At 54.5% G+C, this 70,099-nt stretch overlaps 1 protein-coding gene across 1 annotated transcript; it reads left to right on the plus strand.

The window, feature by feature from the left end:
* The first annotated feature begins 3,953 nt into the window (after positions 1 to 3,953).
* On the plus strand, positions 3,954 to 43,282 carry EPHA8 (EPH receptor A8). Its single transcript, XM_064363740.1, has 17 exons — positions 3,954 to 4,189; positions 9,684 to 9,748; positions 16,458 to 17,121; positions 25,557 to 25,712; positions 27,927 to 28,262; positions 32,565 to 32,689; positions 32,763 to 32,925; positions 34,714 to 34,807; positions 35,583 to 35,650; positions 36,789 to 36,953; positions 37,097 to 37,282; positions 37,573 to 37,634; positions 38,254 to 38,463; positions 40,271 to 40,420; positions 40,513 to 40,703; positions 40,964 to 41,137; positions 41,297 to 43,282. The coding sequence occupies exons 1-17, from the start codon at positions 4,096 to 4,098 to the stop codon at positions 41,409 to 41,411; spliced, it is 3,018 nt and encodes a 1,005-aa protein (XP_064219810.1). The 5' UTR covers positions 3,954 to 4,095; the 3' UTR covers positions 41,412 to 43,282.
* Positions 43,283 to 70,099: the final 26,817 nt, after the last annotated feature.

A 70,099-nucleotide genomic window follows, 5' to 3' on the forward strand; every position in this document is an offset into this window, starting at 1 on the left:
AGTCTCCAGAAGTAGGATTACAGGCACCTGCCACCATGACCAGCATTTTCTTTTTTTTTTTTTTAGTAGAAATGGAGTTTCACCATATTGGCCAGGCTGATCTTGAAGTCCTGACCTCACCTGATCCACCCGCTTCGGCCTCCCAAAGTGCTGGGATTATAGGCGTGAACCACTGCACCCGACTGCTAAACACATTTTAAATGACATGTGTGGCACACACCGCTGTCCTTCTGTCTGACGGGGTAGTCTTAGACACTTCTGCTCTGACTCTAGAGGCAAAGTACAAAGTTTAAACCCATTGCCATGGTCTGCGTGAAACTCCCACACAACGTAAGCTACTTCCTCACTTGTTTCTGGCTGGGAACACTGCAAGGGCAAGGGCAGATCTTATTAGCAGGAAACCCTAGCAGCAACCTGGTGAATTGCCAGCGCCAAGCTCCACTCCCCTTGCAACTCTGGAAAACAGCTGGAAGACTTGCTCTTCTACCCAGGCTGGAGTGCAGTGGCTTGATCTCGGCTGACGGCAACCTCTGCCTCCGGGTTCAAGCGATTCTCCTGCCTCAGCCTCCTGAGTAGCTGGGACTACAGGTGTGCACCACCACGCTCAGCTAATTTTTGTATTTTTAATAGAGATAGGGTGACAGGAGTAAGATGTACAGGTGGAAAAACGGAGGCCCTAAGTGGGAAGGCAACACAGGTCTCGTGTTAGGAATCCGGGCTCTTCCAAGATCTCCAGTGACTCCACCTTCCAGCCAGGAGAGAGGGAGAGATTTAGATGCAAATGTCCAGAATGCCCTGTCTCCTTTGAGATTCCTCACAGAGTGAACCAAGCCTGCTCTGGGATGTAGGGTGGGGTTTTTGAGACAGCTTGGGGTGGGCAACAAGAGGTCCAGGTCAGGGGCAGGGTGGCTCAAGGACGAGTGAAGATTTAACCACTCACCACTGCCCCCATCCGGACCCTCACACCCCTACACATCCGTCTTCTGCCAGAACATCTTGTCCACCTGGGCCTACAATGGCTCCCAGCCTAGTTGGTCCGCAGAGCACAGAGCCGCTGGGCTTCAGTCCCCTCCTCCAGCACGTAACTGTGCCTTCCAACCCCTCCTCTAGCGTGTAACCCTGCCTTCCAATCTTAGATCTCTTTATAGGTTTCTAAGCACGTTTGCATCTGTGAACTCACGCTTCACAGCAACCCTGCGAGTTGTTGGCCTTAACCTCATTTTACAACTGGAGAAACTGAGGCTCAGGTGAAATGGGGAGAGATACTTCAAGTTGTCCCTTCGAAACCCAGCAGCAAAGGGGAGGGCTGGGAGGGAGAGAGCCCGGGGAGAGGGCACTCCTGGGCTGGGGCATCCTGCGAGTTTTTCAGTGGGCAGGGAGACAGCTGAAGCATGCTGCTCTTGGCACTCCACGGAACATTGGCGAAATGAATTCCGTATTTTGCTTAAGAGCTTTGGAATGTAGAGCAGACTCCTGACTCAGAACCATCCTTCATGCCCACCTAGTCCTTCAAGGATTCCCCAGGTCCAGAAGACTTGGCTTTCTTCAGCTTCCTCAACTACAAAACGGGCAAACCCCAGATTTGGTTGCCTTCACGCACACCTGGGGATGCAGAAATCCAAACCCCGGCAAAGCCTCTCTCCACCAACAAATCTTTCTGCACCTGGGACGGGTAGGGGATGCCCAGGAGTGCTTGCCGACTGTGTTCTGCATACTGTCTGAGTTTCCTTTTTCTTTTTCTTTTCTTTTCTTTTTTGAGATATGGCCTTGCTCCTGTTTCCCAGGCAGGAATACGAAGACACAATCACAGCTCACTTTAGCCTCAGCCTCCCAAGCAATCCTCCTGCTTCAGCCTCCTGAGTAGCTGGGGCCACAGGTGTGCACCACCACACCCAGCTAATTTTTTAAAATTTTTTGTTGAGGTGAGGTCTTGCCATGTTGCTCAGGTTGGTCTCAAACTCATAGGCTCAAGTGATCCTCCCGCCTCTGCCTCCCAAAGTGCTGGGATTACAGGTGTGAGCCACTGTGCCTCACCTTGCCTGCATTTTTCTGCCCCTCCTCTGTCCGCTTCTCTGACACCCCAGGAGTTAGTTCCCAGCCATGGATCTTTCCATCTGATGAGCCTTGAAGCACAGCCTGGAGGCGTGTGGGCTATGGCCACTCCACCCACAGTTTTGCCCACACCATGGTGTTATTAAAATGTTTACATTAGTTAGCTGCCAACATTAAAAATCAAGAGATGTCACATAAAAGTTCCAGATAGACAACTTTTTCTTGAAAATGCAGAAAACTGGGCACACGTCTCCACTGGCAATGTTGGCTGGATCTGGGTACACTCTCCTAGTAGGCTCCGTGAGGGTGCCTGCCTATCTCATGTAGGAATTTGAGTTTGCCACTCTGGGTCTAGTCCATTCGGCTCTGTCCTCTTACAGCATCTCTGAACAATTTCTAGCTAGCATCTGCTTGGATGCCTCTGGTAACAGGAGGCTCACTACATTGGTGAGGCAGGTGGCTGAGCTTCGAAGAAGGGGCTCCTATGGAACTGCCTTCCCCCTTTCTGTAAGAAAAAATGACACAGAGGAAAGAAATAGGCGTTGGAGCTAAGCAGCTCTGGATCTGAGTACCTCTCTAGCATTTAACCAGCTGTGTGATCCAAGGCAAACAATGGCCTTTCTGAGCTTCTGTTTCCTGAGGTGTGCCAGCCCAGCAGGGCTGTGTGAGGCTTACTAGAGCGAGTTTATAAAGCCCCTAGAGCGTCAGGGCACATGGTCCCCAAATGGCCTTTCTCATCCTATGGAACTTCCAGCCATGGTTCCAGTTCCCCCCGGTGACCACGGGAGCTGGGAGCGGAGGAAGAGGGGACTGGACAATGATCTGTGCCAGATGGCAGCAGGAAGCGGTCAGGGACTTGCCCCCAGCGGGCACCTCCCACCCCACCCCGAGGAAGCTGCAGGTCTCTTACTTGCATCCCGGACTGCTTGGCCCACCAGGTGTGTGAGGGACGGAGGGTGGCAGAGCAGGCCCGAGGGTGGAGCCCTACATCCCTGTCCTCCCCTCACAGCCTGAGGCCATCCCAGGATGAGCCCCATAGTCCTGGGGGATGGAACTGGAGGCAGAGAAGGTCGGGGGAGGGAAAAGCAGGGAATAACAGTCCCCCTCACTGGAGAACAGCTGCCACCGGCCACCTGGCTCTATGCCCGGCCGTCTCCCAGGAGTTCCACCTGGGCCCTTTCACTTCTTACAGCCGCCCTAGGATATCCATACTGGTATCCCTGCTTTACAGACAAGGAAATGTAGACTCAGAGAGGTTAAGAAACTTGCCTAAGGCCACACAGCAGGACAGTTGTCTTCCTGGTTCCTGAGCCTGCACTCCTGACCACTGCAATCTAAGGCCTCCCTAAACGCCTGCCGTGGTCCCTAAACGCCTGCCGTGGTCCCTAAACGCCGGGTCACTGGAGTGGGGAAAGGGAGAAAGTTTTGGTTTTGGGTTTTTTTTGGTTTTTCACCTAAAAATGCCTCTGAGTTTGCCGCTGAGCCGGTCTCCCAGCCTGTGCCCATGAACTCGTGTGTGTATATCCGAAGGTGTCACCACGTGAGGCACTCGGTGTCCGGGGTCATGCGTGCATGAGCGAGCGTGCGGTGGATGTGCAGCCCGCGCGCGTGTCCACAGGGGGAATCCCCGGGTGGGTCTGGTCCCGGGGTGGCCGGGACGTCCCGATGGTGGTTCCGTGCGCGGGGGCCTTGGGTCCACGTGCGCCTTGCGGGGCGCGCCCCCGAAGGTGCCCGCCGGGGGAGTGTGGGCGTGCGCAAGTGCGGCGGCCGTGGCCGCGGGCCGGGTGGCCGCGGTGCGGGCTCCGTGTCCCCTACCCCCCCGCCTCGCTGCTGATTGGCTCGGCGCCGTGACTGGCCGGCCCCCGCCCGGGGCGGCGGCGGCGGCGGGCGCGGGTGCCCGCGTGTGCGCTGGCAGCCGCGTGTGCGCCGGGGTGTGCGCCCGGCCGGGTGTGCGGAGAGCGAGGGGGCGCGCTCCCTCCCGACGCGCGGGCCGCCGCGGCCGAGCCAGAGGGTGCGCGGCGTCCCCGCCCGCCCGGCCCGGCCATGGCCCCCGCCCGGGGCCGCCTGCCCCCCGCGCTCTGGGTCGTCACGGCCGCGGCGGCGGCGGCCACCTGCGTGTCCGCGGCGCGCGGCGAAGGTGAGCGGCGGCGGCGGCGAGGCGGGGGCGGCCGAGGGGCGCGGGGTGCGGCGCTCGCTGCCTGCGGCTCAACTTCCTTTGCCTTGACCCTGAGCTCCGAGGCGGCCGGGATCCCTCGGCCTGGGGGGCAGGGGTGGCACCCCGGAAGAGACCCGGGATGAAGGAACGGAGCGGTGGCGATAGGAACCCGCGAGCCTGAGGAAGAGGGACAGGTAGCGGGGCTGGGGGACAGTGGGAAAGGGCAGGAGACAAGACTGAGGTATGTGCAGCTGGGGACAGAAAACTGAGGGTCGAACGCCGGGGACAAGGGGACAGATCGGACAGAAGAGAAGAGGTAAGGAGGCGAGGGGACAGCGAGATAGGGCAAGGAACAGGGTTGGGGACAGAGGACAGAGGGGCAGGCACTGGGGATGGAGGGGCAGGAGAATGGGGGAGGAGGTTCAGATGGTGTAAGGAAAAGGGGGTGGGGATGGCATGGAGAGGTGGGAGCTAGGCGCTGAGAAACCGGACCCGGAGAGCAGGACCAGCTTTGAGGGGAGGCGGGAAGGAGGGGCAAGGAATGAGAGTCTGGGAGAGGGGTCAGGGCCTGAGGGCCACAAGTTGGCGAAGTGGCGGGGGAGAAGAATCGAGGGCAGGGGAGTTCCAGATGGAGGCGAGGCAGCTTCGAGGGCAGCAGGAGCGGGCTTGGGGAGGAGAGGGCTGGAGGATGGGGAGCCCACAGAGAGACTGAGGCAGGCAGGTCCAGGAGAGCAAAGTCTTGTCAGGGAAGGCTGGGAGGGCAGGGTCACTCGGGGGCCCAGTGTGGGAGGAAGGATCGGGGTGGGGAGGTGCACTAAGTCACTGAGACCAAAAACGCCTGGGAAATGACTTCTAGTTGTGGGGGGAAAGAAGAGCTGAGAGGGAGCACCCAAGCCTCCCACCCACACACCCCTTAGCCCCCTGGGGACCCCAGCTCCATCCAGCTCAGGAGGCTTCCCTGGTCCCACTCCTCACACCCCAACCCCGGCCCTGGCCCTCCTCTGTTCCCACAGCTCTGCCCTAAGGAAGCCAGAGCGTCTCCCTTGCAGGCTCCCGGGGCTGATGTCCAGGGGCCAGAGCTGGATTCTCACCTGCCAGGATGAACCTCCAGGTGTGAGCGAACTCCGGAGCCCGTGCTGCTCTCCCACGCCAGACAGACCAGATCTGCCCTTCACATACAGCTCACCAAGGTCCCACCCTACACACAGGCACACACACAGGCTACTTGGGATTCACACTTGTGGCCCCAGGCCTGCAGAGACTCACATGTGTGGTCAGTTTGCCCACCCCATATAACATCCACAGCCACATACACAGAAATGCAGGCACATACACATGTACATGCACGTACAGACGCACACACATGAAAATATGCAATTCTGTGTCTACACGTATACATCACACCACATATATAAGGAGTGTCTCACTTGCATTTATGCCCACGGAAATGCATGAGCACCAACAAACACACACAGACACAGACAAAATCAGTCTCCCATGAGCCCAGGGTGCAGCCTGGAGCGGGGCCAGGCAGGGTGGCCGAGAGATGAGGTGGCCGGCAGAGCAGGACCGGGTGGGTGTAACAAGGCGCAGGTTCCCGGGGCACCAGGAGAGGCCTGGGGTTGGGGATGCTGGGGAGCAGGAAAGGGGGCAGTATGGGAATCTGAGAGGCCTTGGACCCTGGGGGCTGTGCCTGAGAAGATGGCTTTCTGAGGGTGGGCGGAGGGAAGGGGACAGTTTGTTTGCCCAGCAGGCTCTGGGAGCCCCTCTTTGAGGTACTGGGAGTTGGGTGGTGCACCCCCAACCCTCTGCCTCAACTCTCTTCTCTGGGGAGGAGGCAGCACCCTCTGGAATCACAGGCTGGCGGCCCCTGAGCCCCTCGAAGAGGGGGCTTGGATCAGGCTCATGTGCTGAGGACGAACCATGGGTCTGGGGAAGGGATCTGTGTAGCGTTTGGGGGCCAGCAGCTGAGGAAGAGGCAGGTCTGGAGAGAGAGGTAGGTGCATGGGGGGAAGTCTGTGTCCAGGGCGAAGGGAGGCAGGGTCCACGGGCCAGAGTCCACGCCCTTTCTGGTCAATGCAGCAGGATACCCACAGCCAGGGATGGGTTCCCCACTCGAGTCAGACAGCCATGGGGTGGAGACCTGGGGCCTGAGTTCCATGTGGAGCATCCGGGAGTCCTCTCCAGCACTGGCCCTGGGCTGGCTTAGAACAACCAGAGCCAGCTGAGGGAACTGCTGGAACTCAGGGAGGGGGCTCTGCTCCCAGCTGGGTCTAGCAGAGGTGACAGGGCCTTAGCCTGGCCCAACACCCCTGCACCAGGTCACTCTCAGGGCCCTTGCTGGGGCACCCATTGGCCCAGGAAGGGCCCTGCACCCACAGAGACGCCCCCCTCCCTGCCAGGCCCAAGGCCGCTTGTCACTCTCTGGTGTGGCTTATCCTCCACTTTGAGGTGATCTCCAAGGCATTCAGAATCCTGGCTGACGTCCCCTGGCCACCCCGAATTCTCCAGCCTCACCATCGTGCGCTGCGTCCTCAGGGAATGTAAATCAATTTAAGTATTAGTCTCAGCGAAATGGAATGGGGGAAGGCGACGGTGCTGGAGAAAAAAAGAAATCGCATAATGCCTTCCACAGTCCAACAGGAGCGGCTTAGGAGTTATCTGTGCTTCCCAGAGCAGGAGAGGGACCCATTTCATCCCCCCAGAACAGCAGGAGCAGAGAGGCCTAGGAGGGATCCCATGGACATCTTTCAGATAAGGAAACTGAGGCAGAGGGGTTAAGTGCCTTGCTTCACCGAAGGTCCCTGAGGGGCCATGCAGTCCTATCCTCCTGTTTTGTAAGCAGGGAGACAGGCCCAGCGGGGAGAATTGGCTTCACTGTCCCGCAGTGCAAGAGGCCGGAGAGAGGCCAGCTGTGGGGACCAGAGGGTCTGAATTTCCAAGGGGACCCAGCCCCAGGCTGGGTGGGCCGAATGCTGGCGTTCTCTTCGACCCTGATCAAACCTCCTATGGACTTGGGGCTCCCCTCGAGGGACACTCTGCATTCTCACCCATTCAAGGGGACATGGCTGGGGAAGGTGGAGATGGAGACAGAGGAAGAGGAGGGAGGGGAGGGACAGGGAAGGGTCTGGAAGGAATTGGAACAAACAGCCCTGGAATCCTATAGCCCTTCCTGAGTCCGATATAATCGACTTTTGACTTATCTTTGGATTATCTGAGCCCCCTTGCTGGTTGATCAAGAATCAGCTGCAGATGAGGTGGGGCTTCTCCGAGGAGGGCAGGGCCTGGAGAGCGGTGTCTGCAAGCCCTGAAGCTCGCACACTCCAGGGGGAGAATCCTGAGCAGTGGACATCACTCGGGTGACTCCGGGGTAGGGGCTGGTCTGGGCTGCATCCAGGCCGGGTCAGAGAAGGGGTCCAGCCACTCCGAGACCTGCGTCTGGGATATGGGGTGGGGTGGAAGGTGAGGGGTCCTTCTCTCACCCTCTCTCCAAACTCGGCTTTGCTGGTCTGGGGGAAACTGCAGTGCGGCCCCCTCCCCCTCCCACCAGCCAGCAGGAGGAGAGATTGCCTGACCCAGTTTTCTCTACATTGCCTGAGAGGGAGGGAGGGAGGGAGGCGAGAAGCCTCCTTCTCTCTGCCTCTGCCCCTGGTGTGGGGCCGTCTCGGGGAGGGGGAGGTCCCTCTGTGGACATTCACTCTGTCCCCTGATCCCAGGTGGCCCCTGGGGGACCCAGGAAGGAATGCAGAGAGGAGCACAGAGACCCCCTCTCTAGTTCTGCCAGCTCCTTTCAGCCAGCCTCCTCCAGGGTCCCTAACGGTGGGGCGGGGAGGGTGAGAGGCAGGAGAAAATCAGCAAATAAGAGCATCCTCACTCCAGCGTTTCCTGAGGACACTTGTCTTGTCTTTGAGGGGCAGGCTTAGAGCTGTACAAATCTCAGGCAGAAGGACACCCAGCCTCCCCGCTGAAAAGTTCCAGGAGGGCCCCAGCTTTAACCCCCTGTCACCTGCACCAGCCCACTGACTGGGGTGGTTAAAAGCGCCTGGCTGTTGGCTGGGAGAGGAGGTTCACGGAAGGCAGAGCGAAAAGGAAAGCTGTGGGACTCTGGAGCCAAAAGCCCTCTCATACAACAATCACCAGCTAGATCAAAAGCGAGCAGAGAGGCGAAGGGATTTAAACAAGGACACACAGCAGTTAGAGCCTGCTGAGCCCTGATTTCTAAACAGCGTAATGCACCTGCATCTCCATAAGCAAGGGCGTGGCCACAAGTGGAGAGAGGCAGGAGGGCGGGACTTAGAGAAGGGAAACTAGTGTTGGTAAGGACCAGCACTGGCTCCAGGCTCTACAGGGTTTCCTGACCCTCATCCCACCCTTAGGTACTATGAACCCATTTTACAGATGAGAAAATTGAGGGTCAAAAAAGTGAGGGTCACCTGCTAATAAGTAGCTGCCTGGAAACATGGGCCCAGGAATGTCTGACTCCCAAGATGGGCTCTTTTTCCTACCATGTTGAGCTGCAGGGTCCCCTCTGCAGAGGGCCTGACTTAGAGTGACTTGCCCTTTGGACCAGCGCTCCTTCCCCGCTGTGGGGACTGCTCAGAGATTCAGCTTCTCGGCCTGAGCATCCAGGGATGGTGGATGGCCCACAGTTGCTACAGCAGGTGCCCAGAATGCCAGCCCTGCCAACTACACCTGTGGGGCCATTGGCACATTCCCGGACCTCCCTGAGGTGCGGCTCTTTCATCTGTAAAATGAAGATAATAATAGCCACCTCTCTGGTTGTTGTGTGGGGTGCAGATGAGGCATCTCAAGCTCCCCTTGCAGATACCAGCACATAGTACGTGCTCACTAAGAGGCGGCTCTTACCCCTGAAGCCCCTCCACACCAGATGTGCACAGAGGAGGTGCTAGATGCCGGGCACCATGCAGGGAACACGGTAATTACGAAGCTGGGGCCGGTTCTCAGATGGGAGGTATGACTTTGCAGCATGGACACTTGAATGCCACCATGGCTCTTACATGAGACAAGGGCCAGGTCATTGTCACAAAAGCCCTGTGGGACCAGAATCATTATCACCCCATTTTACAGAGGAGGAAACTGAGCTCAGGGAGGTGAAGGAATTGCCCAGGATACACAGCTCCTAAGTGGCAGAACTGGGATTCTGAGGCCTGCCAGCCTCAAGCCCACCTATCTCACTGTGCCACCAACCAGGGACGCCTGGCACCTGGAACCGCTTGTATTCTGGGAGTTCAGAATATTACTTTTTGGCCAAAGGGGTGGAGGAAGTCTTCAAGAACAGAGAGAACTTAAACTGAGCCTTCAAAGAGAGGGGAGGAAAGAAAGGGCATTCAGGGAGAGGGACCCGTGTGTGCCGTGCTGGGGGCTGAGTATGGGCCTGTGTAGCTGGGTCAGGCTGCTCTTGAGAGGTGGAGAGAGGTCACAGGGGCCTGATGCCCTATTGTCTCCTGTTTTGCAGTGAATTTGCTGGACACGTCGACCATCCACGGGGACTGGGGCTGGCTCACGTATCCGGCTCACGGGGTGAGTGATGGGCGGTGGGGACAACGTCATTCCTCTGTGAGCAGAGAGAGGCTACCACTCAAGAGTCGGCATTAGATAGATCAAAAGGAAGCAGAGGCCCAGAGAGGTCAAGGGACTTACCCAAGGGCACACAGCAGTTAGTGCTGCTGATCTCCTAACTGTTTAGCGCATACAGACCTTTGAGATTACAGAAACAACTTGGGCATCAAAGCCCTGACTCTTTAAATCTGAGGCCCTAGGTCTGGGCGTCCCCATGGCTGTATCCTACAGATTCATGAGGTGCAGGCCAGGACAGAGGAGGCTAGCCAGGCCTTCCTGCCCTCTGGGTCGGTCCCTCCCTCCCAGCTGCCCTGGCCTCACCAGGAGCCACTCCGAGCCCTGGAGTCTCTGCTTGTCTCTCTCCCCACTGTGGCCAAGCCCCCAGGCCTCCATGGTGACTCTGGGCTCAGCCTTCAGGTCCCTGTGGGTAATGTGCTCACAGACTGTGCCCCCATCCTCCCGGAAGGGGCTGCAGTGACAAGGCCTCACTGCCCTATCCCCCTGCTTCTCTTCTCTCAATCCTGCGGGGGCAAGGCAGTGGAGTAGGAGTGAGCTCACGAGCCTGGTGGAATCCCGGCTCTGCCGTTGACAAGCAGGTGGCCCTCATCCCACCCTTAGGTACTATGGTGGGTCACATCTGGGTCACTGCTTCACTCTCTGAGTCTGTTTCCCTATCTGTAGAAAGGGACAAGCCTGTGATGACCTCCCAGGTCTGCGCCAGGGTGAGGGCGGATGACACAGTCTTGGCACCGAGTCTGGCACAGGGCGAGCCCTCATGAATGTAGGCTTTTATAGTGACCATTAGCATTGTTACTAGCGTGTTATCTCCCACAGTTACTGTCTCACGCGAACTTTCTCTCGCCAGCGTGCTCAGAAACACACACACACCTGCACACATCCCTGCCAGACACGAGCACATCAGGCAGACCTGACTTCTTTCATGTCCACGTTCAGCTCCTATGGCTCTGGAGACAGGGATAATAATATTAATAAGGATGATGATACTGACACCAACAGTTCACATTTATGAAGGGCCTTTCTTGACTTTGGGTAGAGTTTTCGTCTGGGCCTTTTATGGCCTGTGGTGGAAGTCTGGACACCACCCCGCTCCTCTCTCTCTGGGGGTCTTGTCACTCAGCAGTAGTGAGCTAAGCCTGTCATCAGTCCTCATGCACTGGGCTCCCGGGAGCTGGGGGCAGGCCACATGGCTCTGGTTCTCCAGTCCCCAAGCCTGGAGGGAGCCCTCATCACCTGACTCAGCACCACTGCCTGAGGACAGAGGCCAGGTTCTTGGGACGTCCCTTTACTTCCTGGCGCATCGGTCTCCCCCTCTGTAAAACACTCCTTGGTATGACCATTCTTCCCAGTATGAGCATGCTATGCAAGGGCTTTGGTGCAGTGAGCTGGGGCCCACCCATGAGGAGGTGGGTCCTGGTCCCATCCTCACTGCACTGCTGTTGGCTGAGATGGCATTCCCCTGAGTCCCAGCAGCTAGGAGGGCACGCCTGGGCCCTGGCTGGCTCCGGGGTGTCTTTATCCTGCTCAGAGCATCGGACTTGATGTTTAGGGTAACGAGGAATTGTCCGAGTTTTCAGCAGGTGGGGAGCACGGCTGGCCTCATGCTTTGGATGCTGGCGCTGCCAGTCTCAAGTGGGTTTCGTGTAGGACGCTATAAAGCATAGCTCAGCGTCCTGGCATTGCATTCTGGAGTTAGAACAAATAGGCAACTTCAATTCACTCACTTCTGAGCAGGTCACAGGCATCAGCTCATTACTCCCCAATCCTGTGAGGTGGGCGTGGCCACCGCACTTCCCAGATGAGGAAGCTGAGGCTCAGAGCAGTGAGAAGTAACTTGTCCATCATCAGACAGGTGCCAGCTGATGGCAAGCTGGGCTCAGACTTGAGTGTCTCTGAGCCTAGAGCCTGTGGTGAGTCCCTTATGCCACCTTTGAACTGAGGCAGTGAGGCCCGCTCTGCGACCCTTGCATGAGGCAGAAAGGGACATCTTCACTCTCCACTGAGCCAGGGACTACCTGCCGTCTTCAGGGGGCCTGCAGACAGGGGTTTCTCAGGGAGGAAGGAAGGCTGGAATCAGATCTGATTCCCAAACTCTAGACCTTGAACCTGTGCCAGGCTCAGGCTAGCAGGCGAAGCATGCAGAGTCCCCCATCCAGGAGGTCTGAGGAGGGGCCTGGGAATCTTCTGTTTAATCAGCTTTCCAGGGAGCCAGGCGTGGTGGCTCATACCTGTAATATTACAGGCGTGGTGGCTCATACCTGTAATAGTAGCATTTTAGGAGGCTGAAGTGGGAGGCTTGCTTGCGACTAGGAGTTTGAGACCAGCCTGGGCAACATATAGTGAGACCCTTTCTCTACAAAAAATTTTAAAATTAGCTGGGCATGGTGGTGCATTCTTGTGGTCCCAGCTACTCAGGAGGCTGAGGTGGGAGGATTGCTTGAGCCTGGGAGGTTGAGGCTGCATTGAGTCACTGTACTCCAGCCTGGGTGAGAGAGAGAGAGATCTTGTCTCAAAAATAAATAAAATAAAATAAAATAAAATAAGCTTTCCAGGTGATTCTCCTGCCCAGCTCGGGGAGGGACCTCTGGAGATGGTCCTTCAGGTTCTATCCACCTCTCTGATTCTGGAGTCCACTCAATAACTTGAGGACAAGAGTCACCCAGGGTGGTCTCCAGGCTCAGAAATATTACCCAATTGTCAGGCAGCGGGCAGAGCCTGAAAGGCCAGGGCACCGGGTCCTGATGAACAGCGGCTCTGCCTCCGGTAGTCAGTGTGATTCAAGCAGATCACTCACTTTGCCTCCACCTCCTCATTTATAACACGGGGACAATATTAGAACTGTTCCGTGCAGTGCCATCAATGGGATGATACATGAAAAGGCCATTTTACCAACAAGAAACTGAAAGCTCTCAGAGGCGAAGCAATTCTATGAAGACTGGGGGAGGTCTGGCTCAGACCCCCTGCTCTTCATCAGGCTGCGTCCTTCCCTCTGCTCCCGGGAACTCCTGCACTCAACGCCGGGATGTGCTCCGCCTGCTCTGGCGAATTAACATCGACTCACAAACGCTGCTTTAGGTAAGCAGTCAGGTTCATTTCCATTGTTTCACGTAATTCTCACCACCCCTGCAGCAGATGGAAGGAGCAGGTATTTGCTACCCCATTTTACAGAAGAGAAGCCGAAGCCTCAGAAAGAGGATATGCCTCAACAAACACTGCACAGCTGGCTCACTGCATTCTGGTCTGGGAGGGGGTCAGAGTTGGGGGAGCAGCGTACCAGAGCCGGTGTCTGGGCTTGAGAAGCAGCGGAGATGGGAGTGGCATCCAGCATGCTATGCAAGGGCTTTGGTGCAGGGTGCACCCTCACTGCACGGCTGTTGGCTGAGATGGCATTCCCCTGAGTCCCAGCAGCTAGGAGGGCACGCCTGGGCCCTGGCTGGCTCCGGGGTGTCTTTATCCCGCTCAGAGCATCGGACTTGATGTTTAGGGTAACGAGGAATTGTCCGAGTTTTCAGCAGGTGGGGAGCATGGCTGGCCTCGTGCTTTGGATGCTCACACTGGCAGTCTCAGGTGGGGTGGGGGCACCCCAGGTAGGGAACAGGGCTGATTCTGCCCTTGCACTAGACCTCCGGGAGTCCATGCCACTCTGGGCATCTAAGGCAGCTCCTGGGACTGGCAGGGCTAGGCCAGGCCCTTGGCCCCAGTGGGGCAGCTGGAGTAGACTCAGATTGAGCTGATTAATTTATCCGGGTCCCTGGCAGGAGATACACATGGAGCAGCTGGCTGGTCTTTGGTGCTTCATTAATTGTGACAATGACTTTAACCCCAGATGTGATGCCACACTGCCTGGAGCCTCTGGCAGCAGAGCGGGGTGGGGAGCAGGGGTCCTTTTTGGGTCGGGGGGACTTGGAAGCATAAACTCTTTCAGGTGAGGCTGGCACTCCCTGGGGCCCCTTTGGAAGCTGGGTATCTTCCCACATGGTCCCTGGAGGCAGGCAGGTGGGCTGTGAAGATGCCGCCAGTTCAGTATTATATTAGGCCCCTTCGTCAAGCGCCTTCCTGTGCCAGGCCTGAGCTAAGCACTTCGCAGGAATTTTCCCACTGCATCCTCTCAAGCCTCACTGAAGTGGGGCCTATTTGAGTCCCATTTTACAGATATGGGCACTGAGGATCATGACGAGATTAGACTGAGGGGCTTGGGCTGGGCAGGAAAAGACTTGAGACATCCATGGCCTTCTCTCTAGCACTTGTGGAGCCCACAGGTTCTCAGAGCATCTGGTCATGAAGCCCCCCTTCCCCTTTAAGCAACAGGATCTCTAGTTCAAGGACAATTGAAGAAAGTCAAGGTGTTGCATGTATGGAGGAACCAGGACAGGGGCCCAGAAACCAACCCCTCCCTCTGCCCTCCTCCTCCAGCTCCTCCTCGGAGCCCTCATGAGTCCTTGAAGTCAGCTCAGCAAGGACTGCTCCTGGCCAGCTGGTGCTCAGCAGCGGTGGAAGCTCGGGCTCTCCCCTCCCATCTTCTGCAGACCTCCACCCTTGCAAGAGGGCCCTGCTTCATTGCAGTGCCAGGTTGACTGTAAATTACAGATGCCCACACGTAGGAGCGCTGGGGAGGGGCCTGGGAGTCTTGCCCACCTGGATCCCCTCAGCTCATCAGCCTGCACTGCTGAATCTGGTGGACTGGGGCACTGGAGCACAGGGAGTGTTTCTGACATATTTCTTTCTTTTTTTATTCTGGTAAAATACACATCACGTAAAGTTTACTGTCTTAACCCTTTTTAAGAGCACAGCTTGGTGACATGCGGTGCATTCACATTGCTGTGTGGCCGTCACCACTGCCACTTCCAAGATTCCTTTCATCCTGTGAAATGGAAACCCTACACCCTTAAACAGAACTGCCCCCTCCCCGTCCCTGCCACCCTGGTAGCCCCCATTCTACTTTCTGTCTCTCTGAATCTGACTAGGAACTGCGTATAAGTGGAATCCTAACGCTATTTGTTCTTTCGTTTCTAGCTGATTTCGTTTGGCTTGTCTTTAAGGTGTATCTGTGTTGTAGCATGTATCAGAATTTCCTTCCTTTTTAAGGCTGACTAATACTCCATCGTGGGTATATACCACATCTTGCTTATTGGTTCGTTCATTGATGTACACTTGGGTTCCTTCTACACTCTGGCTATTGTGAATAATGCTGTTATGAATAGGGCTGTACAAATATCTTTTTGAGACCCTCCTTTCAATTCTTTTGGATCTATACCCAGAAATGGGATTGCTGGATCATACGGTAATTCTATTTTAAACATTTTGAGAAGCCACCATACTGTTTTCCACAGCAGCTGCACCATTTCACAGTCCCACCTGCAATGCACAGGGTTCTAATTTTGCCACATCCTTGCCAACATATTATTATTATTATTATTATTATTTGAGAGGGAGTCTCACTCTGTTTCCCCGCCTGGAGTGCAGTAGCCTGACCTTGGCTAACTGCAAACTCCGATTTCCATGTTCAAGTGATTCTCCTGCCTCAGCCTCCCGAGTTGCTGGGATTACAGGTGTACACCACCACACCAGACTAATTTTTGTGTTTTTAAGAGATGAGGTTTCACCATGTTGGCCAGGCTGGTCTCGAACTCCTGATCTCAGGTGATTCACCCACCTCGGCCTCCCAAAGTGCTGGGATTACAGGCGTGAGCCACTGCACAAGGACTCGTTATTATTATTATTTTTTATAACAGCCATCCTAATGGGTATGAAGTGGTATCTCGTTGCGGTTTTGATTTGTGTCTCTCTAATGATTAGTGACACTGAGCATCTTTTCATGTGCTAGTTGGCTATCTGAATTTTTTTTTAGAGAATGTCTGCCCAAGTCCTTTGCCCATTTTCTAATTGGACTGTTTGTTTCCTGCTGTTGTTGAGTTGTGGGAATTCTTTATGTATTCTGGATATTAATCCCTTATCAGCTATGTGATTTGCACATATTTCCCCCCATTTCATGGGTTACCTTTTCGCTCTGTTGAGAGTGTCTGGTTTGTTTCTGAATCACTGATGCCCAGCCAGCAGGCGGCACAGAAGCAATTCCACTCAACTTCCTCACATCCTGGGATTCCCTTGAGTGGGACCCAGGCCAGCTCAGGGGAACAGCAAGAACAGTGGGGAGAGAGTCTGTGGATCAGGCAGTCACTCAACAAGCAGCAGTGCAGCACAGGCTGCTGAAGGATCTGAGGTGAGGTTCGTATATTAGAAAGATCCCTCTGGCAGCTGATATGGAAACTGGACTGGCTGACTTCCCCAGGCAAATCCTGCCACTCTAGGAAAGATATAAGGAGCCACAGAGAAATGAGGGCAGGGCTTTGGCATCAGGCAGGCCTGATTCCCATACAGCCATTACTTGATAACTGCATGACCTCAGAGGAGTGGCTCACAGGTCAGAGCCTCTATTTCCTCATCCCTGGAGTTAGTAAATGACACTTTTCCAGAAGATGGTGGACCTCTGCGAGATCACGTGTGCAGGGGCACCTGGTAGCGATGACAGCCCACCAGGAGGACAGCTCCTTTGTTTATTTTCCCAGCACCCCAGCACAATACACAGGGTCATTGGCAAAGGTGGGGTGAGGTGCTGGCTCTTCATTAGTGGCTGTGTTCTCTCTGCCCACAGTGGGACTCCATCAACGAGGTGGACGAGTCCTTCCAGCCCATCCACACCTACCAGGTGTGCAACGTCATGAGCCCCAACCAGAACAACTGGCTGCGCACGAGCTGGGTGCCCCGCGACGGCGCCCGCCGCGTCTATGCCGAGATCAAGTTTACCCTGCGTGACTGCAACAGCATGCCCGGTGTGCTGGGCACCTGCAAGGAGACCTTCAACCTCTACTACCTGGAGTCGGACCGCGACCTGGGAGCCAGCACGCAAGAAAGCCAGTTCCTCAAGATCGACACCATTGCGGCCGATGAGAGCTTCACAGGTGCCGACCTTGGTGTGCGGCGCCTCAAGCTCAACACGGAGGTGCGCGGCGTGGGTCCCCTCAGCAAGCGCGGCTTCTACCTGGCCTTCCAGGACATCGGTGCCTGCCTGGCCATCCTCTCTCTCCGCATCTACTATAAGAAGTGCCCCGCCATGGTGCGTAATCTGGCTGCCTTCTCGGAGGCGGTGACGGGGGCCGACTCGTCCTCACTGGTGGAGGTGCGGGGCCAGTGCGTGCGGCACTCCGAGGAGCGGGACACGCCCAAGATGTACTGCAGCGCGGAGGGCGAGTGGCTGGTGCCCATCGGCAAGTGCGTGTGCAGCGCAGGCTACGAGGAGCGGCGGGATGCCTGTGTGGGTGAGTGTACCATGGCCTGGGCAAGGGTCAGCCGGCAGCGGCGCTTGGTCTGGGCAGGGCTGCCAGGGTGGGCGGGGGCGGGGACATCAGAGCCCACAGGCACCTGGGTGGCCCCCGCAGCCCCTGGGAAGATGGATAAACCTCCAGTGTGCCTGCGTCAGCAAATACGCCGGGCCACCTGTGTCCCTATGTTGGGGAAGGATGTGGGAGCAAGAAGTTGGAGTGAGGCAGGGGGGAACAGACTCTGGCCAGGTGGTGTCTTCTGTGGCGGGTACAGCTAAAGGCACCTGTGCAATTGGGTATGCTATGGGTTCCTACCTGGTTTAGGGAATGATCCCACGGGCTAACTCAGGTCAGACATTGTTCTAAGCACTTTCTAAGTATTAACTCATTGAATCCTCACCACTACCTATGACCTAGGAACTACTGTTATCCTAGTTTTATAGATGAGGAGACAGACACAGCAAGGCAAAGCGTCTTGCCCAAGGTCACGCAGCTAGGAATGGCAGAGCTGTGATTTGAACTCAGAGTCTGGCTTCAGAATTGGTGCTCAAAACCACTGAACTTCTAACCTGTAGGGTGGAGGGAAGTGGGGCCGGGGCCCTGAATGAGCACAGTGAGGGGTATGAAGTCAGGAGCACCCAGGGAGTACAGTCTGTGTTGGGCCCATCCTTGAGGCCCTGCCCAAGGCCAGGCTGCCTCTGTTCAGGGAGAACTTATCAGCAGAGACCTGTGGGAGAAGACAGGCAAGGTTGTGGAGGAGGACAGTGAGCAGAGAGCCCTTGGGTCATGACTTAGGGCGGCACCTGTACCCATAGGTGCACTGTTGGGTTCCTGTGTCAGAGCAGGAGCAGGTCATGCAGACGGGGGAGCCTAGGCCCAGGTGGCACTCATGGCTGTATGCATGCATGGTTTGTGCACGTGTGCATGCGTGTATGTGTGTATGCATGGTGTGTGTGTGTACATGCATGGTGTGTGCGTGTGTACATGCATGTGTGTATGCATGGTGTGTGTGTATGCATGGTGTGTGCGTGTGTGCATGCATGTGTGTATGCATGGTGTGTGTGTGCATGTGTGCATGCATGGTGTGTGTGTGTGTATGCATGGTATGTGTCTGCATGGTGTGTATGTGTATGCATGCATGCTGTGTGTATGCATGGTGTGTGCATGTGTGCGTGCATGTTGGGGGAGGTCTGTGCAGCCAGGCACCCCAAGAGCAGGGAACACTAAGTGAGCTTGTGTGGACAAATATCAGGTGCCCAGCTGTTCCTGGTCTCTCGGTTTCTCTCTGTCCTTCTTTGGTCTTCCTAGTGGCTGGGCATATGGTGGCTTAGTCCCCGGGGCACAGTGAAGCCTGGCTGTTGAGCTCATTGGATCCCCTGGACTGAGAGGTGGAAGGGAGGGGGATGTTCCCATGCAAGGATCAGAGAGTCGAGAGCCTGTCCCCAGACACTCTTAGTGAAAACTGGAACAGGGCCCTTGTCAGCCACTGGGAATAGGCTCCTAGCCTTTTGCTGCTACATCACAGGCCCCAGGGCCACCGTGAGAGGGACCTTTAGTCTTCATCACCCATCCCTCTGCCCCTGGCAGGCAGGCAGGAAAGTCCTCTGAGTGCTAACAGGACTGGGCATGACATAGGCTGACAGCCTCAGGTGATAACAGGTGGGTATGCAGTCCAGCTGGCCCTACCTAGGAGCTGTCTTGCCCAGAGATCTCTGGGGCCAGGATCTCCCCTGCAGCCACCAGGCCCTTTCCAGCCCTTCCCAGAGACTCTCTGGTTTTCTTTTTCTTTTTTTTTTTTTTTTTTTTGAGACAGAGTTTTCGCTCTTGTTGCCCAGGCTGGAGTGCAATGGTGTGATCTCAGCTCAGCTCACTGTAACCTCCTCCTCCCGGGTTCAAGTGATTCTCCTGCCTCAGCCTCCCAAGTAGCTGAGATTACAGGTGCCCACCACCACGCCCAGCTAATTTTTGTATTTTTAGTAGAGACAAGATTTCACCATGTTGGCCAGGCCGGCCTCGAACTCCTGACCTCAAGTGATTCGCCTGCCTTGGCCTCCCAAAATGCTGGGATTATAGGCATGAGCTACCACGTCTGGCCCGATCTCTGGTTTTCTTAAGAAATCTTGTTTCACATCCCCAATTTCTATGAGTCTTCTCCTGTCCTGAGCTCTAAACCCCAAAGCACCTTCTGTGGCATTTGCCCATTTCTGGGTCTGTTCTGCCCCCTGCAGTCAGGTTTGCCAGGCTCCCAGGCCACCGGCCTTTCATGGTTCCTGTCACAGACAACCCTGTATGTCTCAGCTTTGCACTGGGGAAGAAAAACCACCCACACCAGTACTGCCTGCACAGCTTACAGCGGGCACATCCCATCCCAGCTCATTTGCTCATTACAGCAAAGCAGGTCTCACAATCCCATTTTACAGATGGGGAAGCTGAGGTGTAAGAGGTAGTATTACCTGCTTAGGCCTCACAGCTGGTCAGAGTTGCACCTGGAGCCTGAAGGCAGATCTGTGTTGCTTTGAGCCAGGTATAGGCTTTTCGCCTCTCCCTGGCCTGCCCCAGGCTGCTTGCCCTGCCAGATCTGCTCCAAACATCCCTTCATTCTAATGGGGATAATGAAGGACCTTAGTGATGATTTTTCATCTTCGCTGTTATATCAGTTGTCCATTCTGCTGAGCGTCTACTGTGTCCTGGCACTGGGGATACAGGTACAGGGAGTCTCTGCCTCTGGGGACTTTGCAGTTTCTTATCCTTACAACAGTCCTCTAAGCTAAGTGTTATAGTCCCATTTTACAGGTAAGAAAAACTGAGGCCCCTCAACTTAAGTAGCAAGGTAGTGATCTGATCCCAGGTTGCCTGACTCCGGCACCTTCAGTTGCTTCCTCTGTGCACAAAGCCCTCTGCGAAGCCCCGCTTCCCTCCTCCCTGGGGTAGCATTTAGATGGATGGTTAGTAACTGGTGCAGCTTAAGTCCTAAGAGTCTGGCTGGTTGTCCGGTGCATATGCACTCAGGGTCCGCCACCGTCCCCAACTCTGGATTTAGCCAGTGGGTACCAGCAGGCCAATCATTTGTCCCGGGTGCACTGAGCCACATCTGTCTGTAGGAAGGAGACCCGCCCTCCTGTCTTTCGGGTCAAGACCTCGCTTGGAGGTCTCAAGTAACACTGCAGTCTCCTTGTGTGGCAGAAGAGGGAAAGGGAGCCCAGAGGGATGTGTCTTGCCCAGCTTCCACAGCACATCAGGGGCAGGGCTCTGAGTGGAAACCCCAGGCCCTGAGTGGCAGGACCTTACGGGGCTGGGAGAGGCCAAGGACACACCCATTTCCTGGCACTGCTGCCACATTAATAACAAATACAAAGAAATGCCAAAGCAGGGTTAGGGAATTGCAGCATATTTTGAATTTTACATTTAAATCGTAATACAACATAATTATGCCAGTTGCAAGATAATTACAGGTTTTATAAAAAATATTAATTCATAGTGCACTGCAGGCAGTGAGATTTGGGAACGGAAAGCCCTTTTTAAGTTGCACAAGGAAAGACGTTTCTCAGCCCTGTTGGTGGCTTCTGTGGCTGTGTAACCTCATTTGAGAAGGGCAGCACGGGTCCCAAACTAAGGCCCTTCACAAATGGGATCCAGCCCCAAAAGCCCCGCCTGGCCCTCTTCCCACCCCTGGAGAAGCCCTTGACCTCTTTGGAGCTGTCCAGCCCCTTGGTGGATGGCCTAGGGCAAAGGAGGGGCTGGGAGCAGAGTGGGGTGCCTTTCCTGCTCTGTCTCTCAGATGTTTTATGCAAGTTGGACTGCCCCTGCCCAGCCTGAGGGGGTCTTGAGGAGACCTGCTGAGGTCCAGGGGCCCCTGCCTGGTTTGAGGACATCCTGATTCCTTTTGGGCTATTCTTTCAGCAAACAGTTAAAGAGAGGAAGGGCACAGAGTTGGGGGGGAGGGGCGGTCCCAGCTCACCCAGCCCTGAGCTCTTGTCCTTCTAGTGACAGGAGCAGGGGTCAGGAGCCTGAGACCCACAGCAGGGGTCAGACCCCCTTCGACAGCTGCCCTCCCTGCCTTGGGTTTTGCTCTCAGAAGGTGGCCGGGCAGCATCTGATTTTGCAGAAGACAGCATGGTCCGGGAAAAGGGACCCACCAGGTCACATGGCTCTTTAGAGGCCTTGCTTAGATTGCACTCAGGCCTCAGAGACCCGTGGAAAAATGTCAGAGCCGTGTGGGGCTTGTCCAGTTTACCATTGGGGAACTGGAGGCCCCGAGAAGTGAAGCGACTAGCCCCAGGGCACACAGCGAGGGGTGGTTGATAGAATCACATCTCCCGACTCCCTGCCTGGAGAAAGCTCCTCACACTCCACAGCTCCTGACCCAGTGACCTCCCTATACCAGGCTGCACTTCCCAGCATACCCCACACACCCCGGTTCACCCCAGAAAGGGGAAGGGCCCCTCAGTGCATCACCCAACGGAGCAGCAGCCCAGAGCCTGAAGTCCTAGTTGCTGTCCTTCCTGTCACCTGGACGCAGCATATAAATCACCCTTTGAGGCCCTAATCATCTTTCTATAAATATCAGAGTCTCATTTCAGAGGGGAGCAGGAACGAGAGCTCTTCTGCCTTCCCGACTGTGTTTAAAATCTGATTTAGAATTAATTTCCTTTGGTTGTCCACGGTGGACACCTTATTTGTCAAATCTCCAGCTCCTTTCGGGGGAGAGCAGAGAGGTGGCTGGGGCCGCAGGAAGCTGCTGGCCTGACAGGCAGCCTGGGCAAGGTGCCCTCGGCAGGGGCAGGAGCCCCTCCTGGCTTGGGGCCCGATACCCAGGCAGGCGCAGGCTCCGGAAGCATCCTGGGTCGACAGGCAGGGCCGGGCCCCAGCCCAGAGCTGCTCCATCTGTCTCAGCCATTAATTCCCGGCCCAGCCTCCAGGTCCCGGGGCTCCCTGAGGCCTGGTGATTAGTATTCTTATTAAAGATTATTTTATTTTCATTGCGTGGATTAATCTGGCCTTGACACGTTATAGCCATATGGGTATTAGCTGAGCGTGTGAGAACTGCCGACGGGTAAGCCACAGCGGTGCCACCATCTCTCAGCTCTGGGACAGTGCTGGGAGGATGGGGACGGGGAAGGCCACAGCTCGGAGGGCTCCCCAGCCCGGCTGCACGTCCCAGCTCCACTGGGAACCTGGGGCAAGGCATTCAGCCTCCCTGAGCCTCTGTTTCCTCTTCTGTCGAACAATTATAAGAGTTCCAACTACATCAAATTGTTATGACAACAAGTGCAGGGCACTGCTCTGGCCTGAATTTACACGTCTTCGCTCATGTCATCCTCGCCGTCTCCCTCTAAGGCAGGTAGAATTACGATCTCCACCTTACAGACGAGGAAACAGACTTCCAGCAACTTGCCTGATGTCACCGAGCTCAGACAAAGGGGATTAGGCGAGGACAGGAACCCAGGCACCGCAGCCGAGCCGCTGCTCGGGCCTGATGAGGACCAGGTGAGCCCTGGCTGGAGTGGGTCAGAGACTTGAAGGGCAGGCCGCCGTACGGGCTTCCCTCAGGCCCCGCGTCACACCGTGAGACCTTGCCTGTCTGTCTCCCAACGCCCTGGAAGCTCCCTGAGAGCAGGCCCAGCTCTTACTTCTCTCGGGTCCATAGTAGAAGCTCAATACATGTTGGGGAAAATAATAAATGAGGGAGGGAAGAAGCACAGGGTCTCCGAGATGCTAATCGCTGTGGATCGGATCATTACAGTGAAGATTACTGTCATTCGGTTTAACAACAGGTTCAACAAATATCTGCTGACAAAATGCAAAGCCCTCTTCTGATGATGCCACCTGCAGCGGCCCCCAGGACTCAGAAGGAGCCTGAGTCCCAGGCTGTGTCCCAGGACTGAGCCTCCTGGGAGGCTTCTGGGAAGAGGAGGCAATATCACGACGTGTCAATCAAGACTCCCCAGGACTCCGGGCTCCCAGCCCTGAGCTCAGCCCCCAGGCGGGCCTGAGCCCTCTTGGGGTCCTCTGGAGGGGAAGGAAAGATGTCGCAAGACTGGGGTGTGTTTCCCCCAACCCTGCAACTTACAAGGCCTTTCTGGCTCTGCAGCCTTCTAGAATATGAAGCAACTTCAGGGTGTTACCATGTCTCCTGACTCCAGGTTTTCTCTCAAGTTTGTAGAATTTTATAAATTAACCCGATTTTAGCTTTTATAATAGAGATATGATCAACATCCAGAGAAGAAACGCTCTGCAGTGGCGTGATGTCTTTGTAAATGAAGCTTCTCTCAGGCACCGAGTTTTTCAGAACAGGATTTAGTGGCGAGAGAACTGCAGTGAGCTTCCCGGTGGCCCCTGTTGCAAAGGACTTCAGTTCCACGGACGGAGCCGGGAGCTGCCTGGCAGGGTGGCATTTGGTCCACCCGAACCTCTGGGGTCTCTGCCCAGAGCAGATAATGGTGGGATCCACTCAATTGGAAAACTTCTGCCTGGGATTTAACAGCATCTGCCGGGGCCGGCACTGGACAGGTTCTGGGATGTTGAGATGAGGAAGGCAGCCCTACTCTGTTCACAGGATCTGCCTACAAGGGCCTGCCAGTCTGGAGGGAGAGTCAGACTCAGATAAGTCAGTACAGCTATAGTGTTGCAGGTGGTAAGGCCAAGCAGGGGCTGCAGAAGCCTGGCGGGGAATGGTCGTTTCTGTGTGGTGTGTGTGTGTGTGTGTGTGTGTGTGTGTGTGTGTGTGTGTGTCTAGAGGTCCAGAAGGGACAGTCAAAATGAACCTTAAAAAAGGAGTTCCGTAGGTAGACAAAGGAGAAAAGGCATCCCAGGAAGAGGGCGCAGCACGTGCAAAGGCCCCGAAGCAGGAATCAGCCTGCTGGGCGTGGGCATCGGGCAGTGCTTTACTTTGGCCTAAGGATGGGGGTGAGGGGCAGCACTAAAGGAGGCTGCCAGTGGGTTTTGGTTGGGCAGGGAGGGATCTGAATGCCAGGTTGCATTGTCTAAGCCCTGGGGAGCCTGTAAGGCGTGAAACAGGCAGCGACTGAGTGAGATGTGCATTTGAGAGATTCCCTTAACCCAGAATATTCCCCTCCCTGCACAGTTGACCCGTTCTTCTTTTTTTTCCTTTTGAAACAGAGTCTTGCTCTGTCGCCAGGCACCAGGCTGGAGTGCAGTGGTGCGATCTTGGCTCACTGCAACTTCTGCCTCCCGGGTTCAAGCAATTCTCCTGCCTCAGCCTCCCGAGTAGCTGGAACTACAGGCGTGCAGCACCACGCTCAGCTAATTTTTGTATTTTTTAGTAGAGACAGGGTTTCACCATGTTGGCCAGGATGGTCTCGATCTCTTGATCTTGGCCTCCCAAAGTGCTGGGATTACAGGTATGAGCCACCATGCCCGGCCAATCCATTCTTATTCTTTAGGCCACAACTCAAATATCTCCTCCTCCGGGAAGTAGCTCCTCCCACCATTTACCCTTCCTCCACCTTAGCCCCCTTATTCTCTCCCTCCCTCCTAGAGGTGATCACAGCTGAGAGCCAGAGGCTCTGGTTCACAGCCCTCCGAGGCCCAAACAGGCCTGGTCTGGAGTCCCACTCATGAGCAGTGGTTGACTGAAGGCACGATCACCTAGGCAGCTGGGGTGGGGAGGCAGAGCCGAAGGCTGAGTCTGAAGGCTGATGTGGGTGACAGGCGAGATAGGATGTGGCAGCGGCTGGAGAGGGGCAGTCCCAGCCACAGTGACAGTGACAGCGTGGGCCCAGGAGGGGAGGAGCCTGCACTTCTTGGATAGTCAGCCTCCCTCAGGGAGCTTATAAAACAGATCCCAAGGTACTGGCCCTGGCTCTTCTAACCCAGCTGTCTGAGGTGGGGCCAGGAATCTGTGCTTTTATGGAGGTGGCTCCGTGTCTGCCCATATTTGGGAAGCCAGGGTCTTACCACCTGTGCCCCCTTTCCAGTTGCCTTCCTAGCATCCCCATCCCTGGCCTGCTTCCTAATCCCACCCAAGTCACTCCTGGGCATTTGATCCTCAGCCCCAGGGCCCTGTCCCCTAGGCTGGTGTCCTGCCTAAGGACCAGTGTCCCATGAAGGGCAGAAGGACAGCATCTCCACCCCTAAAGCTGGAGACAGGGCCTGGGTGGAGGGATGAGTTGGAGGAGGGCAGGGAATTTGGAGAAGCTCAGGGGTGGGGCTGACTTTGAGACTGGGACTCCCACATCAGGGTCTTAACTTCAGCTCAGCCCTGACCTGCTATGCAACCCTGTGAGACGCAGTCCCCCTGTACACTTCAGTTCTGCCACCTGCAAATGAGGGCGGCACTGGACGGTGCTAAAGATATACACCTCTGTCCCTCCAGGGGACCTCCCAGGAAGCTGAGGGCCACAGTTCGAGCTGTCCCCAAGGCCTGCCAGGGTGCTCCCGCTGGCTCACGTGCAGCCGCTTCTCCTCCACAGCCTGCGAGCTGGGCTTCTACAAGTCAGCCCCTGGGGACCAGCTGTGCGCCCGCTGCCCTCCCCACAGCCACTCCGCAGCCCCAGCCGCCCAAGCCTGCCGCTGTGACCTCAGCTACTACCGAGCAGCCCTGGACCCGCCGTCCTCAGCCTGCACCCGTGAGTACCACTCCCAGATGGCAGCACCCTTGAGCCCAAGACTGGGCCAGGCCCCTGTGCTTTGTCTTGCAGGACTCAGAGAGCCAGTTTTCTGCTGGTGGGGCAGGGGTAGGTGGACCAGCAGAGCCACCTGAGCTCAGTCTTGGGTCGGGGTCCGAGGGTGACTCTAAACTCCTCCATGGTGAGATCTAGACCTCTCTGGTCTTGCAGTCTCTGTCATGTGTCATCTGCCCTGGAGGGCAGAATGGAGCTGGCCTCACATCCCTCCCCACACTGGGCAGTTTTCGTCAACATCTGATCTAGCGGTGATGCCGATGTCTTCACCAGGTGGGCAGGCTAGGGTGCTCGCCTGTGCAGAGAGGGTGGGGGTTAGAGCAGCAACCCCTCCATCACCATCATCTTTGATGAACTTGCTGGAACTGCTGAATACTGGGAACTGCCTTCAGTGTGTATGGTGTGTGTGCATGCACATGGAGTTGGCATGTCTGATTCTGTGTGTGCCACGGGACCCCTGCAGTGAGTGTGTGGCTTCGTGTGTCTGTATGGGCAGCTGCTCTTACAGGCGATGGCTGTGTCGTGTTTGGATGCCTGCGTGTAAATGTGTGATGTGTACTTGAGCTCACATGTATAAAGGATTCGTCACATATATTAAGGATTCTTAGGAGAAGGGGTGTGTGTGTGTGGGGTGTGTGTACATCTGGGTACCTGAAGGGGACTCAGAAGTCCTTGTAAAGCTTGAACGAGGGTGTCTTGTGAGCTTAGCACGTGTGTGTGCCCATGTGCACACCTGGCCCTGCAGGGATGCGTGTGCCTGGAGAGGGTGCGGCAGTGCGTGCACGTGCCCTACGTACCTGAAGGTAGGGGAGGGAGTCTGCGCTCGTGCCTGCAGGGCTGCGTGACTGTCCTACCTCTGCTGATGCAGCGCCTGAGTTCCCTCCTCTTATCTGTCCTGATAGGCCACTCACACTCCCATCCCAGGCCTGGGGAGAGGCCACAGCCCGCTCAGCCCAGCCAGTTACCAACCCTGGGCTCTTGTGGTGGGGCAAGAGGCACTTCAGAGTGTTCTGGTTTTGCTCTGAATCTGCCCAAGCCTCGCCCCTGCCTCCCACTCCCATGCATCCATCACCACCCAGCCCCAGCCTCGCTGCACATGGCAGGTGAGGGCCCAGATACACCCATGCCTACACGCACGTGCCCACCCTCCTCCACTGCCCCACCCAGATCTGAGCATGTTCCCCATGTGGGACCTGTTGGGGCAGAAAAGGTGGCCGGATGTGATGTGGTGCCAGCGTGGGCTCCTCAGGCAAGGCGAGTCCGGCTCCAGGTCATGGACACTCGGCGTGAAGCTAGCTGGACCCTAGTTTCTTTCCAATCCCACAGCTCAGTTTAGGTTCTGGAAAGCTTAAGATCATAAAGACTAAGCTTTTAGTATTCTGTACCCTTCAGATGTTGAAGCTCTCTTCTCTTCAGACCGTACGATTCTGTTCCAAGACCTTACAATTCTATTTTCTGAAGATCTAAGATTCTCTGCCTAGGATTCCGAGAGCTGGAATTTTGAGGCCAGGAGTCCCCACAGACCCCCATGCCCTCCTGGCTCAAATCCCCATCCCAGCCCCCTGGCCCCCAGCCCCACATCCTGGTCCGCTCAACCAAGGGGTCACCCCTCTCTCTCCAAAGGCTGTGTTGCCCGGACAGAGGCTCCCATGCCCCGGGTGGGGGAGGGGTTGCTTGGCGCACACAGCCATGGGGATACATGGTGGCCTTCTGGAGGCCTCCACTTAGTTCCACCATGTGTGCTTGGTGGCGTTTTACATCAGATCCGGCACAGAGGGGTCAAGGAATGGATGTGGCTGCAAATACCTGGGTTGCTTACACATGGGGTGGCTGTGGTGGGTGCCCCTGGGACTGTGCAGTCACTCTCTGGCTCCGGGTGAGCACTGGGACACCCAGACCCTGGGATTACAGTGGTCCTGATGGGCTGGGGGGACAGGGTCCCAGGGTTCTGTGCCCAGACCCTGACACTGTGGCCCAGTCTGATGGCAGAGGCATAACCTCTGCCCTCGAGGAGGCTCCAGAAGATGGAATAGATATGACCTTATCCTTAAGGAGCCCTAAATATGATGGGGAGACCTTCCCTTCCCCAGGTCTGACGATAGGAAGATGGGACAACCCAAATAGACAGCCTCTGCCCCATCTGTCACCCTCTGCCCTCAGGGCCACCCTCGGCACCCGTGAACCTCATCTCCAGTGTGAATGGGACATCGGTGACTCTGGAGTGGGCCCCTCCCCTGGACCCAGGTGGCCGCAGTGACATCACCTACAATGCCGTGTGCCGCCGCTGCCCCTGGGCACTCAGCCGCTGCGAGGCGTGCGGGAGCGGCACTCGCTTTGTGCCCCAGCAGACAAGCCTGGTGCAGGCCAGCCTGCTGGTGGCCAACCTGCTGGCCCACATGAACTACTCCTTCTGGATTGAGGCCGTCAATGGCGTGTCCGACCTGAGCCCCGAGCCCCGCCGGGCCGCCGTGGTCAACATCACCACGAACCAGGCAGGTAGGCGGAGAAGCTCCGTCCCGCAGCTTCCTGGTCCCCCAGCTTTCCCTGCCCCAGACCCGTTCAGGGATCAGAGCTCTGCCAGGGATGTGCTGTGGAACTTTAGACAAGTGCCTGCCTCTCTGGCCCTGCCCTCCTCCTCACCAGGACCCAGAGCTGGAGGCTCTTCAGGCCCTTAGAAAAGTGGAACACGTTCTATAAGTAAGAGAAATCCCAAAAGCTCAGAGGTAGGCTGGTGTGGTGGTCATAAGCCTGGGTTCCAGAACTTTCCCTCTCTGCGCCTCTGTTTCCTCCCTGGTGCAATGGGAATAATAGTACCTGCCTGAGGTCCTCTCAGGAGGCTTAAATGAGAGGAATGAAATTGCTTAGCCCAGCACCTGGCCCGTGGTAAATGCTCAATAAATGTCATTAAAAAATAAAATCACTCTGATGATCATTTTCCAGAACAGCTGCTACAGCTGCCCCTGGGATAGACTTGGCTGCACTGGCTTGGACCACAGTCATTTCTCTCTCCGTTTCTGGCCAGTTGGTGGGCTGAATTCACCCCCGGAACCTCTTTCTTCCCAAACTCTGGAAGATCCTGCCTGTCAAGTAAAAGCCTGACCCAAGAGCCCATCCTGGCAGCTTCCTGTTAGCAGCCACCCTCACCTGTGCCCAGGACCCTCAGCCCCCACCCACCATCTCCTCCCCAAACCACGCAGCCCTGGTCCCGCAGACACTACCCCTACCACGTTACAGAGGAAGAAACTGAGGTCTGAGGCCAGGCACGGTGGCTCACGCCTGCAATCCCAGCACTTTGGGAGGCTGAGACTGGCAGATCACGAGGTCAAGAGATTGAGACCATCCTGGCCAACATGGTGAAACCCCATCTCTACTAAAAATATAAAAATTAGCTCGGTCTGGTGGCAGGCACCTGTAGTCCCAGCTACTCAGGAGGCTGAAGTAGGAGAATCGCTTGAACCCAAGAGGTGGAGGTTGCAGTGAACCAAGATTGCACCACTGCACTCCAGCCTGGTGATAAAGAGAGATTCCGTCTCAAAAAAGAAAAAAAAGAAACTGAGGTCTGGAGAGCCACCCAGGGCCATCTGACATAGGAAGTGGCAGAGGCAGGGCTCAAACCCAGGTCTGTGTCACTCCCAAGAGAAGCAAGTTGCCCCAACTCTGAATGCCGCTCCCTGCTGCCGGCGCTTCACCCCTTCAGAAGATTCCCTCATCCCACAGCCCTCATGGAGCACTCACTAAATGCCAAGCAAGGCACCAGGTGCTGGCAACACAGAGTGACCTACGTGCCCCGTGGTAGAGCCCAGCCCTGGCCCACCTGTCTCTAGCCACCTGAGGGCCCTGGCAGGATGAAAGAGCAAACTAAACCCCTCCCTGGAACTTCCCTTCCGGCCACCAGACCATTACTCTTCCTATGAGAACCTCTCTGCCCGAGCCTGGCAGATCTACTTTCTCTCCCCTGCGGGCCTTCTCTGAGTCTTTCCTCGCCTCTCCCCAGAAATCAGCACCCTCATGTGGCCACATCCATGAGCGCCTCTCGCCCTTTCATTTCCTCCTCCTGGGAACACTTTTCTCTTGCTTCTGTGTCCCAGCCCACCCCACTTCCCAGGGACCTGTGCAGCCTGTCCTTCTCCATCTTTGTAGCCTCACCTCCTCTAAATGGCCTCTAAAGGTCATGGGTCCCTGGGAATGTCCTGTGTACCCAGGTCCATCTTTTCTGGGGGATGGTATCAGGGCTCACAACTTTGAATTCCACCTTAGTGCTGACAACCCCCAACTCACGTCACCAGCGCAGACCTCTCCCCTGGGACCCAGCTGCCCACTCCCGTCTCCATGCGGACGTGCGAAAAACAACTCCACCACACCTGCCCCCGCCCCACCCTAGGACATGGTGCTCCCAAACCCAAGCTGTCATTCTTGATGCTCATGCATGCCACATCCATGCTCCTGGAAGCCCCAGGGGCCTCCCTTCAAAATGACCAACTGACTCCCAGCCCGCACGAGTCCATGCCTGGACCACCACGGGAGCCCCTGTTGCCTAACCCCCATGAGACAGTCTCCAAGCACTCCTGAGTGAGCTTTACAGATAGAAGTGAGGGCCTGGTGCGGTAGCTCATGCCTGTAATCCCAGCATTTTGGGAGGCCAAGGCAGGAGGATCGCTTGAGACCAGGAGTTTGAGACCAGCCTGGGCAACATGGCGAGACCCATCTCTACAAAAAAAACCTTTTTTTTTTTTGAGTCAACGTTTCACTCTGTCACCCATGCTGGAGTGCAGTGGCACAATCACGGCTTGCTGCAGTCTTGACCTCCAGAGTCCAAGTGATCCTCCCACCTCAGCCCCCCAAGTAGCTGACCTAAGGCACACACCCCCATGCCCAGCTGATTTTTTCATTTTTGTAGAGATGGGGTCTCCCTATATTGCCCGGGCTGATCTGAAACTCCTGGGCTCAAGTGAACCTCCTGCCTCAGCCCCCCAAAGTGCTGGGACTACAGGCATGAGCCACTGTGCTCAGCCCCCAAAAATTTTTTTAATGAAAATATGTGAGATCAAGATATCCTCAAAGCTCAGACTGAGTGCACATGCAGTTCAGACACTCTCAGGCCCGGTGTGGACCCACATGGCTTCGCCCCTGCCCAGCTCTCTAGAGCACCTCTCTCCCTGGCTCACTCTCTTCCGGCCACGCTGGCCTCTGGTGCTCCTCCTCGATCACGCTAGGTCCTTCCCTGCTGCTAGACGGTGGCCTGGCTTCTCCTTCGGAATGACTTGCTCTTCCCCTGACATTCCCATGCCTGGCTCCTGTGCCCTGGAAGCTCCCCCGACCACCCCTGCTGAAAAGGCCCAGTGCCTTCCGGGCCCTGAGGGGCCTTCTCCATCACAGCACCCTCTTCCTGCCTTTCCCAGCATCAAAAAAGCCCCATTCTCCTGTTTATTGGACTCCTTGTCTCCTTTCCTGGGACAGAAGCTCCTTGAGGGCTGCCTTGGGCACCGCAGTGATCCTGGCTCCTAGTCCGGTGCCCAGCATATGATAGGCCCTCAGGAGCCTAGAGGATCAAGCGACAGCTCTGAGAAAACGGGGACTGTGCTCAAAGACCACCTGCTCCTGCCTGCGCCTCGGCCCTTCTCCCTCACCATCGCCTCTCCTCTATAACCGACTCCTCCCTGGAGCCCTCCTGGACGCAAAGCCCATTCCCCTCCCGCTCTGAGCCCTGGTCTCACTCTGTCCGCCCCCATCCCACAGCACATCCTGCCTTGGTTTTTAAGAGACACACCTTGTGTGTCTCTTGCAAACAGTGGCCTCATCGCATCTTTCCCTCCCCCTGGCAGGTAGTGCTCACTAGCTTCACTTAATAAAAGGGGACCTGGTGTCCACAGACAGCAAGTGACTTACCCAGGGTCCCAGCTAGCAAAGGAGGGGGCCGAGTCCCGAACCCACGCTTGGCTCCCAGACTGACGGGCTTTCTCTGGACCACACCCTTCCAGTGCAACTCTGGAGCTGCTGCTTAATTTATCATGCCAGACTCAGCAGCATTTATTGGGCACCTAGTGTGTGCAGTCCCTGCCCTCAGGGAGATCCAGTTGTGCTGGGGATGCCCAGACATGAGGGGAGACTTGGTCACGTGGGGCAGAGAGTCAGAACTCAGGGTGAGCAGAGGGGAGGAGGAGGCCTGAGGGCTGGAGGGGCAGGGGGGACAGGGCAGTTCCGTCCGTTTGGCATTGGCTGTGTCTGACGCCTCCCAGCACACTCCCCTCCAGGCTGAGGGCACCTGAGCCAGGAGGGAGGGGTGCATGAAGAAAGGTGTGGGTGACTCCGTCAAAGAGGGTGGGGTGGGTGGGCGACCAAGTGTGACTGGGAGAATACTTGGGGCTCAGCTCATCCCCTTCCCTCAGCATCCAGAGCCATCCCAGCTACGCCCCCCAAACCCAGGCAGTGAGGGGCCAGTTTCTCCATTCTTCCCACACTTATTTCTCCTGAATTTCCGCCTTCCTCAAGTTCTCCCAGGCAGCTGGTCCACACTGGGTCCTGGGTTGGGGCAGGAGGCTCAGACCTCTTCTTGGCCAAGCCATCCCCAGCATCCCAGACCAAGCCAGGCCACGCCGACCCCAGGGGACTGACCCCAAGTGGCCACCAGTGATTTGTTGGGGAGAACTGGAGGATGCTGGCTGTCCTGGGACTGGGGCAGGACCGTCAGGAAGCTGAGCAGGGCTGGAACCAGAATTCCCGGGTGGAGCCTGGGAAGGAGTGGGAGAGAGGCCACCCCTTGTCTCCCGTTGGCCCTTCTGACGGGTTCGGCTGCCCCAGCCCCGTCCCAGGTGGTGGTGATCCGGCAGGAGCGGGCGGGGCAGACCAGTGTCTCACTGCTGTGGCAGGAGCCCGAGCAGCCCAACGGCATCATCCTGGAGTATGAGATCAAGTACTACGAGAAGGTACCGAGGGCAGGATGCGGCGGGAGGGGCTGGGCCAGCGGGGCAGGGCCCACTGACCAGCGTCCCGTGGCAGGACAAGGAGATGCAGAGCTACTCCACCCTCAAGGCCGTCACCACCAGAGCCACCGTCTCCGGCCTGAAGCCGGGCACGCGCTACGTGTTCCAGGTCCGAGCTCGCACCTCGGCGGGCTGCGGCCGCTTCAGCCAGGCCATGGAGGTGGAGACCGGGAAACCCCGTGAGTGCAGGGAGGGGGTGGATGTGGGTGCAGAGCAGCCCAGGCACCAGGACCCCAGGTTGGAGGGGGAGGTGGCCGAGGAGAATGCTAGTGCAGGCCGAGCTGGTGCCAATGCAGGATTTCTGTTTTCTTGCCCTGCCAAGTGGTGCTGTTGGAGTTTTTTCTTTTTCTTTCTTTTTTTTTTTTTTAGAGACGGAGTTTACTCTGCCACTCTGACTGGAGTGCAGTGGTGTGATCTTGGCTCACTGCAGCCTCTGCCTCCTGGGTTCAAGGGATTCCTCCTGCCTCAGCCTCCAGAGTAGCTGGGATTACAGGTTCAAAACACCACACCTAACTAATTTTTTTTTTTTAGATAGAGTCTTGCTCCATTGCCCAGGCTGGAGTGTAGTGGCACGATCTCTGCTCACTGCAACCTCTGCCTCCTGGGTTCAAGCGATTCTCCTGACTCAGCCTCCTGAGTAGCTGGGATTACAGGCACCTGCCACTGTGGCTGGCTAATTTTCGTATTTTTAGTAGAGATGGGGTTTGACTATCTTGGCCAGGCTGGTCTCAAACTCCTGACCTGGTGATCCACTCTCCTGACCTTGTAATCCACTTGCCTCAGCCTCCCAAAGTGCTGGGATTACAGGCATGAGCCACTGCGCCCAGCCTAATTTTTGCATATCTAATAGAAATGGGGTTTCACCGTGTTGACCAGGCTGGTCTTGAACTCCTGACCTCAGGTGATCTGCCTGCCTTGGCCTCCCAACGTGCTGGGATTATAGGCATGAACCACCACACCTGGCCTCTGTTGGCATTTTCACAGGTGAAAAACAGGCTCAGAGAAGGGTGGTTGCCTGCCTAAGGTGGCAGAGCTGGTGACAGCCCCCCTCCTCACACACGCGCACACACACACACACACACACACACACACACACACACACACGGGCTGGTACTGAGATCAGGGTCTGGGACAAGCAGCATCAGCCTCACCCGGGCACTTAACAAAAATTCGAATTCCCAATCCTTACCCCAGCCCTTCAGAAACCCTGTGGGTGGGGCCCAGCCATTTGGGTTTTCACAAGCCCTCGGTGATCCCCAGGCACTGCCACATTTGGGACCCTCTGATTTTGAGGCTGTCCCTTTCACTCTCCTCCTGCCCCAATCTCCAGCCTGAGTCAGGTCTCCCATCTGAGCAACTGCCGCATGGGGGAGCTAGGGCAGAGCTTGTGACCGCCTACCTGGCCCTCCCTGGGCGTCTGACTCCCTGGCGTCTGAGTGCCTCTGGTGCTCATAGGCCTGGCACCCCCTCGAGACCACCCAGATGGGAATCCTGAGCCCTCCATCCTATTTACTGTGTGGCCTCAAGTCAATTCCTCAAGTTCTCTGAGCCTCAGCTTTCCATCTGAAAACTGAAGACAGTGCTGGAGTCTCCCTGGAAGGGACGAGGGCAGGGTTTACTGAGGCTGGAAGGTACAGCTCTCAGCACACTCCATGTCACCACTGTCAGGTAGCAAGAAGGACAGGGGTTTATCGGCTCAGAGGACATGTGATTCTCCCCCTGTCCCACAGTCCCAGGAAGCAGCAGCACCAGCATTAGGAAGCTGGCAGCCAGGTCTCAAGGGCTTGAAGAGGAAGCTTAGTAGAGGGTGGGGTGGGAGCAGAGGAGGAGCTGGCCTACACCCTGACTCTGGGCTGGCTCCCCACTGGCCCCAGGGTCCCAGCCAGGCAGGCTTCTCAGGCTGCCAGAGCCCTGGGCCCAAGGTCAGGGCTAAGAGTCTGGTCTCCTGACCCTGGCTTTCCCTGCAGGGCCCCGCTATGACACCAGGACCATCGTCTGGATCTGCCTGACGCTCATCACAGGCCTGGTGGTGCTTCTGCTCCTGCTCATCTGCAAGAAGAGGTGGGTGGTCTGGCCCAGCCTCCTCCAGCCCCTCCTTTCAAGTACCGTGCTTCCCACCTGCTCCCGGCCCCACCGAGCCGGTGGTCCCCATGTGCCTGGGGCTGGCTCACTTACAAACACATCACCTCATTTAACCCAATGACATGCCAGTAATGTAGAGATTCTGACCTCACTTTGCAGGTGAGTAAATTGGGGATCAGAGAGGTTAGGCTTCTTGCCAAAATCACACAGCTGATAGTCGCCAGAGCTGGGACGTGAGCCTCAGTCTGTCAAACTAAAGCTCATACTCTCAGTTACCTCCTTTCCACTCCGTTCCGGAGGGAGGTGGAGGCAGGATAGTCTGTGAGCTTGGGATCCCAGACACAGAATTGTAAGGATCATTAATTGATGGAGAGATACTGGCCCAGGAAAGGGAGGGGCTTGCCAAGGCCACCCAGCCGAGTTGGCCGCAGAAGCCCCATCTCCCAATGCCCCCACCCAGGGTGCTTTCACATAACACGGGGCTAGCAGCATCGTAGACTTTGCCAAGAGGGTCAGGTGGACTTGAGAACATTTTGAGGATCCCACCGTGCTTGTGACCATCATAGCTGTCACAGTTTAGCTGGGTGGAGAGCCTGAGCTCAGGGACTCTCCCCTGCAGACTTTGTAAGGAGCAGGAACTGACCTGTCAGAAGAAGGGGCATGAAAAGAGACGCCATGATTTGTCCCCTGGTTGGGGTCAGGTCCTGGGCTAGGGATGGCCTGGCCTCAGGCAGGGCGGTGCCCTCCTCCACAGGCACTGTGGCTACAGCAAGGCCTTTCAGGACTCGGATGAGGAGAAGATGCACTACCAGAATGGACAGGGTGAGTGCAGGGCCCAGAGGCCTAGGGCAGAGGGAGGGTCACAGGGGGACCCAGTGTGAGACTGGGGTGGTGCAGGTGGGAAGAAGGAAGGTGCCCAGTGAAGAGACCAGAGCCCCAGAGACAGACTCCAGGATGTCACAGAGACCTGGTGCCCCAGAGAGCAGTGCCGCTCACCCCTCTGGGGCTCTCAGACTCCATTCAGGATGCTAGAGACCCTCTCTCCAAGGAAGGGCACACATCTGTATGTGATTTTGGCAGGGAGGTTCACATACTCTCGGACAAGAACCCTTACTATGGAGGGAGTTTCAGGATCCTGTAGAGATCCCAGGAAACAAGGCATATCTGGGACCACCTCCCTCCATGCCCCACCCCGTGCACATGGCAGACGGTAGCTTCAAGCATGTCGCTGATTCACACCAGGCCCGGGCGCGGCCTCGGATTCCTCTGAACTATTTTTTTAATTAATTAATTAATTAATTTATTTATTTATCTATCTATCCTGAGATGGAGTCTCACTCTGTCACCCAGGCTGGAGTGCAGTGGCTCAGTCTCAGCTCACTGCAACCTCTGCCTCCGGAGTTCAAGAGATTCTCCTGCCTCAGCCTCCCCAGTAGCTGGGACTACAGGCATACGCCACCATGCCCAGCTGATTATTGTATTTTCAGTACAGATGGGGTTTCACCATGTTGGCCAGGCTGGTCTCCAACTCCTGACCTCAAGTGATCTGCCCACCTCGGCCTCCTAAAGTGCTGGGATTCTAGGCGTGAGCCACTGTGCCGGCCAGAAACTATTTTCAATGAATCAAAGTTGACCCTTGTGGCAAAAACTTATTTTTGCTACATCCCTACCCCAGAACAATTTAGAAAGATCTCAAGGACTGTAAAAGTGACCCCAGAAAATGACAGACATGCCCAGAACTCACTGGAGACTCCATAGCCCCATAGAAACTCCAGAGCGACTCCATAGAGACCCCACTTCCACTTGGGAAGTACTTAAGGGGCGCGTGCTGTTTGCTACCACATCTAGAGATTGCCAGAGACATCCCTCACCCCACCCCAGACCCATCCCAGGCCCAGGGAATGCCGGCAGAGAGAAATCCCTCCTGGACCCCACTGAAGGCTCTTCTCCCGCCCCTCAGCACCCCCACCTGTCTTCCTGCCCCTGCACCACCCCCCGGGAAAGCTCCCAGAGCCCCAGTGCTATGCGGAACCCCACACCTATGAGGAGCCAGGCCGGGCGGGCCGCAGTTTCACCCGGGAAATCGAGGCCTCCAGGATCCACATCGAGAAAATCATCGGCTCTGGTAAGTCTCAGGGGTTGTGAGGGCAGAGACAGCATGGGACAAGGTGGTGGTGGGGTTACCCAGGGGGTACAAGGGCCTGGGAGGTTGGGGGAGTCTGAGGGTCCCACTGCCCTCCCCCACCTGCCCCTCTCGGGGGTCTGCAGGAGAGTCGGGGGAAGTCTGCTACGGGAGGCTGCGGGTGCCAGGGCAGCGGGATGTGCCCGTGGCAATTAAGGCCCTCAAAGCCGGCTACACGGAGAGACAGCGGCGGGACTTCCTGAGCGAGGCATCCATCATGGGGCAATTCGACCACCCCAACATCATCCGCCTCGAGGGTGTCGTCACCCGAGGTAGGTGCCAGGCAGGGACAGCCTCACCCTGCAGTGCCCCTCCTGCCTGGACAGGCCTCTGCGTCTGTCCCCTCATCCATCCTGCTCTGCCCCGCCTGACCCTGTCCTGTTGGCTCAGGTCCCCAGATGACTAGGGGTGCCCAGAGCCTGAGACCCCAGTGGAAACCCAAGGCACCCTGGGGCTTCAAGTGCTGGCACAGGCCCTGGGATGGCGGTATGCTCCTGGGGTCTCTGATCAACAGCCCTGAGCCCCAAACCAAGAGCCACCCTCTCCCCACCGCCCGCCCCAGGCCGCCTGGCGATGATCGTGACGGAGTACATGGAGAACGGTTCTCTGGATGCCTTCCTGAGGGTGTGTCCCGCCCCTGCCTTTTGCATGGCTTGGGGAGAGGGTCCAGTTTGGGTGTTGGGAGATAGTGCGAAGCCCTCTAGCCCCCCTCCCTGGCTTGGACATCACGGCAGGCCTGGGGGACCGGAGGCAGGTATAAGGAGGATGTCTTTGAGATCAGCCAGTCAATCGAACTGCCTTTTCGCCCCCATCGCATGAAAGTCCCTTTGTTCCACGGGGTCCCGCCGCCCTGCACACAAGCTGAGGGGGTGCTCCTGTGGGAATCCAGGCCCCACCCAGTTGGGAGGCATCCTGGCTGTGGGGGAGATGGCTGGATTCCCAGCTCCTACCCTGCTTTTTTTGCTGGGTGCCCTTAGTCACAGAGCTTAACCTCTCTGGGCCTCCATCTCTCTTTCCACAAAATGGTTAAGCAGTCGTTGCAGCCCCATCTACCTGGCAGGGTCGCTGTGAGGGTAAATGAGACCGTGAGACTTACCCTTAACTGCAAGGTGCTTCAGAAGCAGTGAAGCTCTTGGTAAATTGCGACTCAACTCGAGAGCATCATGCAGATGGGAGGGGTTCCTGTTCACAGCCCAGGCGCCTCGCTGGGCCTTCCTGAAGCCCAAGCCATGTCCCCCTGCAGACCCATGATGGGCAGTTCAGCATCATGCAGCTGCTGGGCATGCTCAGAGGCGTGGGTGCCGGCATGCGCTACCTCTCAGACCTGGGCTACATCCACCGAGACCTGGCCGCCCGCAACGTCCTGGTGGACAGCAACCTGGTCTGCAAGGTGTCAGACTTTGGGCTCTCACGGGTGCTGGAGGATGACCCCGATGCTGCCTATACCACCACGGTGCGTAGCCCACACTCCTTCCTGCTAGATGGAGGGGCGGGGAGGGATGCCGGGGGCACCCAGGACCCGACAGCTCTTCTGCACGAACTTGAATGAAGTTGGCAGTTTCCGGGTGGCCCCCAAACCTGGGGCACACCCTGTTTCTCCTCTTCATGCCAGTGCCTTTCCCTGGGAAATGGGAACAGCCTTGCCTGCCTTTCCTCTGTCACTGAGAGGACCGGGGAGACCCCAGGGCTGGTCCCCATGGCCACTCACTCACCAGGAGACTGGGAATCTACCTGAATCGTAGCCAGACTCCACATCTGTCTCTAGAGTTTGCCTAAACACCAGCTGTTTTCAAATGTGTTCTGTGGAGATTTGGGCTTCTCTAGAGGTGCCTTAGGGGCAGCCTTAAAGGCAGGAGCTGAGTGTGCAGGGGGACAGTTTCCACCCCAGCTCCAACAGGACCCCTCCCTTAGCCTCTGTCCCACAGCCTCTGAGTAAGGTTTTGAATGGAGGAAGGATCCTGTGGCAATGAAAGAAGGAAGGAAGGGAGTGAGGGATTGAGTGCAGAGAGGGAGGGAGGAAAGAAGGCAGGGGGAAGGAAGGCAGGAAGGAAGGAAGGGAAGGAGGGAAGGAGGGAAGGAAGGAGGGAGAGAGGAAAGAAGGAAGGGAAGGAGGGAAGGAGGAAGGCAGGAGAGAGGGTGGGAAGAAGGAAGGAAGGAAGTAGATAGGAGGGAAGGAAGGATGGAGATAGGGAAGGATGGAAGGAGGGAGGGAAGGGAGAGAGGAAGGGAAAGAAGAAAGGAGGGAATGAAGGAAGGAGAAAAGAGGGAAGGGGAGGGGAGGAGAGAGAAGAGGAAGGGAGGGAAGGGAGGAAGGGAAGGAAGGACAGAGAGAAAAAGGGAGGGAGGGAAGGAGGGAAAAGGAAGGAAGGAGGGAGAGAGAGGAAAGAAGGAAGGGAAGGAGGGAAGAAGGAAGGGAGGAGAGAGGGAGGGAAGAAGGAAGGAAGGAAGTAGATAGGAGGGAAGGAAGGAAGGATGGAGATAGGGAAGGATGGAAGGAGGGAGGGAAGGGAGACAGGAAGGGAAAGAAGGAAGGAGGGAATGAAGGAAGGAGGAAAGAAGAGGGAAGGGGAGGGGAGGAGAGAGAAGAGGAAGGGAGGGAAGGGAGGAAGGGAAGGAAGGACAGAGAGAAAAAGGGAGGGAGGGAAGGAGGGAAAAAGGAAGGAAGGAGGAAGAAAGGGAGAGAGAGAAAGGAGGAAGGGAAGGAGGAAGGAAGGAAAAGGGAAGGAAGGAGAGGAGGAAAGGAAGGACATAGGGAAAGAAGGAGGGAAGAGAGAGGAGGAAGGGAGTGGGGGAGGAAGGGAGAGAGAGAGGGAAGGAAGAAGGAAGAAAGGAGAGAAGGAGGGAGGAAGGAAGGAGGGAAGAAAGGGAGGAAGAAGGGAAGAGAGGAAAGAAGGATGGAAGGAAGGAAGGAGGGAAAGAAGGGAGGAAGAAAAGGGCAGGGAGGAGAAAGGAAGAAGGGAGCGGGGGAAGAGAAGGAAGAGGAAGAGTTAGAAAGTGACGAGGCCGCGTCCCTGTGGCTCCTCGGCTTGTGACTGGTGCTGGCAGAGCACCTGCTGTGTCCGACGCCCTCACTCCTTCCTCCCTCTTCACAGCGGCTCTCAAGGGGCCTCCCTCAGGACAGGCGCTCTGGGAAGGTAGGGGCTGTGTTGCCCCTCTGGACTGGGAAACGGGACCCCAGTCTTCTGATCTCTGACTTGGAGGGCTCGGGGGACTCCCTGCCAGGCCAGGGCAGCCCCTGGACCCTTGTGTGTCCATCGCAGGGTGGGAAGATCCCCATCCGCTGGACGGCCCCAGAGGCCATTGCCTTCCGCACCTTCTCCTCGGCCAGCGACGTGTGGAGCTTCGGCGTGGTCATGTGGGAAGTGCTGGCCTACGGGGAGCGGCCCTACTGGAACATGACCAACCGGGACGTGAGTGCGGGGCCCTGGTGGGACCGGCCTCAGACAGTGGGGTCTCAGGGTCGGGGGAGGAACAGCTGAGCCCAGCGCCACATCCCCTGCAGGTCATCAGCTCTGTAGAGGAGGGGTACCGCCTGCCTGCGCCCATGGGCTGCCCCCGTGCCCTGCACCAGCTCATGCTTGACTGCTGGCACAAGGACCGGGCACAGCGGCCTCGCTTCTCCCAGATCGTCAGTGTCCTCGACGCGCTGATCCGCAGCCCCGAGAGCCTCAGGGCCACCGCCACTGTCAGCAGGTGCCTGGCACCCACCCAGCTCCGTTGAGGCCTGGCTGCCTCCCAGCATCGCCCCAGGCCTGTCCTGGGGACAGTTCGTCCCTGACCCCTGGAGCAGACCCAGCCTGGGCCCCCAACCCCTGCCCTGCCTGGCCCCTTCCTCAGCCTGCTTCTTCCAGGGGTCCAGCCTCCCGAACCCTCTGCCTACTGCTGAGCCAATATGGAGGCTGAGGGTGACCACAGACCCAGCAGGCCACTTACCACAGGCCCCTGTGCCTCAGGTGCCCACCCCCTGCCTTCGCCCGGAGCTGCTTTGACCTCCGAGGTGGCAGTGGTGGTGGCGGAGGCCTCACTGTGGGGGACTGGCTGGACTCCATCCGCATGGGCCGGTACCGAGACCACTTTGCTGCAGGCGGCTACTCCTCTCTGGGCATGGTGCTACGCATGAACGCCCAGTGAGTGACGGCTGGGGGCCCATGCAGGTGGGTGGGTGCAGGGGCAGGGAACCAGAGGCAGGGCTGCCAGGGAGGCTGCAGGGCCAGTCATGGCCCTGGCTGTGTGAGCAGCTCCTGGCCTCCCAGGCCCAGCTGGCCAGCAGCACCCTTCCTTCACAGGGACGTGCGCGCCCTGGGCATCACCCTCATGGGCCACCAGAAGAAGATCCTGGGCAGCATTCAGACCATGAGGGCCCAGCTGACCAGCACCCAGGGGCCCCGCCGGCACCTCTGACATGCAGCCAGCAGGGCCCAGGTGGCCATCAAGCCCGCCCCAGGTCATGCCAGCGGCAGAGGATGTGCGGGCTGGCAGCAGGCAGGGTGGCCCCAGGCCTCTACCCTCCTCTCGGGTGCTAGCGGGGCTGAAGGCTCTGCTGCAGGACCTGGAGTTATCAGGGGTCAGGTGCCTGGGAAGGGGTCTTTGGTGGCCAGCCTGGCCAGAACACCTGTCCCCCAGGGCAGGTGCCTTCTCTTTTCCAGAGCCTGGGGCCCCCATGCCACAGAGACCAACAGGGACATAACTGACCTGCGCATCTGTGCGTGCGTGTGTGTGTGTGTGTGTGTGTGTGTATGTGGTGGGGGGTGTTCTCACAAGGTCATGGGGGCCCATGTGAACATGTGTGACCGTGTGTGTCTGCCTCGAGTCTCCACATGGACATGTGCATGTTAGGAGCGTGTGCTTCTCTGTGAAGGCTGCAGGCACATGTGGGTGATGGTGGACGATGTGTCATGATTAAGGAGGTGTGTCACAAGTGTGTGAGCAGGGAACTCAGTGTGACACCGCCAGGTCCAGCACCCACGGGAACGGGGGAGAGGCTCATCCCTACATCCCCTCATGCCTGGAGGCTGGAGCCAGGGGCCACTTCTGAACCGCACCAGCACCAGGCCCACCCTTGTCTCCGCCCGGGTGAGCCCACCCTGGCTGTATCTCAGGTCTGGGTCCTCCCTCTAGCCGAGGAGGCCACCTGCAGCCTCCACCCGGCTCCCACCACTGCTTCAACAGGAAAACAGGGTTCCCAGCCAGTCCCACTGGCTGCCTTCATGGAGGCATCACGGCAGAACACACAAGAGGTCCGCAGCTGGGCTTGGCTGCCTGGTCAGGGAAAGGGACTCAGCAGCCCCCTCTAGCCTCCGATGCCTTCCCTCCATGGCCCAGGTTTCCTCCCTCGAAGTCCTTTTGTGAACCTTTCACTTCCCAGCCCTGACACCTGCCCCTTGTACCCAGGCCTAGGATCAGGGACCAGAGGATCGTAGCTTCTCAGCCCCCAGTCCACCCCTTCCTGTAGCATGTGGGGAGACCGAGGCCTGGAGAGAGGGGGGATGCCCTGTCCCAGGTCACACAGCAGCCAAGTGTCAGAGTTGGGGCTCCCCCTCCCACCAAGGCTCTTGTCCCCATGCACCATCCCACATGGGTGTTGGGGGTGGAGGTGCCCTGGAAGCCCCTCCCCTCACACTGACCTCCCCTTACGGCCCACCAGGGTATGTAAATATCTCTTTTCTACCATGTCAGAATATTTTTTCCTCACTCCTGACAATGCAAAAATGGTCTTCAAAGCACATAAAATCACCCAGGGTGAGAAAGCCCCATCCCAGGGGCCTTTGGCAGGCAGGGTAGCAGGAACCCCACTGTGTGCCCCCTGCCAGCCCCAGAGGGAGGGGCTAGCCCAGCTCCCAGCCCTGCCCCCCCCCATAGCCAGCACAGCTATCCCACGGGGACACCAGCACTGAGCCCCCCCTCCCTCCTGCAATAATTCAGGGAGTCTCAGCCCCGTCCAGGTGCCGTGGCCAGCTCGCTACACCTCTATATATTATATTACTATATAGCCGAGCTGTTCTTCCTTCCTATGGAAGTCGGAAACATGGTCAGAACACGATCTGGGGGGGGATCCTGTCTTCCTCCCCACCCCCACCCCACCCCACTCTTACCCGGTTTCTGGGCTCTGGATCCTCACAGTCATGGGGGCACTGTGGGCCTGGCACTTACAAAAGTGTGGCCCCTGCCTCCAGCGTGGGGTCCCTCTCAGGGTCCCAGGGATCTGCCTCTCTGTGGTCTCCATCCTGACTCTTGACCTTACCCACAATGAGAATAAATTCTGCCTCATCTTTGCCTGTGTCCCCCAGTTTTTCTCCCTCTCTACAACCTTGACATCTCCTACTGGGGAAGGACCAACCTCATACTGAGCACCTACTGATTGCATCCCATTCATGTTTCTCCCCTCCGGTTTTCTCATCTGTCTGGGGAGGCAGGATTAGTGCATGCATCGTACATATGGGGAAAGATGAGTCCTGGTTCAGCCAACCTGCCTGAAGCCAAGGACAGGCAGGGGGATGAATCAGAACCTAGATTTTTTGCCCCCAAAGCCCAGACTCAGCTAGGGAACATCCTAGAGGCTCCAAATTCTCTCCTCCAAGAGGCGCACATGGCACTTAACCCTAGAGTCCAGTCCCTTCCAGCTAGCATTACCCTCGAGTTCTCTTGGGGGAGAAAGATCCCCAACCCCAGGAAGAGGAGTACACAGGGAAGGGACATTCCTGGGAACAACTTCCTCAGGACCAAGGGGGTCCACGGAGAGCTGGGTGAGGGGAGGCAGAACAGGGAAAACGGTACAAGCTTCTTCCATAGTTGGGGCAGGGAGCTGAGGACTCTGTGCTCATGGGGAGGGGGAACAGCGGCCGGGGTTCTGGGCAGGAGACAAACAGAGGCAGAGCAGATGCCGACAGCATCCCTTTGCACCAATGGCTCAGACATTTGGGGAAGCTGCCCCAGGGTCTTAGCGATGAGGGGTAGATGATCTCCAGCTGAGAGAAGGGCTTCACTCCTAAACTGTCCTCAAACCGGGAAGTGGGAACAGGCAGAAAACACCTACCCTGCATTTCCTAAATTGTCTCACTCAAAATCACAACAGCCCTGTGAGACTGAGAGTATCACCTGCCACTTGAGCAAAAGCTCGCTTGGAGCGGCCAATGTCCCACATGGCAGAGCCACCACCTAGAGCTAAATTTGTCTGATTTCAAGCCAACTATGTTTCCCCTGAGACTCCAAACTAAGCTCCAGGCTCTCTCCCCACAAAAACAGTTGTTTCCTATGAGGCAGAATCTGCTACTACAGACTTCTCTTCCCTTAAGGGAAAAAGACCCTAACATACTATTGGATGATAGGATCCAATCATCCTATCCTAATCAACACGTGCTCTATGCTGGGTGCCACTGGGGGTGCAAAGACAATGAGATGCAGCCCTTGTCCTCAGAAGCTCAGAAACGAGGTGGAGCTACAGACTGCACAAAAGAGGCTCCCTCAGTTAGATCCGACGTGCTTAGTGTCCAAAAAATGAAGCACGCCGAAGGGTTCCGGAGGGTCAGAGAGAGCCTCGACAGGCAGGTCTGTCATGGAGGACTTACTGGAGGAGGAAGCATTTCAGTTGAGAACTGAAGAATGAGAAGGGTTTGGAGGTTGATTTCTGAGGCAGCCGTTTGTGCAAGGCATGGAATGCAGAGGAGAGAAAGAATACAGCCAGAGCAGAAACAAACCGTGTTCATGGATGGGAAGCCTCACCTCCACAACCCTGGCTGTGCCCTTCCAATTTAACCTATACATTTTATTTCCAATAAAAATTGCAATGAGGTTCTCCCAGCAACTTGACAGAGTCATCCGCAAATGAACATGGAATAATAAAGAACCCGGAATAGCCAAGACAGTTTTGAAAAAGAAAGAGGAAGAGAAAGGGAACCTCACCCTAGCTGATGTCAATAGGTACTATGAAGCTCTAATAATTAAAATAGTGTGATTTGATCCCAGGAATAGATCAACACATAATAGAGCAGAGAATAATGCCTAGGGACAGACCCAAATACATAGGAGAGTGTGAAACACGACAGGGTAAAACGGTCTAGTTAACAAATGACGTTGGACAAGTGTGCCCCTATTGGAAAATATAACATTAGATCCCTGCTCACACCACTCACAAAATAAGTTCCAGGTTGGTTAAAGTCCTAAATGTCAAAAGCACCCTATAAAACATTTCAAAAGAAAACAGAGGAAAATAACTTTATGATCTTAGAGTAGAAACTAAACAAAACACAAAAAGCATAAATGATTTTTTTAATGATAAATCGTATTACAATCAAGAACTTCTGTGTGACAAATGAGGAATAGATTTGTTAAAGCCACTGGCTTGGAGAAGGCAACCCATATAACCAAAGGACAACTCGTTTCCAAAAGAATTGTTAAAAAAAACTCCAGGCCAGGCATGGTGGCTCATGCCTGTAACCCCAGCACTTTGGGAGGCCGAGGCAGGTGGATCACGAGGTCAGGAGTTTGAGACCAGCCTGGCCAAAATGGCAAAACCCTGTCTCTACTAAAAATATAAAAATTAGCTGGGCGTGGTGATGGATGCCTGTAATCCCAGCAACTTGGGAGGCTGAGTCAGGAGAATCACTTGAACCTGGGAGGCGGAGGTTGCAGTGAGCCGAGATTGTGCCATTGCACTCCAGCCTGGGCAACAAGAGCAAGACTCCATCTCAAAATAAATAAATAAATAAAATTAAATTAAAAAAATTAAAAATTCCAGAGAGTCAATCTACCAAAACATTCCAGAGTGATAGGAAAATGGACAAAAGATGTGAACAAATACCAGAGGAAGAAATCTGAAAGGCCAAACAAGGTATAAAAGAGTCTCAACATCACTAACAAACGTGGAAATGCAAATTGAAACAATAATGAGATGGCTCATTACACCAATCTGATTGGCAAAATGAGTGTGTCACGTGAGTATCGATGACGATATGGGGGAAATACCAATGTTTATAAACTGCTGGTGGGAATTTAAATTTGCACAGCTACTTTGGAGAGCAATTTGAAAATGCTTGATAAACTTTAAGATGAGCAAATCTGTGATCCAGCCAACTCCGCCACTAATGTGTGCCTCTTAAGTTTCCTAATTGGGGCCTGAGTCAGGGATTCTTGTGCAGTGATTTATTGAGGCAGAGCTCTTAGGTGAAAGGGAGATGGGATGGCAGGTAGGGTGGAAGCCCTAGGCAGTGATATGTTCTCAGTTGGAGATTAGCTTCAATCTGATCTCATGGGAGCTCTGGGGCATGAATGACAGCACCGAGTTGGTCTACCTCAAGGCAAGGGAGCCAATATATATATATGTATATATAAATATACATATATTTTTCTTTTTTTTGAGAAGGACTTTTGCTCTTGTTGCCCAAGCTGGAGTGCAGTGGCATGATCCTGGCTCACTGCAACCTCTACCTCCCAGGTTCAAGCAGTTCTCCTGCTTCAGCCTCCTAAGTAGCTGGGATTACAGGCACTACAGGAGCACACCACCATGCCCAGATAATTTTTTGTATTTTTAGTAGAAACAGGGTTTCACCATGTTAGCCAGGTTGGTCTTGAACTCCTGACCTCAGGTGATCCACCTGCTTCGGCCTCCCAAAGTGCTGGGATTACAGGCGTGAGCCATCGTGCCCTGCTGGGAGCCATTATTTTTTACCCCCATGTCACTCAGTCACCAACAATGACCACCCCATGGAGAGGATGGGGAAGGGGTGCAAGTGTGGGTAAGGAAGTTCCTAAGAAGGGAGCAGCTGTGAGCCCTTAGCATCAATACTCGCAGCTGGGGGGTGGGAACACCTACAGGCAAAAGGCATCCGAGTGGGACACCAGCAGTGCCTCCTACCATATCCCGGAGAAGCACACTCATATGCAGAAGCATGCATGTCCATGGATATTTATTGCACCTTAGTATGTAATAGAAAGGCAAAGAGGAGGCTAACTGCCTTTCAGCAGGAAGACAGAAAAATAAACTACTTTATAAGTACAATAAAATAATTGACCACAGTTCAAATGAACAAACTGGATCAGCATCCATCAATAGGGATGTCTCCAAACATAGCATGGAGTGAAAAAATAAATGGCAAAGGAATCTCCACAGGTTTACACCATTCATGTAAACTTTAAAAACTATGTGTAAGAATTGAATACACATGTTTTGAATGCGTAGCTGGGTAATGACAGCACAAAAATATGCACGAAGTGGGTAAACATCAGGCCAGCACAACTGTATCTGTCTCATTGGTAGTTCTTTTGTAAAAATAGAGGACGGACTCTGAAGCAAATATGGCAAAATGTTAATATCCATTTAATCTTGATATGTGTCTGTTACTTTATTTCCCAATTTTCTCATAGGTTGAAATGGCCTATAATTTTATTTTTATTTTATTTTTATTTTTGAGACAGAGTCTCTCACTGTCACCCAGGTTGGAGTGCAGTGGTGTGATCTCAGCTCACTGCAACCTACGCCTCCTGGGTTCAAGCAATTACCCTGCCTCATCCTCCCGAGTGACTGGGATTACAGGTGCCCACCACCACACCCAGCTAATTTTTTGTTTTGTTTTGTTGTTTTGTTTTGTTAGTAGAGATGGGGTTTCACTATGTTGGCCAGGCTGGTCTCAAATTCCTGACCTCGTGATCCGCCCACCTTGGCCTCCCAAAGTGCTGGGATTACAGGTATAAGCCAATGTGCCCAGTCAAAATGGCCTATAGTTTTAAATAAGAGTGTTTAAAAGGCACAAAGCGGGCAGGGGTATATGAAAAGCCTCTGTACTTCCTGGTCAATTTTGCAGTGAACCTAAAACTTCTCTAAAAAATAAATGATTTTTAAACACCCACAAGGGAGGGAGGAGTTCTGCAGACTGCCCTCAGGAAACTTGGGGTCTCAGAAATGGGGGTGGAGAAGTGGGGAGATGGTGGGATGGGGAGGTTCGAAGAACTGGCCCTTTTGGGCTGTGGGGAAGGACTGACGCTGTCCAGGGTCCTGGATCCCGGTGGCAGGGGCTTGTTGTGCTGCAACAGACCAGAAGATCTGGTCAGCTCTCTCCCCCAAAAGTACACCAAGCCTAACCATCTCCACCTGCCCCTGGTCCTGCTGCCACCTCCTCTTCCTTTAGCGACCGCATAGGCCTCATCAATATCCTCCCCACTTCCTCTCTGGCCCCCATAATCCATTCTCCACAAGCAGCCAAAGGGATCTTATAAAAACATAAACCAGATCATGCTACATTCTGGATTACAATCCTGCAAAAGCTTCCTATAAAGTGTATAATAACATTGAAAATCCTCCTCCAGCCTCCAATCCCCCTGTCATCTGCTACTGCCGGCCTCTCTAATCTCCCTCCAACCATCCTCCCCCTCACTAGCATCCTTCTTTTCTTTATTTAGAGACAAGGTCTCTGTCACCCAGCGTGGCATGATCTCAACTCCCTGCAGTCTGAACGGACCTCCCAAGCTCAATCAATCTTTCCTTCTCAGCCTCTCAAGTAGCTGGGACCACAGGCACATGCCACCACACCCAGCTAATTTTGTATTTTTTTGCAGAGATGGGGTTTCGCTATGTTGCCCAGGCTGTCCTTAAACTCCTGAGCTCAAGCGATCCATCCACCTCAGCCTCCCAAAGTTTTGGGATTACAGGTATGAGCCAGAGTGCCTGTCCCCAGCATACCTTTATTGTTTTTTATCTGGCCCCACCCATATCTCTGGCTTTGCCTCCTGTCCTTACTCTCCAGCAAGCCCACAGAAAACCTCCAGCCGGGAGGAAACACCTGCAGGCCCAGCAATACTCTCATTCCTCTCCCATGGCTGTGTCGTGTCTGTTTTCTACCACAGGAATGTTCTTCTTCTCTCTTCTGCCCCTGGCCAATTTCAACTCACACTGATGATCTCGCCCTCTGGCTCCCTTCTCCTAAATCAAGGTTAGACACTTCCCTTCTCTGAGATCCCACAAATTCTGGGGCTGCACCCACTGAAGCATTTACGTTCCACTGCGATCAATCTCTCACTTTCATTGTGAACGGATTAAGGCCAGAACTGTCTCCACTTAGTTAGAGAACCCCAGTGCCTAGCCCAGGGGGAGGGGCATATGGTAAGAATTCAGTGAATGATACATGCACAGGCAAATTGCCCTTTCTGGGGCCCCAAGGATCTGCCCTAAAGCAGGGCCAGTTTCCTCATCCTTCCCTTTTGTGTGACCTTGAGGAAGTCACTTCTCTTAGAGCCCCATTTCATCCTCTGTAACATGGGACCGCCACTTCCATCAACACCACAGCCTCACCATGAGGATTAAAGGATAATGTGAGGACAGCACGCAGGGGACAGGGCCTGGTGTTTGTCACTATTTCTGGAGGGGGGTGATTGGCTGTCTCTATGAAGGGGCTGAGAGTAAAGCTGCTGGCAAGCATGGAGGAGTCTTTGTGAATAGGAGGGGGGCAGCCCAAGTAGTCAAGTTCTAGCCCCACCGTGGCTCCTCTGTCACTCACTCCACCTGGGGGTGGTGGCCTGGACCCAGGGCTGGTCACCTCTCTCACTCCATCCCCAAGGCCCAAGCACCTCCGTAGGACCCTCCACCTCCCCGATGCTGGGTGGCTGGGGAAGGGTCAGCTGCTGGCATGGAATTTGCAGTCCTCAGAGGTTTGCATTTCCATGTCTCCGGTGTTGGGGATGGTGGAAGGTGATGAATAAAAGATGGGGACGGGGGGAGCTCCTGTGGCTTTAAGAGAAATGTGATGAGCATTCAGAGTGGAGAGATTAGTGCGAAACTTCTCTCTGAATACCAAGAATGCGGGTTTTAGCATCCGGTGCAAAATCAACCAAAATCAACCAGAAAGCCACCTTTCTGCTTTGAGGTGGCAGAACCCAAGGAAGGACAAGGCACCCCGGGGCCTTCGGTGGGGAATGGGAGGGGCTGGGGGGACACAGACTCAGGTGAAGGAAGTCGAAAGTGTCAGGAGAGAAGTTCGTAGACACACGGCCAAGGTGACCCATGGGTGGGACCAGGGTGGAGATCAGAGGGGCGCTCAAATGAATCCCCTTCCCTCCCAGGCAGACACCTCCTTCAGATGCTAAAAGTAATAATCCCCCCCACACACTCACATGACAGGGGCTTTGGAGGGAAGGCTGTGTTCGTGGCCTCCAACAGGAGCCTCTGTGGGCGGCTGATTGCCCTGATTGTCATTAATGATGGGGAGTCGCTATTCACCGAGCTTTTAACCTGTGCCAGACACAGTGCCAAGGGCTTTCTGTGCACTGTGCTTTTCAGTCCTCACAGCAACTTTAGGAGGGTGTTGCTATTACCATCCCTTTCTCACCAGGAAGGAAACTGAGGCACAGAGAGGTTATGTAACTTGCTCCATGTCGCACAGCAGGTGAGTGAGAATCAGGATCCAAACCCAGGTCAGCCTGACTCCCTCAGGGAGGGGCAGTGCTGGTGTGTACTGGGGCTGGGAGGAGGCTTGAGGATGTGAGCCCTGTCCTAAGTTCAGGAGTCACCCAGTCAGCCAGCAGGTCACACTTGAATCTGTTTTCCAGTTTCTCCTGGGGGAGGGCATCCCAGGCCAGCTTTTCTTTCTTTCTTTCTTTCTTTCTTTCTTTCTTTGTTTCTTTCTTTTGTTCTTTGTTTCTTTCTTTCTTTCTTTCTTTCCTTTCTTTCTTTTTTTTTCTTTCTTTCTTTCTCTTTCCTTCCTTCCTTCTTCTTTTCTCTCTCTCTCGTTTCTTTCTCTCTTTTCCTTCCTTTCTTCTTTCTTTTTCTTTTTTCAGACAGTGTTTTGCTCTATCACTCAGGCTGAAGTGCAATGGTGCCATCACAGCTCACTGCAGCCTCAAACTCCTGGGCTCAAGCCATCCTCTTGCCTCAGCTTCCTAAGTAGTCAGGACTACAGGCACACACTACCATGCCTGGCTAATTTTTTTAAATTATTTTTTTGTAGAGACTGGGTCTCACCACATTGTCCAGGCTGGTCTCAAACTCCTGGCTTCAAGTGATCCTCCTGCCTCAGCCTCCCAAAGTGCTGGAATTACAGGTGTGAGTCACCAAACCCCACCTCACTGTTATGAATTTGTGCTTAGATGTGAGTAGATGACTAGGAGGGGTTGTGACATTTTTGTGCATGTCATGGTGTGTGACTGTGCAAAGGGTACATGTGGGATTATCTCCACGTGTGTATAAGACTGTGGGTGTACCACCACGTGTGCATGTGTCCATGTGAGTATGGTTGTGATGGTTAAGTGTATGCTGTGAGCATCAGAGTGGCTGATCATGGGTGTGTGTGTGTGCAAAATCCAGTGACTAAAGTATGTAAAATATACAAATGGGCTGGGTGTGGTGGCATATGCTTGCAATCCCAGCCACTCAGGAGGCTCAGGCAGGAAGGCCACTTGAGCCCAGGAGTTCAAAGCCAGCCTGGGCAACATAGTGAGACCCAGTCTCTACAAAAAAAAATAATTTTAAAAATGGCCAACCTGGACGAGACCCTGCCTCAAAAAAAAAAAAAAAAAAAAAAAGATGAAAAAAAAAGAAACCACACAAGTGTGTGTGTGTGTATGTGTGTGTGTGTGATTGGTATAGGTATAGTATTATATACATGATTGTGTGTGTACATGCTTGGTGCACATGTGTTTCTGTGACTGACATGGGCCAGGGTGTGAATGGGTGTGTGAGTGGTGTGCCTGTATGTACAGGGATCTGTGTGTGTGTGTACATGCCAAGCCAACATGGTCACCTCTGATTCCTCTCTCCCCACACCCGTCTTACCCCCAGGAGAATTTTATGTCTGTTGAGATGCTCAGAATAGGAATCATTTTCCTCTATGCAAGAATCTTCGCCGGGAAAGACTGGACATGGGGTGTCCAGTTGCAGACACTCAGCAGAGCCCGAGTCCTGCTTAACAGGTTTCCCTCAGGAGCTTCCCAGTGTCCCTCCCAGCCAGGCAGACACTCCTGGCTGTATCCTCAGGAAAGGCCAAATCTCAGAAGCATTATACACCAGGCACATTAGATATACCATATATACTGTATATCTTTCTCCCCATTTCACAGCTGGGGAAACTTAGGCTCAGACAAGTTAAGAATTTGCCATCAACTTCAAGTCCAAATTGCTTTCTCTGAAGATTCCCTAATTTTCTGAGTTTTTGTGCCATAATTTTTCCTTACTTTTGTCCCAGCTGAAACTATCAGTCACTCATTTAGCAGTTAGTCAGCACTCCCATTCTGTAACCACAAAACCTGGGCTGCCAGCTCATCATCAACTCTCTGAGGATGCGGCCACCATCTTCCTTGACCTCCCTCAGCCTCCAACCCTGCAGAACACATGCAGACGCAGAGCATGGCTGAGCTGTCCTTGGTGCTGAAGCTGCATCCGCTGGCTCTTGCCTCTGGGTCCTGGTCTGGGACCGGCTACTTCTTGACTTGGAGAGGCTGCAAACATTGTTCCCAAGAAGTACGCAGGGCCTGGGGCTGGATTATTTGGAGCAGAGAGTCATAATTTTCCCACCGTGTTCTATGCTGGCCCAGCACATCTATAGAGCCTTGCCTCTCTTGTGGCCTGAACACCTCTTAAACAGCTTTTCAGTAGCCGGGTGAGGCTGATGTAACTCAGGAATTGGCTGTGATATTTGCTGGCCTGAGCTGAAGGGAAAGAACAGGGCCTTGGGTGTGTCCAGGGGAGGAAACCATGGTGGAGGAGGGTCTGGACTCCATGGCATGGGGAGATGGTGGCAAGACCCTGGTAAGGATGCAGGAGCATCAGTAAACACTGTCTGTCCTCAGGTCCCTTGGAACCTCTCCTGAGAAGGGAACCCAGGCTAGGTCTTTGCGGAACCAGATGATGGATGCTTCAGGAAGACAGATTTCAGCTCCATGTAAGAAAACCTTTCTTCCCATTATAGTTCTTCAACAAGGAATCATTTTTGCCTCTGAAAGAAGTGAGCTTCCCAACAGTGAGAAAGACAAAACATTATTTTTCTAGGGTTCTCATGGCAGCAGACCAGCTCTTAGGCACAATGGCCGCCTTTTAATAAACACGTATTAAGCCAGCCATAACCCACAGTCATATGTATTATTAGCCCTATGATACAAATGAGGAAACTGAGGCTCGGAGAAGAAAGGAAACTTGTTCAAGGTCACAAAGCTAGGAGGTAATTGGGCCTGGATCACATTCAGGTGTGTCTGACTCCACGCCTGTGCTGTTAACCTCTGTGCTACAAAGACTCCCTGAGCCAATCTGGAAGGGAGAGCATTTCTACGCCTCCCCCACAGCCTTCTCTTGGCTCCCTCCTCTCCTTCTCCCCTTGGGTTGAGTTTTAAGGAAGAAATAAATGAAAAATGGATGAGGCACCCAGCCCAGGGTGTGAGGCCTGATCCGATTAACACTGATGTTTCTTTCATGAGGGATGGGATGGTGTCTCTCACCTGCAGCAGCCCAGGGCTTGGAATCCGCTGCCTGTAAGTCACTAAGGCCACCTGCCTCCTGGCTCTGTGGGTTCTCTGACCCACCCCGCCCACCATCTGCCACCACCTTCCCCCCCTCCCTCCCTCCCCACAGCCCAGCCACAGCTCTCAGAAGCCCTGCTAAGCTCCTGAACCATCTCTGAGACAGCCTGGGGCAGCAGAATGAGCCCAGGCTTTAGAATCAGACTGGAGTCTAGATCCCGGCTCTGCCTCTCACTAAAAGACTTTAGAGAAGCCAGAGAGGCTTCAGCTTCCACTCCAGTAAAATGGGGCAGATGCCTGCCTCACAGAGTCACTGTGAGCTGTGAGCTAATGTGTCTGGGACTTGGAACACAGTTTACCTCTTCCTGGTTAATACCCAATAAATGACTGCTGCTGTTGCCACTCCCACCACTGCTGTCGTTATCTTGACGAATGGAAGTATTTCTTGTCCTGAGTTTTGATGACTCACAACCAAAGAGAGAAATTGATGAAAATCAAGGTGATTGGCCCTGAGGCCCCATTTACTCCTCAGGGAAGCCTCAAATTCCTCCCCACCTGTCACGTTGGTGTCGGGGCTGGGAGGGGGCAGTCAGCAACAGGGAGTCGAGTGGTTGGAACTTCAGCTGTTGGGGGTTTGCCTCACCTGACTTTGTGACCAAATAAGAGACAGATGGCAGTTCCCGATGGAGACCAGAGGCACCTGGACCACTGAAGAAGCTGACGCTGTCATCTGAGAGGTGGTAGGTTTCCTACAGGGAATTCCAGGGTCCGGCATAGTCACTGCCCTGCCAAAGCACACTGGACTTAGCAGCCACGTCAGCTACGGAAGAGCAGAGCACACATGAGCTTCCTGTGAGCAGCCCAGCCCCCAGACAGATTCTACCTCCCTGATGCTGAGAGTTCTTGCCCCAACTGCCTCCTCTCCCTGAGCCTCAGTTTGCTGCTCTGTTAAATGGGGCCATAACATAGTCTACCAGACAGCGTTGTGGCCAGGGACAGATGGAACAGACAAATGAGGCAGAGGGATGTGGCAGCAGCCCAGCAGGCTCCCTTTAGGACTTCCCAACTCCCCCAAGTCCAAGTCCTCAGGGCTAGGACCCTGAACTGGGTCTGAGCCCCCAACAGACAACTGGGCCTGCATAGGGATCCAGGCAATGCCCCCACTGCCCAACCATGGAGCAGATGTCACTGCTGCTCTGAGCCTCCTTGCTTTGCGTGCCAGATCATGCACGTGGCTATGAGGGGGAGGAGGAGGAGGGAGAAGAAGCCAGGAAGCCTGGGGCCCAGGGGAGCACCCCGCATGCCAGTCTCGTCATGCAAGGGGCTTAACACGAAATGTGAAGCCATCTGCCGGGTCTCCTCCCGATAACCTACCTAGGGAGGGCTCAGTGACCTCAGCCTCTGTCCCCAGCTCCAGCCTCCAGCCCCTGCTGCCTGGCATTAGCCCATGCAATACTCCTCTCAATGGACAGTCTGGCTGCCTGCCTCTCCCTGGACCTGCTGCTTGGACTATCACTGGGCCCATCTGTCTGCCCGTTATTCTGTCAGTCCACCCATGGGTCATCAGGTTTCTTGTGGGTCAGGCTGGCTGTCCATCTGTCATTCTGTTTGTCTGTCTGTTTTCCTCTGTCTATCTGGCAGTCGGTCAGTCCCTTTAGCTCCCTGTCTGCCTGTCCAACCACTTCTTGCCCCCTCTGTCTCTCTGTCCCCACTCTTGGCCCTTGCTATCCCCAGCTCCCTGCCCATTTCTCTCTATGTATGGCACTGAGTTCACTCGTCACCAAGGCCAATCCTCTAGGCCATGGGCCAGGGCTGGCTGCCCCCAGTGAGGCAGAGCAGGCCCATTCCTACCCCCAGCCGCTGCCCCAGTTCACACTCCCCAGCCTCCATGGCCAAGCCTCTCCCTTCTCCCAGCCGCCATCCCCATGCTCCTCTCTCCAGCCCTGGAGCGTTAGAGAAAGAGTTAGCTGAAGGTATTTGGGGGAGACGAGGTTTAAATTAATGGTGAAAATCAAGTTTTCTGTTTCCATTTCAGTTTTATCCCTCGACTGATTTTCTCCATTACCACTGAGCAGCAGTTGAGAGCGGCTGTTTTCTGCAGTATTTATGGTAATGCAGGTTAATGTCTGAGTTCGAGGAGCTCAATTAGCAAATTCATGGACAAGGGGGTCCGTTCATGCTTCTCTTGTGAAGCTCGATGATTCATTAGCCACAGGGAGACTCCGGGTTTCATGTCCGCATACAAAATGCCAGCCACTGCTCTCCAGGCATGGTGCCTGGCTCAGCAATGGCACTCAGGGAGCTGGTGACTCTGTTCCCTGTGCCCTTCATAGTGCTTGGCACAGAGTAAGGCCTCCATATTTCTTTGACACTCAGCACAGTGTATGTGGTAGGTGCCTCTAAACATTTAATAAATCAATTAATCACTTCATCCCCAGTGCCAGGTATAGAACCCAGAACAGAGGAGGTGCTCAGTGTTTGCCAAAGAAATTGACACACCCCGATACCCTGTGCCTAGCATGGCGTTGCCATCTGGTAAATGCTAGGCTCGTGTTTGTTGACTGACCAATTGATTGATGATGGATGAATGAATGAATGAATGAATGCTGGTCTTCTCCAGCTGTAAAGCTACTCAGATCCCCAGAATTCCACCTAGGGGGTGACTGGGAGAAACAGGATCTCAAGGAGGGGGTCTTAGTCCAGAGGGCATAAAGCTGGAGAAGCTGGCAGAGCTCCTGCGTTCACCTCAGGTAAACACCAGACTTCAAAAGGCGGAGTGGCCACTTTCAGGTTTGTGGCTTCGGGGTATGCTGGGCTGGGGCCCATGGCCTGAAGAAAAGCTTCGGGTCACACCCTGCTCCTTTACTAGGTGCCCAGCTGCGATTCTCAGGGGAGGGGAGCTGGGCAGGCTGAGGAACCCATCCTCCTGATGGCTTTCCAAGACTGCCCTCATTGGAGACTTGCTTCTCGGTGATGTGAGGCAGGATGATGCATCCCCTTTTGCAAATGTGAAAACTGAAGGCCAGAGAGGGGAAGTGCTTGCCCAAGGTCACACAGCATGTTAGCGGTTGAGCCAGGCTTTGAACACAGGTCTTCTGTGTTCTTTCTACTGTGCCCCCATCACATTCTTTGTCCTCCTTGGACCTCTGATTTTGCAGCCTCCTCTTCCATCCCCTCGTTCCTCCTCACTAGAATGTCAGCTCCACGAAGGCAAGGATCCTTGTCTCTTTGTTCACAGCTTTCTCCCCAGTGCCTAGAACTGGTCTGGCAAACTACAGTCAGTGTGCAAAACTGCCTTATTGAATAAGTGAATGACTGACTGACTGAATGAATCTCTTGCCCACCTGAGAGGGTGGGGACACGACACAATGATTAGCATCTCCCATTCACTAGGCTGCTACTCTGTGTGTCACCAACTGCCATTGTTCCAGTTTTTCCAGTGATTCTGTTGGGAGAGCATTTACCCTAGGAACGTTTTCAGCTGAAGAATGTTCCTCTAGAGAGGCAACTTAACTTGCCCCAGGTCACACAGTGAGCCAGAGCCAGGCTTCCAGCCCAGTTCAATCTGCATCCGAGGCCTGAGCCCATGCCCACGAGGCACCTGCCCTCTGCACTGCTAGCTGGAACCTAGCTCCGCCTGCCTGCCCGCCAGCTCCCTCTAAGGCCAGCACCTAGACTGACAGCTTCCCAGCCAGGCAGGCGAACCAAGTAACCTGCGGGGTGACCTCCCCAGGCTGTAGCCAGAGCTGTGACAGGGAGACCAAGAAAGGCCAGGCCCAGTGGGGGCAAGGCCAAGCCCCGAGCTGCTGGCTGCCTGCCCCGCCCGCCGGGGGTCTCATCAGCATCAGCAGTGGCCTCTGGGCGAGATAAGGTTGACATTGCCTGCACATCCTGCTGGAGGCTGCCTGTCTTTCCCAGGAAGGGGCTGGTGGGAGGGGCTGTGGGGTGACAGTGGTGATGTGACAGCCAGGCCTGGGAGAACAGTCCAGGGTGCTCTCCTACCCCAAGAGTTTGACAAAGGAAACAGATGAGGCTCCTGCCCCAGGCTGAAGGCGTGCAGGAGAGACTGCTGGCATTGATGGAAGGCTCACGGGTGCCAGACTGTGAGCTGAGCGCCTCACCCGTGTCCTCTCTGTCACCCTCACAGCTATGCATGTGGGAGGCATGAGGAACTGCCCCATTTTACAATTAGGGAAACTAAGGCTCAGGGACGTGAAATCAAGTGCCTGCAGTCACGTGAACCGAGAGGCAGATGCAGGACTGAGTTCTCTCTGACCTCCGAGGCTTCACCCTTAAACTCCACTCCTCAACATCTCTACTGAGAAATATAAGTTATGTAAAGGTGGCCCCTGCTTTCTGGGAACTTCCTCCTGCAGCTTAATGAGGCAGGAGAAGCCCCTGGCTGCAGAGGCAGAAGACACAGATTCAATAATCTCGCTTCTATCACGGACTCTCTTACTGTGTGACCCTAGGCTACTCATTTAACCCCTCTGACCCTCAGCTATGACAGCCTCACAATGGAGATTTCACACATCCATGTTTGAAAGGGATCATCCTGCTCACTGATCCCCAGAGGCCCCTCCACCTCCCCACTCTGATTTTCTGGGTTTGAGTCTCGGGAGCAGCACTCAGCACAGCCTGTGAGAAAGTCCCACAGTGTGGCATGGGGCAGAACCTGCTGAACCCTCATCCGGGGATCTGACAAGCAGAGAGTCAGAGAGCGCAGTGACTCGTCCAAGGTCACACAGCACATTAGCATCTGCAGAAGCATTCCCAGTCTAGCACCTTCCGCCAAGCAACAGTCACAGCCATAAAAATATTCAAAGAAATGTAAGAGTTTTACCTTTGGCTCCTGGTTTGTTGTGTGTGTTTTTTTTATTTTGTTTTAAATCTTTATTCCTTTTTCTTTGAAGAGAAATAGGACATTGGGGTTCATAGAATCTCTCTTTTTTTTTTTTTTTTTGTCCTTTTAAGCAAAAAATAAGCAAACTCGGTCTAGAAGACCCTGAAGACAGAAATGGCATCTCGGCTTCTTCCCATTATCCCCCCGGAGGCCCGGTGGCTGTCTCCCCGAGTCCCCAGCGGCCAGCACCGTCATGGAAAGCCCCGGTGGGGGGACTTGCTGGACCAGCTGCTGCATAAACAGCGAGCGACTTCAGACAGACTGGAAAATCAGGCGCCACTTCAAAGGCACAGTGACAGGCAGCAACGCTGGTGGGAGCATGGAGGTGGCCTCCCCTGACGACCAGCCAGGAGCGGGAGGCTGGACTCGCTGCGGTGTTCTCACTGAGAAACAGCAGACCGAAGGACGGGCACCACCTCCCCCACCAGCAGGAAGCTGTTACAATATTTGTCAACCTGTGAGCTCCAGTGGGGCAAAGAAGCCCGCTTGGGGAAGCCGAGGGAGGACAGTGGAGCACTGGCTGGGGTCCGGGACAGGCCAGCCTGATCCTTCCTAAAGCCAGGCTTCACCTGCACAGCCAGGGGCCTTGGGCAGGGGGACGAGTGGCCCTGCCCAGCTCCCAGTCCATGTGCCAAGCCCCATCTCTGTGCCAGGCAGTATGCAGGGCACAGCAAACCTTGGAGGCAGGTGAGGAGAAGCTGAACATGCGGCCCCCCGTGAGGCAGCAGGAAGCCCTCTGCAAAGGTTGGAAAGGAGCGAAAGTGTTGAAGTGTGTGTGTGCGTGTGCACTGTGTGCACGTGTGTGGGCGCCCACATGCTGGTGCCTTGTAGCAGCACCTACTTCATGCTCACACCTTGCTAGGCTCACTCATTCCACCTTGGGCCCCCTCTCACCCCCAGCAGCTCTTTCTGTCTTCTCTCTGTCCTCCCACTCTTCCTCCTTCTCCCCTCAGACGGACGTTGGAGTGAGGCAACTCCAGATGCGGACCCTCTCTCCCGGACAGTGTGGCCTTAGACAAGGGACTGCACCTCTTTGAGCCTCAGCTTCCCCGTCTGTGAAATGGGACGCATGGCTCCACCTTTGTGGAGAGGTGGAGGTATGCAGATCTTCAAGCTCATGCCTGGCGCACATGAGTCCTCAACATACACAAGCCCTTCCCTCCCGCTTTCCCCACCACCCTCCACCCTCTTCTCCCCTCTCCCCATCTTTGTTCCTTCCCAGCCCCTCTTTGTGTCTCTGTTTTTCCATCCGTAAAATGGAAATAATGCTACCTATCTCCAAGGCTGGTGGTGAAGATTAGGGAAGAGACATTTAAGGAGGGGCGGTGGTTTCATCACTCACTGGCCGTGCAATCCTCGTCATCCTGATGCCTCCGTGCCTGGCACATGAACGGAAGTGGTTACTACGGAATGGGGAGGGGTGCTGCGTGTGTGTGTGATTCTTTGCATTCATCTTGAGTGACCAACAAAATGGCTTATGACACAGGTATACACCCATGAAACCATCACCTGAATAAAAAGCGTCCAGCACCCCAGAACGTTCCCCGTCCCAGTCACTACCTCCCTTCTGCGAGCAGAGGTAACCACTGTTCTGACCACCGATTCAGCCCAAGTTGCAGGGAAGAGAATAGACTGAGCAGGCAAAGGGGAGCCAGAGGACCAGGGCTGGGTATCCAAGGGAGGGATGCTAAGCTATGGTGGACATTTGCGGGTGGTGGGATGATGATAAGCTCAAGGTCTCAAGGGACCCCTTCTCTAGAAGCCTCCTGCTGCCAGAAGGAGAGGCAGGAAGCATACTTTGTGGCTCGTGGTCACACGCATCTGGGGGCTCTGGGCTGGGCCAGCCCAGCAGAGCCGAGACTTGGGCAGCTGCCTCCCCAGGCCCTTTGATGTGACAGAGATGGAGACACACGCACGCCTGGCAATTAATTAATTGTGACTTTCACAGCACAGCGGCCGATTCCTATTGATCTCCGCCCGTCTGGAGTGAGAGAGACAATTAGGGGGGAGTGCAGCCGCGGCAGCTAATTACCCACTGAACGAAAACCGTGTCTTTCAATTTATTAAACTTTTATCACAAAAATAACCTGGTCACTCCCTCCTGCTGAGAAGCAAAGGAGGGTGCTTTGGAGTGGCGCCCCCAGTTACCCCCTCACGGATGCTGAGAGCCTCAGGAAGTCATGGCCACTGCCTCATTGCCAAGGAAGACCCCACACACACACACCTGGGTTCTGGGAAATGGGACTAGGGGATCAAGGACTGCTGTGTCATCAAAACCAGCCCTCAGGTAAGATCAGGCAGCAGTGCAAATGAAGTCAGACAGAGGACTCCAAGGAATCCGGAGGCTTAGATGAAGGCCTGAGAGTGTCCAAGTCAGGCTACAAAGACTTGAAGATCGCTTTGTCCAGCCCCCCCGCCCACAGGGGCAGCCTGGTGTGCAGCAGGGGAAGGTGTGACAGCCCTTGGTTCAAACCTCAGCAGGGCTTCCTTGGATTTTTACTTTATATATTTATTTGAGACAAAGTCTTGCTCTGTCACCCAGGCTGGAGTGCAGTGGTGTGATCTCAGCTCACTGCAACCTCTACCTCCCTGGTTCAAGTGATTCTCCTGCCTCAGCCTCCCAAGTAACTGGGATTACAGGCATGTACCACCAAGCTCTGCTAATTTTTGTGTTGTTAGTAGAGATGGGGTTTCACCATGTTGACCAGACTGGTCTCGAACTCCTGACCTATGGTGATCCACCCGCTTCTGCCTCCCAAAGTGCTGGGATTACAAGCGTAAGCCACCATGCCCGGCTCTTCCTTGGATTTTTATTGTTTACTAATACTTAGTGCCTTTGAGGGAGAGAGTGTCACTCCCATTTTACAGATGCGGAAACCGGTGCTCAGAGAGGCAGTGGTACCAGCTCAAGGCCACACAGCACATATGCTAATGCCTAGGGCAAACAATGTTATCTAACTAGGAATGAGATCTTTACCATACAGGGAAGTTGTGAATATTAAGATGCAATTTTTTTAAAAAAACTGCCTGGACCTGCATGGCGCCATCCATGATGGGGAAACAGAGGCTCCAAGATGGGATGGCTCACTCAAGGCCAGCACGTGGGCTGCAGAGGGAGCAGGGAACTCCCAGCCAGCCCTCTTCCTGCTCCATAAACATCTCTCTGTATGTTCTGACCCACTTCACTGTCTGCGGGATGGTGGGAGGGACCCTTGAGTGAGTCACCCACCAGCAGGACTTTGATGCCCTTAGATTTGCCTGGGTTTGGGGAAGCTTCTTTACAATTTTTTTTTTTTTGAGATGGAGTCTCGCTCTGTTGCCCAGGCTGGAGTGCAGTGGTGCAAACTCAGCTGACTGCAACCTCTACCTCCCAAGTTCAAACAATTCTTCTTGTCACAATCATGTGAGGTGGATTATATTACTATGCCCATTTCATAGATGGGCACACTGAGGTGCCGAGAAATAAAGTAACTTGGTTGGTACCACACAGCCAGGAAGGGGCAGGGCCGGGATTTGAACCCAGCCTGTCCAGGATGCTTCTCTGGCAAGTGACTGTCTTACCTAACCTGAAAAAGAAAGTGTAACAAGACTCAGGAAGCCAGACTACCTCTAATTCATTGCACTGGTACAAGGGACCGGTTTTATTCACTTAAGATAGATGCATTTCAAAGAAAGAGGACTCTCATTTTTTTCATTTTTGCCTTATATTCAAGAGAAGCCCATCTCAGAAATATTCTTTTTTTCCTTCAGTGACAGGGTCTCACTCTGTTGCCCAGGCTGGAGTACAGTAGTGATCATAGCTCATTATAACCACAAACTCCTGGCCTGAAGCAATCCTCCCACCTCAGCCTCCTGAGCAGCTAGGACTACAGGCATGCATCACCATGCCCAGCTAATAATAATTCTTATTATTCTTCTTATTATTTTTGAGATGGGTTTTGTTCTTTTGCCCAGGCTGGAGTGCAATGGTGCAATCTTGGCTCACTGCAATCTCTGCTTCCTGTGTTCAAGTGATTCTCCTGCCTCAACCTCTTGAGTAGCTGGGATTACAAGTATGTTTCACCATTCCCAGATAATCTTGTATTTTTAGTGAAGATGGGTTTTCGCCATGTTGGCCAGACTGGTCTCGAGCTCATGACCTCATGATCCACCTGCCTCGGCCTCCCAAAGTGCTGGGATTACAGGCATGAGCCACCGTGCCTGGCCCAGCTAATTCTTATTTAAGAGATGGGTGTCTTGCTATGTTGCTCAGGCTGGTCTCAAACTTCTGGCCTCAAGGGATCCTCCCACCACAGCCTCCCAAAATGCTGACATTACAGGCAAGAGCCATGGGCCTGGTCCTCCCAAAAATATTCTGAAGGAAATTCCCTATTCTGGAAGAGGGGGCAGGCACAGGTAACACTAGTCTAAGGTTTAAAATAATCAGATACCTAAGTGAGGTAATAATCAGAGACAGAAGATGGGGGCTAGGGGTAGGGACAGCACCAGGAAGGAAGAGAAGGCTATGGGTGGGGACAGGGGACATTCAAGATGAGCCTTGATGAGTGAATGACTTTGGATGATGGAGATGCTGGGGAGAGACACACCAGGCAGGGAAAGCAAAGGCACAGAGCTCGGGGGAAGCAAGGCGGCCAGTGATGGGCTGGGCAGGTGATGGGCTGGGCGGGCCCTGGTTCCTGGATCATGGGCAGTTTGGAACCTGTGGATCCTGGCAAAGCTCTTGGGGAGTGGCCCCCAAGGAGGTCTCAAGAAAGTGGTGACTTTGTACACCCATGTACATTGCAGCATTATTCGCAATGGCCAAAGGTAGAAATAACTCAACTGTTCATCACTGGATGGATGGATAAATAAAATGTGATCTGTCCATACAATGAAATATTAGTCCGCTTTATAAAGGAAGGATATTCTAATATATGCTATACTATGGATGAGCCCTGAGGGCGTTATGCTAAGTGAAGTAAGCCACTCACAAAAGGATGCATAATTTCACTTACACTAAGTACCACCGGGCTCGGTGGCTCACACCTATAATCCCGGCACTTTGGGAGGCCAAGACAGGTAGATCCTTGAGGTCAAAAGTTCAACAGCCTGGCCAACATGGTGAAACCAAAAATATAAAAAATTAGCTGGGTGTGGTGGTGAGTGCCTGTAATCCCAGCTACTCCAGAGACTGAGGCAGGAGGATCGCTTACACTCAGGAGGCATAGCTTGCAGTGAGCTGAGATCATGACACTGAACACAATTGAAGGGGAAAAAAAAGGTGCCTAGAATAGAATGAGATGGTGACTATCAGGGTGGGGGCGAGGGCTTATGGTTTAATGGGTATAGAGTTTCAGTATGAAATGATAGCAATTCTGGAGACGGATGATGATGATGGATGCACAACAATGTGGATGTTTTTAATGCCACTGAAATGCACCTTAAAATGGTTAAAATGGTCAGTTGTATGGTATGTATATTTTATCACAATAAAATAATAGTGGGGTCTCAAAGGGTCAGGCTGGGGGTTCGAGACCTGGAAAGGGTGAGGGATACAGCCAGGCCAGAAGAACCCAGTGAGACCCAAGGTCTGAGGACACAAATGCTAACCCCAAGCAGCACAGTGAATGTGGGCTCAGAGTTAGACAGGTGCAGCTTCCAGGCCACACCCAGCCAGCTCTTAACTGTGGTTTTAGGCAAGTCACTCACCTTTTCTGAGCCTGTTTTCTCATCTGTGAAACAGACATAATGCTATTATTTCTTTTCTTTCTTTATTTCTTTTTGAGACAGAGTTTCACTCTTGTTGCCCAGGCTAGAGTGTAATGGCATGATCTCAGCTCACTGTAACCTCCATCTCCCAGGTTCAAGTGATTCTCCTGCCTCAGCCTCCCAAGCAGCTGGGATTACAGGCATGCACCACCATGCCCAGCTAATTTTGCATTTTTAGTAGAGATGGGGTGTCTCCATGTTGGTCAGGCTGGTCTTGAACTCCTGACCTCAGGTAATCAGCCTGCCTTGGCCTCCCAAAGTGCTGGGATTATAGGTGTGAGCCACCATGCCTGGCCAACACTAGTTATTTCTATTCTTTCACAGGGTTTTTGCAAAGGCCAAATGAGGTCATAAGAACAACACTTTACTGAACATTACTGCATGCCAGGCACTGAGCAAAGCACCTCACACATACTAATCCACTCGGCCATTGCAATAATCCCATGAAGATGTGCTTTTATTGTCCTATTCCACAGATGAGAAAACTAAGGCTTCAGGAAGGAAGATTCCACTGTGCACCCCAAGGCTATATGGTAGGAGGTAGAGAAGCTGGGACTCACACCTGAATTGTGAGAGGAGCTGATGAGCACTGAGGAGGTGAGTCGCTGCTGCCACCTCCTGCCTTCTCTGAGAAGTCTCCCAAGATTCCTGCACTGGGGTGACTCTCCTCTTACCTGCTGCTTGTTTCTGGGTGTCTGTGGGGCCTCATGGCCTGCTCAGTACCGGAGTTATTTTTATGGCTGCCTCTGCAGCAGCATGCAAGCTCTCCAAAGGTACATTTGGATGTTTTTTATTTCAGATTCCTGGGTGCCCAGCCCTATGGCACAGAACCGGTGAAAGTCTGGGCAATAGTGGAGAGCTCAGGCCGAGGACAGGACCCTGGACAGCTCCACTGGGACTCGCTAGGGATGGTGTTGCCAGAGGCTTCTATGAGCATGTTGTCAGAGACAACGACAGCCCAAAAAAGGTAGAGGGAGGAGGGGAGGGTGATTAAGACTGTGAGGACAGCAATGTTCACGTAATAATCATTCTCTCGCGGGGTCACCCTCTTCTGTATCGGTCAGGATAAGCTCGGTTATGACGCAGTAACAACTATATTGCAGGAACTTAATACCACAAAGGCTTACTTTCCACTCCTGCAAAGCCTGTCGTGGGTCTGGGTGACTCTCCAGAGCAGTTGTCCTTCATGCAGACCCTCAGCAAGCCAGGCCACTTGGATGCCGTGGCTCCACCCATGGCAATAAGAACTCTATGACCTCTGCAGCAGAGTAAGAGCACGGTGACAGAGACCAAGGTCACCCAGGTGAGGACAGTGGTATTCAGATTCAGAGCCACTTCTCCAAGCCCCATACCTGTTTTCCCCTCTGCCATCCCCACAGTGTCCTCTGCAAGGGTTGCAGGTGTGCTGGAGACCCTCAAGGTAAGCCCTATCCCTATTCCTAGTCTGGCTTCCCAACCCCCCTAAACCTAAAGGCCCAAGCCCCTGCAGCCGGGCCATGTTCCCAGAGCCTGTCCCTGGAAGCAGCAGCGCTTCCGGCTCTGACAGCCTTTCCCAGGAGCAAGAGGGGTTCGTTTGCATACTACAGGCTCATTTGCATACTACTTAGGAAAAGCCTTCGCTTTTCCCACCTGCAGCAAACTCCAGGCTGATTAGTCCTCCCCACATTGGAGAGTTAATTACTCTCCCGTGTAGACCGGGTGTTTATTTGTAATCAGCAGAGGGCTGGGAGAGGGGGGTGTGGACAGGGCAGCAGCAGCTGTCATTAGCCCAAATTCCTGAGCGGCTCCACCGGTAAAACAATGAGGGCGAGCTCCTGCAGCACACAACCTGTGCTCAAATCCCAGCACTGGCCCTGCACACCATGTGACCCTGGCCGTGCCCTGGGCCCCAGGGAAAGAAGAAGGGTTGATTAAAGCCAGGGTTAGGGGACAGTTGGACAAAGGCTCACAGTGAGCCGCCGCCAGGCAGATTCAGAGGCTCAGAGCCTCACAACGAAAACGGCAGTGTCCCACGGACCCAGGACTCTGGGAAGAGACTGGGACAGACCTCTCCTCTGTGTGACACAGGTGACGTGGCCCTCTGCGTCCCCCATCAGTTCATTAAGGATGATGGCAGTAAGCTCACCAGCCCCCATGTGGGGAATCTCACAAGCCAGGCAGGGGCCATGGAAAACATACTTCTCTACTTAGATGTAAGAAATAGGTCTGATTTCCAAGCTTGGAAGTGGTCTCAACCTCGGGAGATTTAGGGATCCTCCCTCTCTCCTACCCCCACCAGCAAACATGGCCTTCTGGCTTTTCTCCCTCCATGAAGGCATTTCTCTCCCCTCTCCAACCCCCTGGGCTCTGCCTCTCCTTCATTAAGTCATTTCTAAGCCCTCCAGTGCCTTCTCCCCACTTGTCAGATACCAAAAGGTCATGTCCAAAGTCCAGGGCAGGCCCAGCCAACGGGCCAAGGATGGAAAGGCCCTTAGTCACTGTCACCCAGAAAGGTGCTAGGCTGCCAGCCTCAGCTCACCCAGGGCACTTGTTTCAAATGCAGAGGCCCCACCCCAAGCCTGAGGTTGTAGAGAGCCTGCAGCTTGGCAGTGGTGTTCTTCCTCAGCTCTCCAGGTGACTCTGCTCCAGGGGCCCATGGCTTCGGTACAGTGCCCTCCTTATAGACGAGAGGCTGAAGCTCAGGGGGGTGATTTGTCCAAGGACACCCAGCTCTGGTAATAGGACCCAAGCCCTCTGCCTCCAGCCCACAGTGGCCTCTCCCAATTAAAAAGTCTGGGGCAGTTAGAGACACCCCAGAGGGCAACCTGCCATGGTGATGATGTAGGGGCCATGGTGGGAGAACTGGGCTGGGGTTCTTAGCCAGCCCATCGGAGCAGTAATCTTGGCCCCTAGGTGGATGGGTGAGGCTCACATCCCCCTGGGAGGCAGACAGGAACACCCCCCACCCCCACTCCTCCCTAGATAGCTCTTGCCAGAGAGCCACAGGGAGCGGGGGTAACTGCCACTTACAGCCTGTGTGACCTATGGAAGTTGCCAGATAAAATGCAGGATGAATCATTGGTTTAGCATAAGTATATCCCATGTGTACTGTTGTTTATCTGAAATTCAAATTGAAATGTGTATCTTGAGTTCTCATTTATTAAATCTGGCAAACCTAGACCCATGCACAAGTCATTGCACCTCTCTGAGCCTCAGTTTTTCACTGTAAGGATCCTGTGTCAGTTAAGTGAGATGATGTCAAATGCCTGGCACAAAGGCAGGTCTTGCCCTCAGAGCGCCCATACTCAACAGGTTCCTCTGTGCTCCTCCCCGTCCCTTTCAGGGTGGAGTTTCAGACCCCAATCTGCAGGACAGCGTCAATGGCACATTTTCAGGAAGGTAACCCAATGTGGTAGAAATAACTATCCCAGGCTGGGTGTGGTGGCTCATGCCTGTAATCCCGGCTCTTCGGGAGGCCAAGGTGGTCAGATCACCTGAGGTCAGGAGTCTGGGACCAGCCTGACCAACATGGTGAGACCTCATCTCTACTAAAAATATGAAAAATTAGCTAGATGTGGTGGCGCATACCTGTAATCCCAGCAGCTCAGAAGGCCAAGGCATGAGAATCACTTGAACCCAGGAGGCAGAGGTTGCGGTGAGCCGAGATCATGCCACTGGACTCCAGCCTGGGTGACAGAGTGAGACTCCATGTCAAAAAAATAAATAAATAAAATAACTATTCCACTTACAGGATGTGTGACCTTGTGTGAGTCACTTACCCCCTCTGAACCGCAGTTACCTTATTGGTAAAAGGGACCATGTCATCATGCCACCTCCCCAAGGGATTCTGATGATGAAGTGAGGTCGTGTATTAAGCACCCAGTAGGAAGTCCAGCATTCAGTAGGGCTCACAAGGAAGAGCCTGTTAACATCTTGCAAACACACCACGGTGCAGCATCAGCCTCAAAACGCCCCAGAGAGGACAGGGCTTACCCCGTGGAAAGAATGGCTACAGGAGGAATTTCAGGTCCTGTGATGGGCAGATGAGGGGGATCCTTTCTGCTCCGGGCTCTCCCTGGCTGCTCTCTTGTGACCCTCGTGCCTATGTGAACTCCTTGGAAGCTAGCATGTCCCAGCAACCTGGATGTCAGGCCCAGCCCTCACAAGGTGGAGGTAATACCTCCTTGTTGGCTCCCATAGCTCAATCTGTTTGTCTTCCAAACTCTCTTAATCCTCTTAATCCTTTTACATCTTACCTGCCTGGTGGCTTCCAACTATATTTGCCTGTCGGGAACTTCTCCAGAGCAGCTCCGTCCAGTTCTCCTCCAGGCTTGGCTGCCTTCCTCATGGTCATTCAGGGTGCTGGCTTCCAGTTAGGGGAGCTTTATTTCTTCCTATTTTCCCTCACCCTCCCCCAAAGAAATCTTTTTTGTCTTATTTTGTCCTTTTTTTTTTTTTTTTTTCACATTTCCTTTCATGCACCGGCCCTCTGAGGGCCTGGTGAGAGCAGGAAGAGATAAGACATTTTGCTAAGCGCCTACTGTGTGCCAGAGACCAGCCGCACTGCTGCCTGGAAGCCTCATATAGTTTGAGGTCATCACTCCTTTTTGTAGATGAGGTGCTAGAGCCCCGGACACAGGAGGTCACTCATGTAACATCAAGCAGCAAAACAGAGACAGACACAGAATTCGAACACATGCTGCCTCCATCTCCACAACAAACGATTTGTTGTTTACAATCTCCTCTGCGTTTCATAAAGTAATCCCAAGAAGCACTTTTATCTGCCAAGAAAAGTAAAGAGTAAAGAGTGCACAGACGATGCGTGGCAGGCTCTCACAGAACAGCTCCCTCCCCGATTCCAAATGCCACCCCCGCAACGACTTGCTAAAAAACCCTGACCTTATTGAGTGGTGGGGACAGAGAATGCAAGGATAGACCCCAAAAGGCCCAGGAGGAGAATTTTGCAAGAAAGGTGAGACTAAGACAATCTCCATAATCAAGAACAGAGAGCAGGAGGAGTGGGGGAGAAGGAGGAACAGTGGCTCTGGGCAGACGGGCCAGGAGATTTTTTTGTATTTTTTTTTTTGGTATGGACAGGAAGATGAAGACAGAGGTCTGGGAGAGTGGATGGAAGAGAGCAAGGAGCACCAGTGTAAACTCTATGCCTCCTTCTTGGTGTCAAAACGTACGGCAGAGAATTGCGTGCATCTGTTCACAAGGCTGGGTGGGGCGGAGGACTTGCACAAGAATGTTCTTAGCAGCTTTATTCATCATAGCCCAAACTCCGCACCAACAGAAGGGATAAACAAAGTGTGATACTGTGTATGCATACAGTGGAATAGCCCTCAGCAATACCATGGGAACTGACACACACGGTAACACAGATACATCTCACCAGCATGCTCATCAACAGAAACCAGACTCAAAAGGGCACAGGCTGCACGATTCCATTGACATGAAGTTCAAGAACAGGCAGAAGGCACCAACGGTGAGGGAGAGCAGAGCATCGGTTACTATGGGGATGGAGGGGAGCACTGTTGACTCGGAGAGCACGGGCACCTTGCTGGGGAGATGGATACTCTGCACTCTGATCGGAGTGGTGACAGAGGGCCTGTGCATGCAGGTGTAAGCCACTGAGCAGTGCGCTCCAGATGTGCGCATTTTACTCTGTGCAAATTATGCCTCCATTTTTTAAAAGAAATATACAAGAGTCACATTATATACACACTTGACTATCTGTACTTTGCCTAATAGGACTGAGAGAGAGAAACAACTAGAAATTGCAATTTAAGTAAGGCAGGGGGTATTGTCTTCTTCTTCTTCTTTTTTTTTTTTTAAGACAGAGTTTTGCTCTTGTTGCCGAGGCTGGAGTGCAATGGTGCAATCTTGGCTTACTATAACCTCTGCCTCCCTAGTTTGAGAGATTCTCCTGCCTCAGCCTCCCTAGTAGCTGGAATTATTGGCATGCACCACCATGCCCGGCTAATTTTGTATTTTTAGTAGAGACGGAGTGTCTCCATGTTGGTCA

Source organism: Aotus nancymaae, unplaced genomic scaffold (genome assembly GCF_030222135.1).
Source record: "Aotus nancymaae isolate 86718 unplaced genomic scaffold, 86718_ANA_hifiasm-v0.15.2.pri h1tg000053l, whole genome shotgun sequence".
Lineage (NCBI taxonomy): Eukaryota > Metazoa > Chordata > Mammalia > Primates > Aotidae > Aotus > Aotus nancymaae.

Excerpts from the sequence above, each read along its gene's own strand:
- EPHA8 (XM_064363740.1), top strand. The coding sequence starts at position 4,096 with ATGGCCCCCGCCCGGGGCCGCCTGCCCCCCGCGCTCTGGGTCGTCACG. Across the intron at positions 17,122-25,556 it reads GCGGCGGGATGCCTGTGTGG|CCTGCGAGCTGGGCTTCTAC; the intron begins GTGAGTGTACCA and ends TCTCCTCCACAG. Across the intron at positions 38,464-40,270 it reads ATGCTGCCTATACCACCACG|GGTGGGAAGATCCCCATCCG; the intron begins GTGCGTAGCCCA and ends TGTCCATCGCAG.